The 72,089-nt window shown below is 44.1% G+C and overlaps 1 long non-coding RNA gene and 1 pseudogene across 1 annotated transcript; both read left to right on the forward strand.

The window, feature by feature from the left end:
* The first annotated feature begins 6,908 nt into the window (after nt 1–6,908).
* LOC109945849 (uncharacterized) lies at nt 6,909–45,791 on the forward strand (annotated as a pseudogene).
* A 1,461-nt stretch (nt 45,792–47,252) lies between these two features.
* Nucleotides 47,253–47,581, forward strand: LOC103653958 (uncharacterized). Its single transcript, XR_565830.2, has 2 exons — nt 47,253–47,385; nt 47,494–47,581. It is a non-coding gene; the product is annotated as an uncharacterized lncRNA (long non-coding RNA).
* The last annotated feature ends 24,508 nt before the right edge of the window (nt 47,582–72,089 follow it).

Here is a 72,089-nt window from a genome sequence, read left to right on the forward strand (position 1 = left end):
TTTTTCCACAGCTAACAGCGCACAACAACTTTTTTCACAGCCACAACCCAACCAAACAGACCCTAAAACACACGGTACATTTAAATGCATTGTACGCGCGTGCCCTAACAGAAGTAGTGGCATAGAGCAATTAGTAGTGATGAGGTCTGATGATATACTGTCGGTTCTAGGGAACTGACGTGACAATAACAAGATAATATCACTACTGTCGGTTTTTAATAAATATATCTGTTGGTGATAAAATGATTTCACCACCACAAGAAACCCAACTTAGACTCAAATTCACATATGGGACTACTACTTTCTTGATAAATGCACATATATACTACATTGAGAGTTCTGTGGACAAATATATATATATATATATATAGATTGAAAGGAAGTAACTGAATCTATTGTTTTTATGCATTATGCTGCATGCGTCGATCATGAGAAAATACAAAGGAAATCTCTGCACACCAATGAGGTGCATGTGTGCATATACACCTATGTCTGGCAGGTTAGCAGAGCAGATTATATTGACTCCATGCAGTATATATATATATATATATGCTCTAGGTATATAGGCGTATAGCTAGCACATGCACGTACGTACATTCTGCAAGAAACCCGCCCGCGTACGACGTGAGAGTCCTAGTGACTTAAGGGGTGTTTGGTTTCTAGGGACTAATGTTTAGTCCCTTCATTTTGTTCCATTTTAGTATATAAATTGACAAATATAGAAACTAAAATAGAGTTATAGTTTCTATATTTGATAATTTTGTAACTAAAGTGGAATAAAATGTAGGGACTAAAAATTAGTCCCTAGAAACCAAACACCCCCTTAGTCAAAGGAGGCCAGCAAGATTCTCGCGTCATTTAACCCGCACGCGTGTTGCGCGTACGTGCGTATCTTTTGATGTGCGTGCGTGGCGATGCTTCTAAACTTCTTTTTAGCAGCAGCTGTCAGCTACGGCCTCCGATCTGTCAAAAAAAAAACTGTTCTCAAAACTGCTAAGCTAACCAACTAGGGGTTTCACCAAAACTATATGTAAATAAACAATTACTATTGATCGGAATTTAGTTATTAGCTAAAATTAAAGATAAACTTCATCAAACTTTTCGGAATAACTCGATGCCCGTATTAATTATATATATTCCGTCCCTCTCTCCAGGGAAAGATTCTGGTTTCCGATGGCCGCACGGCGGCATGGTCTCACGCACTTTTGCCTCGTTGCAGCCGTTGATGATAACTGAAAATGTGCGTGCTGTCTCTAACTCTTTCCAACTTAACCGATTGACATGTGTCGAACTGGAACGACGACGACGCACAGACAGGAGTAAACATCATCGCTCTGATTCTACTTATTACACGTGTGAATCGATCATTAATGACCGCGGAGCAGTAATTAAGTTATTAATAATCACTGGCGACTGGCTGCTGTGCGTGGGGTAACTTGATGCGTGTTAATTACCACCACCGTACATAAAATAATCGAGACAAGACAAACTCATTAAGGACGGCCACATGCATGACGACAGCCAGCTAGCTGAATACTAGTACTAGTTCTTCTGAAGCGACGTGTTCGAAGACCGTTAAAGAAACGCATCTATATATCACTCCACTTGCATGCACACACGGTCAGGATCGCATGCAGCGAGCGAGGTGTGATTCCGATCCCTGCATCCCTTTCACCATCACACGATACATAGACTGTGGTTTCGGAATATTTTTCTCCAGCCGCTCGCATACGGACATATATATTACTAGTTTCATATTTATTTATTTATTTATTTATTTTCTTTGAATTCTCGGATAAAATTTAAATGAATATCGGTATCTTATTGATCTAACTTTGAGTACATAGATCCGATACTAATAAATATCGGGACTTATTAGATATGAGTCGGATATCTCAAACCACTTAAAAGGATCAAATTCGAATACAAACCAATAATATCGGTACCATTTACATCCATATATACAGACCACACTACAGAGCATGCACGTTCAAGCATGTGCTCCCAAATCTAGCTAGCTGGCTGGCTAGAGAGCTTGATTAGGAGCCAATGCAAGAAGCCCAAAGCCTGCCTTTTTGTGTCCCATCCCCTCTCCCGCGCGCGCTCGTCTGATTCACTGGGATTCTATCTTCTCTGACTCTGATCGTGAAACAGGCACGCACACAGTTGAACAAACGTGCATGGGGGCGGCACATGTACAAGAGGGGAATAAGAAGCATCGCCCTACATACCATGTGCCCCCTAATTAAGCGTGGCACGCATACTATAATCCAACATGCAGGTAGTACAATTAATTAAGAGTACTATACTAGCTAGTACTTGTTTATATAATAGGAGTATTAATGTAGCTGACACTGACTGTTTACTTGTTTAGCTATTAGACTATATATGTTAAGCGCACCGTGTGTGTCGACTGTCGATCTGTTACTTGCTGCATGCATGTGCTGGACTAGCTACTACTTGTTCCTCTGCAGGCATCCCGGCTTAGAGAGACAGTACAGTGAGCTTTACGGTTCACTGGTTGCTCGCTTCTGAAGTAATTTGTTTTCCTACACGGCTACACGTACACGTGTACGTGACACAGAGCGATCTGATCTCTGGATCGCATATCGTCCATGTGTAACGAACTGATATTTGTGTAAGGGTTTTTTTTATAAAGGTTATTGAGGTGGTGGTGGAAAGGTTTAAGTGTTAAATGTGATCTACGGTTGGATCACGATCTAATGGATCAGATAATTTGCTTACACTCTTGTACAGAAAGACTGTTTGCATATCAGTCGTTGCCTTTGTGCAAATGATGACATAAGCCATGCCGTCGTGGCTGTCTGCAGAATGTGTCATCAGGCTTAGCTTAATTATTCCAAATGCTCATACCATGTGCGAGAGCGAGACTATCCTCATTGACGAAATAGATATATCGAATGAAGCAAAGAAGAAGAAGCAGCAGCCTTCCTCGGTTTTAATTTGATCACACATGCATGCATCTATTCTGCACCTTTGTTATTTTATTTCCTTGCATTAATTGTTGGGGAATCGAAGAATGGAATTCATATCTAGAGAAAGCAGTGTGTCTGTCTGTGCATGATATTCCGCCCACTAATAGCTAGCTACTCCATCCGTTCATAAATATATAACGCCATGCATTGACTTTTTTTTAGAAAACTTTCACTACTCGTCTTATTCAAAAAAAAAAAAATAATGAGTTACATTTATTTTTTGTGATTTATTTTATCACTTAAGTTAGTTTGTGTTTGACTTAAAATTTTTCAATTTTCAATAAGACGAGTGGTTAAAGTTTTCGAAAAACGTCAATAATATCATATATTTGTGAACGGAGGTAGTACTATTTTGTGCATATGTGTATCCTGACAAGCCATATCGCACTTTTCCTCAGCCACTGGTTATCTTAGATTAGCTACGGATCAGTCCAAATATACTTCCGTAATCGCCAAATTAATCAGTTATGTCCACCAAGGTATCAATTGTTGGTGTGCTTTCCCCTCTCTAATCAGTTGTTTTGTTACATATGCTCATAAAAATAATTTTGAAGTATACTTTTATGAAACTGTGTTTCAAAACAAAAAACAAAAAAATCTGAGCTCAAGATACACAAAATAATTAACAGTATGCAACTAAAGTTTGGAATAATATTAACTTGTGATACCTTGAAAACCCCACTTATTTAGAACTCTGACGAGGGAGTAATTTATGTACCACCATATCCCCTGGTGCACATATATTTTGACCTCTTCAAATCTAGCAATTTGTTCTTGATTAGTAAGCTACGTAGGTAGCTACTAGCTAACATATATATAGGAGTATTAGGCAAATCGTACTCTAGTGTCAAGGATAACTGTATAGGAGTATCACACATTATACAGACTGAATAATTATATTATCTCTTGCCAGTACGTGAGTATAAAAAATAAACTAGTGACGCTAATGAGTAGGGTACATCACCTATATATCCTGTCCATACGCCAATGCCCTGTCCACGCTTACCTAAATCTGCCCGGGATGTTACGTTGCTCAGATCACGTGGACCGATCGATATTCCACTCGAAATGGCCGAAGGTGCTTGAAATTTAATATATATATATATACGGCTGGTTTTTCAGTCACTTGAGAAAAAAATAGGAAAACTACCCATGAAGTTCCATAAAACTTGCGTTGTGCGTGTGAAGCCCAATTAAACACTGATTTGTCTCTGCACATCGATCCTTGCATTGGTGTCATTTCAATCTGCTCGTGATTAAGGCACGCGTTAATCGAAGTGCCTTGCGATGAGACCAATATGGAGTACTACAGTACGTAGAGTAATCCAGTTTGGGGAGGCGTGTGTGTACATGTGAACCACGCAGTTGATTTTGATTAGGTTGCCGGGATGCTTTTAATTAGTACTACTCAGGAAGGAGACAGCGCAGCGGGGGGGGGGGGGGGGGGGGGGGGTCACCTTTGCTTCCACTGACAGGCATCTTCTCCCCTCGATTTCTGCTTCTCGAAGTGAGCTCCCGATCCTTAAAAATCGTTGACTTGGAGAAGGCCGGGAACAGGAGTCAAAATTTGGACCCCCAAGTCGGACTGGATGGATTTAAACTGGGCTCTTGAAGGCCTTTGGAGTTTCTGGCTCAAGATCAATAAGCCGTCGGCCCTAAACTAAGTTCAAAGCCCATGGACATGTATAAGCAAAAGGCCCAGTTTACCTGTCATGGTCTGATTTTCCTTCTTTTTAACTTAAAACTAGGCAGCCTACCCTGACCAACTTAAGGAAACCATGTACATTACATCCTAGTTCAGGTTAGAAGTTGTTTCAGGTGGGTAAATAATTTTTTATATATTTTTCACGATTTAGTAATTTAGAATGATTTACTATTTTGGGATATTTACATTATTTCTATTTTTCTAAGGCTAAGTATAGTTTTAGAATATTTTAGAGATACTTTTTGAAGCTATAACTATCTTTTTTTTTGGGATTGTTGTGTCCAAATTTACCGGTTTTTTCTCCTAACTGAGGATGAAACCATCTTAAACCCCAAATTTAACCGGAGTAAGCAGGCAATTTAAATGGATTTTGAGAGTTGGCAAGATATAAGATATGTGATTTTGAAATTTAAGAAGAAAAACTATAATGCCAAAAAGGATATAAAGGATTTTTTCATGGTAATATAGAGCTTGTTTGGTTGGGCTTCAAAATTTGCCCACCAAAATCATGGCAAGGCAAAAAAAAAAACTATTAGGCTTGACAAATGCCGTATCAGCCATCATGGGGCTTCACCTCCAACCAAATTAGTATCACATGTTGTCCTTTTGACTATTGCAGCACCAACAACTCAGAGGTCGTAGGGAGCTCCTCGTCGTATGGTTACACTTCTAAACCAACAATCAAGAAGCATATAGCTAAAAATCATGCATCACGGCCTGAATAAAGGAGATTTACATTATAGCGATTATAAAAGAAAAGATAAAGTATAAGTTACATCATTAAACAACTACATGTAACTAACTTGTGGTCTATGCACATAAAGGACCAAGATATCTAAGAGAGATGAATTAGCAGGGGCGGATCTAGGAGGGTTTATTGGGGTCAGTCGATCCTGATAAAATTTGTAAACCCTTTAGCAAAACACCGTTAAAGTTTTAAAAATATTAGATCATATAGTGAAATTCACCTCAATGACCCCAACAATATTTCTTGTTAGATTCGCCACTGTGAACTAGGCTTCTCTAAAAATTCTTGCATAAGTTATCTATAGTATACTTAAAGTACCAGTTTCAACGGTCGTCCTACGTCGTTTTTTTTTTGCAAAAAGGCCCTTCCACTTATTCCAAATCAAACAGTAGACACGTGTGAAGCGCTAGATTGCGATCACCAACGGCCTACACTGATCCCCAACTCCCTCTTTTCCCGCTGCCTCTCTCGCATCGCTACCGCCATTCTCGTGCACTTGAAGGAGAAGATAAGCCTTCGAGCACGCGCCCTCTTTCACACGTCTCGCACTGCGCCGCCGCTGCGCAATTATTTGTTTGCAGGTGCATGTGATCGCACATGGATATGTAACAACCCGCCCAATCCCTGGACCGGCGGTACTCACTCCTGGCAGCTCTCTAGGATCATATATTGTCCCCACAGACCAACACGAGTCTTTTGTGTGCACTTTGTCCTCACTCATGCGCACCCGAGAAAACTTCCCGGTCGGTCACCCATCCCAAATTGCTCAAAGCCAAGCACGCTTAACTTGGAGGTTCTTTTGAGACAGACATCCGAAAAAGAAGATGCACCTTGTTGGTATGGATACTCTATTAATTCTATTAAGCCTTGGGTCAGGACATCACCATCCTAGGGGCCAGGATATCACAATCCACCCCCCTTAGAAGACCGACGTCCTCGTCGGTCAACCCCAATTCAGGAACCTCCCCTCTTAGCCACGTCTGTGTGTCTAGTGTCGTCATATGTCATGCCATGTGACCACTCCGGGCCCACATGCGCCATGCGCCATATACCCGAACCCCTAGCCCACACACGGCCATGAAACCGCGAGGGTCGGCTCTGATACCATTTGTAACAACCCGTCCAATCCCTGGACCGGTGGTACTCACTCCTGGCAGCTCTCTAGAATCATATATCGTTCCCATAGACCAACACAAGTCTTTTGTGCGCACTTTGTCCTCACTCATGCGCACCCGAAAAAACTTCCCGGTCGGTCACCCATCCCAAATTGCTCCAAGCCAAGCACACTTAACTTGGAGGTTCTTTTGAGACAGGCATCCGAAAAAGAAGATGCACTTTGTTGGTATGGATACTCTATTAATTCTATTAAGCCTTGGGTTAGGACATCACCATCCTAGGGGCCAGGATATCACAGGATACAGGCTCCAACACTCTCTGTTTCGACCTCCGGGGGGCGTGGATGAGAGTGCAGACAATATCATCCCACTCTCATGACGACGACGACCTCTCGTGTCATGGCTCGGTCTACGGACTCTCGCTGGCCAAGGTGGAGACGCCGCTGGGCAAGCCGCTATAGACCATGAACCTGGACGACTTCCTGTGAACCATACTCCCAGGTGCGGTGGGCCCGCCCGGTGGCCAAGAAGACGGTGGACGAGGTATGTCACGAGTCGTGACATCCAGAGCGCTGGTGGTGGCGGTCGCCAGCCCTCCATGGCGAGATGATGCTCAAAGACTTCCTCTCCCGCGCCTAGAGATGTCAATGGGGAATTCCCCACCGGGTTATAGCATCTCATACCCATCCCCATCATGTTTGATCCATCCCCATACCCATCATGGGTACAAAACTCATCTCATACCCATCCCCATTCGGGTTTTGGGTCCCCAAGGGGTCCCCAGCCCCATTTAAGGGATAACTAGGTACTAACATGTAGCACAAATTATCTAGATTTCAGACATCACTACATCGGCATGCACTCATCCATGAACCATGATCCATTCATCCATCCATCAGAAAAAATAAGTACTTCCGGACCGATAGAAGAAATGGAGAAATGGAGTTTGCTCACCTTCCTTGGTCACCATCTGAGTTCGTTGGCGCTTGAGAATCCATGGTCGTCACCATCGTCTGGGCAGGGCGTAGCATATGGCTGGTTATTTTAGGGTTTTGTTTTTTGCTAGTCTGCTAGTTGCCTTGTCGTGTTGCCTTGTTGGGCTAGGACCTAGGGCCTGGTGCGCTACCATGCTGGGCTTGGTGGCCGGCTCGACCTCAACTCATTCATACAAACACGACAGGTGTACACGTATGAAATACCCATGGGTAATCGTGTTCGGATTATTGCTTCCCAAACCCATACCCGTTTATCCAATGGGTGGAGATTTTGTCCCATATCCATACCTATGGGGACAATTTTCATCCCATACCCGTACCCTAATAGGGGAATTCCCCATGGGTTGGCGGGTATCGGGTCCCCATTGACATCTCTACCCGCGCCGGTGCCGCCGTTGATGCACTCCGCATTGGATGCACTAGTACCCACCGTAGCCGTCGCAGTACGCGTTGTCGCTCCTCGGCCCAGATGTGGATGCCGTGTACCACATCGACTGAGCCGACGTTTTCCTCTCGTACTTGCACTCGCAAGCGGTCGGCCAGAAGCGTCGCGCCGCGCGTGGGGATGGCATTGTGGAGAGGATGATGGAGTGGCGACAGAAGCGAATGATCAAGAACTGCGAGGCCGTCGCGAGGTCATGGGCCAGGAAGCAGGTGGGGTTCCATTCCACTTCCACGAGTCCAGTCCCTGCCTCCCTGGTCCCTGCACGACATTTTTAAGCTCCATCTCCATGTATTTTCTTCCCCAGGCGTATACCAACGAGCTAGAGAACAAGATCGTCCTGCTGGAGGAAAAGAACGAGCATCTCAGGAAGTTGAAGTTAAGGATCAGAAAACTCATGTGGTCCCTCCCTTGTCTGTGCCTCCATGTTTCAATTCAATAGTTTGTTTTGAGCTTCAGCAGCACTAGAGTTATCGTTCTTGGTGGATTCACTGATTTAGGCAAACCTCCCCTCTCTTTCTGTCTGTAGAAACAAATGCCGTATGAAGACATTTAAGTTGTCACAACATTCCAAATTTCAGTCTGGCGAGAGAAAAAAGATGGAGCACAATGAAGAGCATATGCATTCCTTAGACAACTTAATCCATCGACTGTTCCACCTCCAAGAGTTTGTGTGCATTGAGCTGACCATGTGCTTGGTTTGGGTGTGGTGTAGATGCTGAAACCACTAGAGCTGCCAACAGAGCAGCTCGAGCGGCGGCCATTGCCACGACCGGATAGGATGAAGCCACCACCGGTGCCGCTGCTGCAGCACCTCCATCTAACGAATTCTGCCAGTTTCTGATGACGAGACCATGAGGTCTAATCAATGGGGTCTCTGGACTTTGAGATGTGAATCAATAAAATCCTGCTCTGGTCTGCTCTTCTCTATGGTCTGTGGATTGGTGTTGTTGCAGTGGAAGGTACTGTTGCCACGCAATCCGTTCCATGCCCGTAACCCTACACTTGTGTGCTGCTATGATGGGGAGATAGATCATCGTCATCTGCTCTAGGCGGAGGAGACAATAGGGCAAGGTAGGGTGGTCGCCATACCTTGCTCTATCACGTGTCGTTACCAGAATTACTCCCTGACACAAGCAAATCAATAGTCATGGGCGTTGGAATCAAGTTCGCTTTAGCCCTGGACGCAAGAAATAATGGACACAAGAAAGAAAATGAGCATCTCAAACTCTCAAAGTATCAACGAATCGTTCGTTACCTAGGCTATATTCTTGTTCGATATTGAGTCTATTACTTTGGGCTGGCAGAATAGGAGAACAGAAACTGAATCTCGCCAAAACACATACGTGTTGATGGTCTGGCACAAAAGCTCGACCTCCTCCCAAGTCCCAACAACAGGCATCTTTTACGTGAGATGCACAAAGTGCTGATATATCTTTCCGATTTGTTTCCAAAAAACGAATGATAAAGTTGGTGGTGTGTGCACTAACATTTTGTAAGCAGCCAAAAGGTAATCTTGGCGATTCAGTTTACCGAGAAAAAATAACGGAGGTTGCCGATAAATGAGTTTATTGGATTTATCTGAAAAAACATATCAATTTAGTGTTTTATTTTGGATTTTTTTGAAAAAAGAACTCAGTTTGCATATTATAATACATCTCTACTATATTAAAGCATCGGTTTTAACGGTCGTCCCGCGTCATATTTTTACAAATAATCCCTCACATATATTTCAAATTAACCCGCTGCACGATTGTCCCCTCTGCGCAGACAACATCCACGTGCACGGGCCCGCTAGGCCCAACGCCCATGGGCCGCCGCTCTGGCCCAGGCACGCCGGCATGCTGACCGTGCCAGCCCGGCCAGTTAGCCCGTCGGCCCATTTGGTTAAATCAGCATAATATGTTAAAAAGCGGTGCAGCAGGTGGGGTTTAAACCCACGCCCTGATGGAAGAAAGGTAGAAGATGCTGGGTGAAACTGTCTAACCAGTAGAACATCATGCTCAGGCTCGGCATCGCCTGTCTACATGGCCTTTCCCTTGTCACGATGTCGACTCGGTATGCTTCTACCACTTCTATGTACCTGTCACCCATCCTTCTGTCATTGCAAAATTATTGTGTTGTTCCTCTGTTATTTTGGGTGTTAGTTTTTTGTTGTGCTAAGGATTGAACATAATTTGGGTGTGTTAGTACTTTATTTATTGTCTGCACGTGGTTTGTGTTCTTCTGATGATGGCTCATGGATCTTGCAAAATATGTGTTAGAATTTGGAGATCCATGCAGGCACTACCACAGGATGCTCGTCCCTTGTGTTCTTGACTCTTGCATGCATGAGGTCATTTCTGACACCACATTAGCGCAATGGACTCCATGGTGTTTGAGCATCAATGATTTGTCACGCTAACAGTAAAAGGAAAGGTTATTTGTTGATTTCAAACATTAGTAATTGCTATGAAATACCATAATTTGTATGGAACACATTCAGTTTTTATTGATAACTGATTTTAGCAACCACTCTTTATTTTGATCTATCTTTTCTATAAGTTTGAGTTCATGTGACTTATTTTAGAAACTTGAGCTCACAAACTTCCTTTTATTTGGTCTTTGTATGGTGGAATTATGTCATCCTATAATCTCTATTCGTTTAGTCAGTCGATGTGAATTCTCTTCTAATCACTCCTTTCATTGGCCATGTTGTACCAAGACATATTGAATAGAGTAAACAACAACATTAGTTAGTCAAATCAAAAAAAATTATGCGGAGAACGGAGACAATCAATAAAAAATCTTGAGTTTTTTTGGTGATAGTTTACGTGGGTATTGTTGTGAGCCATCGCAACGCACGAGTAACCGACTAGTTAAAGTCTATAAATGAGTTCACTTTACCTATCAGTGCCTAGAAGTGTTTGTGCTCATGATTTAAAGTTTTTTATCCTATGTTATAATCCTTTACTAGTATGACAATTATAATAACCTATATAAAGTGAACAATGACTGAACTTGTCATCTTGCTGGACTTGTAACACAACACTAGGAAAGCAGAGAAGAAAATAGCTCCATATGCTAGTAAATATCTACATTATTTTTTATACTTACCACAACCAATACAAGAATATAGTACACCACGCGCTTCGCCTCAGTAGATGTGTTGCACATCATTTTGTGCTACATTGATGAGTTGTTAAAATGTATTACTATACTAAATCATAAAAATGAGTAAGAACTTCCTGTACCTCCTTACATATTAATAATAGTAGTAATTAATCAGGAACAAATAAGTGGATTATTAATGAAGAATGAACAACTCGCCAAACCTTCATAGGTAACGAAATCACAAAATGCACTCTAGACCGTGTGGTAGCACATGGAGCAAACAAACAGTCAAGAATAAATCCAATACATGGAGCAAACAAGCAGTGCAAGAATTGTCGAGATACTCAGCCTGTAAAGCTCGATAGTGCAAACAAACAGTGCGCTGGGCAGAGATCTGGTAAACTTGAAGAGAGTAAGAGGCGTTGGGGGATTATCTCGTGTAACACCCTAAAATTCTATTTTGATATTTGAGAAAATTTTACTAAAGATTTACAATTTAAAAACGTCTTTCTAATAAGCTTATCAATTGAAGTATTTTCCCAAAACTAAATAAAAGATTAATATAAATTTTGGCTATGTATTTGAACTATTTTCTTAAACTAAATAATATGGTGAGATATTTTATATAAATCATACTTCATTTAATTATAAGTTTTGTGGCATGGACAAAGGAATCAATATAAATAAACATATAATTTATACTTGCATTGTCATGCTGAGCGTTCTGTTTGGTACTTCAAATATATGTTTGAAATTCAGAATCAAACATAGGATTGAAATGGGAAATGAAAATATGAAATAAAAATAGATAAAGGGAGAATAAGGAACCAAACTGGGCCTCACTTCTCGACCCACTCCCTCCTTCCCTTTTCTCGCCAGCCCATCGCGCCCTGCCTCTGGCTACGGGACCCACATGGCAGTGGGTTTAAGTGGAGTAAGCGCACGCAGTATTGGCTTGTATCACCGACCGGTGGGGGCCCCACTGTCTAGAATCGCCACCTTCTCCTTCCTCCCCAAACCCAGATGCTGACCCAAGTCGTGCGCATGGCGGGCTCCTGTGAATGACCGAGCACCTGCCGACTGTCGAGCACCACAAATGCTAGAGTATCACGTCTGTTAGGATTTGGCTGATCTCCTCTTGCGCTACACATCAGGGCCCACTGCTCAGACCCCCTGTGTTCTCCCTGCAACAGAACACTGTTCTCCGCGGTGCCGGTGCGGGCCGCCATGGGAAATCCTACTCGCGGATCCTGCAGAGTTTGTTGCGGGGAAAGCCAATTCCGCTGTGGATCTAGCGCTGCCTCAGCTCTATTTAGTCTAGGGTCCTTTTCTTTTTTTCCAAATCTCTCGTGTCGCCATACCAGTGGGGAAAGCTCCCTGTTGATCGGCATTCTGCGACGGCGTGGGTCTCATCGTCGGGCTAGTGGGGCGGTGCTCAGCCAGGGTTACGCGCTGGGCGTCTGGGAGGTTCTCCTCGCGTGTCCGTTGACGCGAGGACTGGGTTTCCTCACCCCGGGTAGAAGACCGAACAGGACGCCGCCATTGTTGAATCTTGTTGTACCGCATCGTCGGTCGGCCTCGCCTTCACCCCTGCTTGGTAAATCCTCTCCTAATCGGCTCGCTTCCGCTTCCGTTTTCATGCCGCTGTCGTCAGATTTGGGGTTCGGGGTCACCGGCGGGCCGAGCCGGTGTGCTCGCCGCCGCTGGGCACTCGGTGCCGCTTTGTTCGGCCACTGGGTGGAAGAAGAGTTCCTGGCCGTTGGATCTATCGGGGGTGTTGTGGATTGATCGTGACAAGGATCGATCCAGACCATTGATGTGTCAGCGCACTGATAAGATTAAGAGGGCGCGTACCCTTTCGCGCGTTGATCGTGACCGTAGACTGTCTGATCGACGATCCTCTGCGCGTATCGATTCATTAATGGGCTAGATCTAATCTAGGCCATTGAATCTTGATCGAGCGGCCAATAGTTATCCATACCCCTTCAGCCAAGCGAATATGCAAAAGAGACCCTCTGGTTTTCCAGATTCAACCCGCCATCCACACTCGGCGTAGAGTAATTACTAAAAGATCCTAGAATTAACAAAAATGACCCTGAGCTCTCTGGTATTTGCATCCGCAGTCCATAATTATCAAAAATTCATAAAATAAGTGTTAAAATACATAGAAACTTGTTTATTCCGTAACTTATTCATTTTAACTCCGATTTGATCCATTCAAATTACGTTAGCTTCATAAAAATATTGTCTACACAGTGGCAACATTAATTATATCATAGAACATATTGAGAGCACCTAGAGGGGGTGAATAGGTGATCCTGTAAAACTAAACACTAAATAGCCACAAACTTGATTATCAAGGTGTTAGTGAAATCAAGTGGCTAAGGAACGCGCTCGTGCGAACAAAGCAATCACAATAAGCAACACACGAGACACGCGATTTTTATCCGGTGGTTCAGCCAAGTAACACTTGCCTACCTCCACGTTGTGGCGTCCCAATGGACGAGGGTTGCACTCAACCCCTTTCAAGTGATCTGATGATCAACTTGAATACCACAGTCTTTTCCTTTAGAGTATTTTCCCCGTTTGCGAGGAATCTCCACAATTTGGAGTCTCTCGCCCTTACAATTGAAATCACAAAGAAAGCACATAGTAAGGTTGGGGAGAGCACCACACACAAGACTCAAATCCGTAGCACAACCACGCACACAAGTCACGACTTGAGCTCGAAACACAACACACAGAGTTCACAACTCAAATGGAGCTCAAATCACTAACACAGAGAATCAAATGCATGGAGTCGGAGTCTGGGAGTCTTAGAATGTTTCTTGAAAGCTTGGTATTCTCCTCCATGCGCCTAGGGGTCCCTTTTATAGCCCTAAGGCAGCTAGGAGCCGTTGGAGGCCAACTTGGAAGGCCAATCTTGCCTTCTGTCGAGTGGTGCACCGGACAGTCCGGTGCACCACTGGACAGTTACTGTAGCAGTCCGGTGCGCGATCTCCTTCCATATCTGGCGCATCCGACCGTTGGTCCTCAGGATCGGTTGGCGCATCGGACACTGTCCAGTGCACACCGGATAGTCCGGTGTGCCCAACCGACCGTTGGCACGGGCCACGTGTCGCGCGATGATCGCGCGACCGACTGTTGGCCGCGAGCGCCTTTGGCTCACCGGACAGTCCGGTGCATCACCGGATAGTCCAGTGAATTATAGTCGTACGCCTCTGTCGTTTTCCCGAGAGCAGTCGGTTCACCGTCAGCCACCCTAGCGCACCAGACACCGTCCGGTGCACCACCGGACAGTCCGATGTGCCTGGCCAGAGTTGGTGTTGGCTGAACTTTGCCAACTTTTCTCCAATTTAAATCTTCTTTTCTTGGCACTGTTTCTATCACTTAGATAACCATGTTAGTATATAAAACAATTCACCAAGTCTAGAAACATACCTTTGTCTCTGATTTGCACTTCTCACTTATTTAGCACATAAGAACTTAATCAAACGTGTTGGGCATTTAATCACCAAAACATTATATAAATGGCCCAAGGGCACATTTCCCTTTCAATCTCCCCCTTTTTGGTGATTCATGCCAACACATCAAAAAGCAGCAAAAAGAAGTGCAACATCAACGCAAATGAAGACCAAATTCTCTTTACTTAGGATTTGGCATATTTGGATCATTCTTTGCCACCACTTGGTTTGATTTTGCAAATCAAATTCATTTTCCTATCTCTCAGTTAAACACGGTTGTTTGGGCACATAGAGAGATATTCCAAGAGTAAAATTAATCGAGTGCCAAAAACTCCCCCTTTTCCCATAATCAAAATTCTCCCCCACAACAGACCAAATTTTGCAATAAGAGTATTTTGAGCAAATCACAAATTCTTACTCTATTATTTTCAAAAATTCACAAGTGGTTGGCTGATCCATTTTGCTTTGGTCTTAATTTCTCCCCCTTTGGCATTAAGCACCAAAACGGGATCATTTTTGGCCCTTTAACCCCATCGCTTCACCAAAAATGTCAATTAAGAGCAAAAAGGCAATGAGATTGCAGGTATGAACTTGGAAGTAAGTACACTAATACCGGAGTGCAGTGGAAGTCTTTTCATCGTCCAAGTTCACTTTTCCCTTTCAATGCACCTTTGAGGCTACATCAAGTGTACTCAAACAAATAGGTTAGTCTCAAAGTGTCAAGTTGTAGCACATCTCCCTCTTAATATGTGCATCATTTGCATATGGACTTGTGAGGTCCGAGGATCACTTGTACAATTTGAGCACCATAAATAAACAATAATGCACAAAGGAACATGATCAAGGCATAGAACACATGTATGCTATAGATCAATCCAAGTTACGCGAATCTAAGACATTTAGCTCACTACGCAACCCGCAAAACCTTTTCTCATCTAAAGGCTTAATGAAGATATCGACTAGCTGGTTCTCGGTGCAAATATGGTACACCTCGATATCTCCCTTTTGCTGGTGGTCTCTCAGGAAGTGATGCCGAATGTCTATGTGCTTAGTGCGGCTGTGTTCAACAGAATTTTCCGCCAAGCGGATTGCACTCTCATTGTCACATAGGAGTGGGACTTTGCTCAGATTGTAGCCAAAGTCTCGGAGGGTTTGCGTCATCCAAAGTAGTTGCGTGCAACACTGTCCTACGGCAACGTACTCGGCCTCAGCGGTGGATAGGGCAACGAAGGTTTGTTTCTTAGGACTCCAGGACACCAGGGACCTTCCTAGAAATTGGCACATCCCTGATGTACTCTTCCTATCAACCTTGCACCCGGCATAATCAGAGTCTGAATATCCAATCAAGTCAAAGGTAGACCCCTTTAGATACCAGATCCCAAAGCAAGGCGTAGCAACTAAATATCTAAGAATTCGCTTAACGGCCACAAGGTGACATTCCTTGGGGTCGGATTGATATCTAGCACACATGCATACACTAAGCATAATGTCCGGTCTACTAGCACATAAATAAAGTAATGAACCTATCATGGACCTGTATGCCTTTTGATCAACGGACTTACCTCCTTTGTTGAGATCAACGTGCATGTCAGTTCCCATCGGTGTCTTCGCGGGCTTGGCGTCCTTCATCCCAAACCTCTTGAGAAGATCCTGAGTGTACTTCGTTTGGGAGATGAAGGTACCGTCCTTGAGTTGCTTCATTGGAATCCAAGGAAGTAGGTCAACTCGCCCATCATCGACATCTCAAACTTTTGCGTCATTACCCTGCTAAACTCTTCACAAGACTTTTGGTTAGTAGAACCAAATATTATGTCATCGACATAAATTTGGCACACAAAGAGATCACCATCACAAGTCTTTATAAAAAGAGTGAGATCGGCTTTCCCAACCTTGAAAGCATTATCAATTAAGAAATCTCTAAGGCATTCATACCATGCTCTTGGGGCTTGCTTAAGTCCATAGAGCGCCTTAGATAGCTTATACGCGTGGTTGGGATACCTGTCGTCCTCAAAGCCAGGGGGTTGTTCCACGTATACCTCCTCCTTGATTGGCCCATTGAGGAAAGCGCTCTTCACGTCCATTTGGAACAGCCTAAAAGAATGGTGAGTGGCATAGGCTAACAAAATTCGAATTGACTCTAACCTAGCCACAGGAGCAAAGGTCTCCACGAAATCCAAACCTGCGACTTGGGCATAACCTTTTGCCACAAGTCGAGCCTTGTTTCTTGTCACCACTCCGTGCTCGTCTTGCTTATTGCGGAACACCCACTTAGTTCCCACAACGTTTTGCTTTGGACATGGCACCAGGCTCCAGACTTCGTTTCTCTTGAAGTTGTTGAGCTCTTCCTGCATGGCCAACACCCAATCCGGATCCTGCAAGGCCTCTTCTACCCTGAAAGGCTCAATAGAAGAGACAAACGAGTAATGCTCACAAAAATTAGCTAAGCATGAGCGAGTGATTACTCCCTTGTTGATGTCACCCAGAATTTGATCGACGGGGTGATGTCTTTGGATCGACGCTCGGACTTGAGTTGGAGGGACCCGTGGTGCTTCTTCCTCCATCACTTGATCTTCCTGTGCTCCCCCTTGATCCCACTCCTCTTCTTGAGGTACCTATCCATCATCTTGAGTTAGGGGATGCACCATTGTAGAGGAAGAAGGTTGATCTTGCTCCTGTTGTTCCTGTGGTCGCACATCACCTATCGCCATCGTGCGCACTGCGGCCATTGGAACTTCATCCTCATCTATGTCATTGAGATCAACTTGCTCTCTTGGAGAGCCATTAGTCTCGTCAAATACAACATCGCTAGAGACTTCAACTAATCCTGATGATTTGTTGAAGACCCTATACGCCTTTGTATTTGATTCATACCCTAGTAAAAACCCTTCTACTGCCTTGGGAGCAAATTTAGAATGTCTACCTTTCTTCACCAGAATGTAGCATTTGCTCCCAAATACACGAAAGTAAGAGACATTGGGTTTGTTACCAGTAAGGAGTTCGTAGGAGGTCTTCTTGAGGAGGCAATGCAGATAGAGCTGGTTTATGGCGTGGCAAGCTGTGTTCACAGCTTCTGACCAAAACCGCTCAGGTGTCTTGTACTCTCCAAGCATTGTTCTCGCCATGTCAATTAGCGTCCTGTTCTTCCTCTCTACCACACCATTTTGCTGTGGTGTGTAGGGAGCGGAGAACTCGTGCTTGATGCCTTCCTTCTCAAGAAACTCTTCAATTTGCAGATTCTTGAACTCGGACCCATTGTCGCTCCTTATCTTCTTCACCTTTAGCTCAAATTCATTTTGAGCCCTTCTTAGAAAGCGCTTTAAGGTCCCTTGGGTTTCTGATTTGTCCTACAAAAAGAACACCCAAGTGAAGCGGGAAAAGTCATCAACAATTACAAGACCATATTTACTTCCCCCGATGCTAAGGTAGGCAATGGGTCCAAAGAGGTCCATGTGAAGAAGCTCCAGTGGTCTTGATGTTGTCATCACATTCTTGCTGTGATGAGTACTTCCCACCTGTTTCCTTGCCTGACATGCTGCACTAGGCCTGTCTTTCTCAAAGCAGACATCAGTTAGTCCTAACACATGATCTCCCTTTAGAAGTTTATAAAGGTTCTTCATCCCAACATGTGCTAGAAAGCGATGCCAAAGCCAACCCATATTAGTCTTAGCCATTAAGCATGCATCTAGATTGGCATTCTCTTTCGAAAAATCTATTAAATAGAGTTTGTCATCTAATACACCCTTAAACGCTAATGAACCATCACTCCTTCTAAAGATAGATACATCTATATTTGTGAATAAACAATTATAGCCCAAGTTACATAATTGACTCACATACAATAAGTTGTACCCGAGCGATTCAACTAAAAACACATTGGAGATAGAATGCCCAGATGTAATGGCTATCTTTCCCAATCCTTTAACCTTGCCTTGGTTCCCATCTCCTTCTCCACCGTAAGAGGTAAACATCTTCTTCTCCTTGTTCTTGACGTAGGAATCCTTGTTCTTGACGTAGGAGGTAAACATCTTCTTCTCCCCCATCATGTGGTTTGTGCATCCGCTGTCGATTATCCAGCTAGAGCCCCCAGATGCATAAACCTGCAAGGCAATTTTAAGCTTGGGTTTTAGGTACCCAACTCTTGTTGGGTCCTGCAAGGTTAGTCACAATAATTTTTGGAACCCAAATACAAGTCTTGTCTCCCTTGCATCTGGATCCCAACTTCCTAGCAACCACTTTTTCATTCTTACATGAAAGTACAAAAGAGGTGTTGCAAGCATGAAAAATAGTAGTGGGTTCATTGCACATTCTCCTAGGCACATGAGGCACAACATGATTTCTCCTAGGCCTACTTCTACCATGAACAAAAGTGGAGCTAGAGGCAAACATAGCATGTGAATTATTATAAGCAGTATGAACACAACTCTTATTATAATGAGAATGACTAGCAATTTTCCTATCATAAATAAAGGCATGGTTCCTTTGAGGACTACTAGCATAAGGGCCTTCTCTTTCTCCTTGTTGAGAACGGGAATCCTTTGGCTTGTTAAGTTCTTAGTTTCCTTTAGAAAACCAAGTCCATCCTTAATTGAGGGGTGTATACCAATAGTGTAGGCATCCCTAGCAAATTTTAGTTTATCAAAATCTATTTTGCAAGTATTAAGTTGAGCATTAAGACTTGCCACCTCATCATTTAATTAAGTAATAGAAATAAGATGTTCATTACAGGCATCAACATCAAAGTCCTTACATCTATTACAAATACTAACATGCTCTACACATGAACTAGTTTTATTTACTTCCTCTAGCTTAGCATTTAATTCATTATTTAAACTCTTTAAACTAGAGATAGATTCATGGCAAGCAGATAACTCAGAAGATAGCATTTCATTTCTCTTAGTTTCTTGAAAGGGAAATAGGCTTAAACCTTTTCCTAAATGATTTTGGTGGTTGAATTGCCCAACACAAATAATTGGACTAACTAGTTTGCTCTAGATTATAAGTTCTACAGGTGCCAAAGGTTCAACACAAACCAATAAAAAGTCCAAGATAGGGTTCAAACAGAAAGGAGCAAAACCAACCGAAGGCTGCCCTGGTCTGGCGCACCGGACAGTGTCCGGTGCACCAGGGTGGATCAACTCGAACTCGCTACCTTCGGGTTTCTAGAAATGCCACTCCGCTATAATTCACCGGACTATCCGGTGTGGCACCGGACTGTCAGGTGTGCCAGCGTTGCAATGGCTATAGCGCAACGGTCGACTCCAACAAAAACCTGTAAAAGTGCTACAGTGCGTGGACATTGCGCATAGAGTCAGAGCACGCGCCAGAAGGCGCACCGGACTGTCCGGTGGCCCCATTGTCAGAGCTCGAACGGTCAAAACCTAACGGTTGGGTGACGTGGCTGGCGCACCGGACAGTGTCCGGTGGCGCACCGGACTGTCCGGTGCGCCCCCCAACCACCACACTTCAAGGCATCCAAGTTTTCAGCCATTGCATTCAATACAAGAGCTCTAGGCTTCACTCCAAGACACAAAATAAAAGATCAAATCCTCTCCAAGTCCCAATCTCATTCCAAAGACTTAGTGGCTTGTGAGGGAGAGACATTTGTGTTCATTTGAGTTCTTGTCGCCTGGATCGCTTTTCTTCTTCCTCCATTCTTATTCTGAAGCAACTTGTAATCAAGCAAGAGACACCAAGTTGTGGTGGTCCTTGTAAGCGGTCTAAGTGACCCGTTGATTAAGGAGAAAAGCTCACTCGGTCTAGGTGACCGTTTGAGAGAGGGAAAGGGTTGAAATAGACCCGGTCTTTGTGACCACCTCAACGGGGAGTAGGTTTGCAAGAACCGAACCTCGGTAAAATAAATCACCGTGTCATCCGCTTTCATTTTCTTGTGATTTGTTTTCGCCCTCTCTTTCAGACTCGCTTTTATTTCTAACGCTAACCCGACTTGTAGTTGTGCTTAAAGTTTGTAAATTTCAGATTTGCCTATTCACCCCCCTCTAGGCGACTTTCAATTAGTATCGGAGCCCGGTACTTCATTAGAGTCTAACCACTCGAAGTGAAGTCGGGAGCATCCGCCAAGAGGGAGATCGGGACCAGCGGCGACAAGTCCGCAAGCTCGAGGAGAACCCATTCGAGGGAGTCCGCCCACAAGCATAAGGAGGAATCCTCTTCCTCCATCAAGACACAATGGAGAGGTGACAAGAAGAAGAAGATGAAGAAGGTGGTCTACTACGAGACCGACTCTTCGTCACCCTCCACCTCCGGCTCCGAATCGACATCCGCCACTTCTAAGTGCCATGAGCATAAGAAGTATAGTAAGATGCCCCTTCGCTATCCTCGTATTTCAAAACACACTCCATTACTTTCTATCCCATTAGGCAAACCATCAGTTTTTGAAGGTGAAGATTATTCTATGTGGAGTGATAAAATGAGGCATCACCTAACCTCACTCCACAAAAGTATATGGGATATTGTTGAGTATGGAGCAGAGGTACCGAAGAAAGGGGACAAGGACTATGATCCGGAGGAGGTCAACCAAATCTGGCACTTCAACTCCCAAGCCACTACTATACTCCTTGCCTCTCTAAGTCGAGAGGAGTATAATAAGGTGCAAGGGTTGAAAAGTGCCAAAAAGATTTGGGATGTGCTCAAGACCGCCCATGAAGGAGATGAGGTGACCAAGATCACCAAGCAGGAAACGATCGAGGGGGAGCTCGGTCAATTTATGCTCAACCAAGGAGAGCCATGTACAACCGGCTCAAGACCTTGGTGAACCAAGTGCGCAACCTCGGGAGCACCAAATGGGATGACCATGAAATGGTCAAGGTTATTCTAAGATCACTCATTTTTCTTAACCCTACACAAGTTCAATTAATTCGTGGTGATCCTAGATACAAGCTAATGTCTCCTGAGGAGGTCATAGGAAAGTTTGTGAGCTTTGAATTGATGATCAAAGGCTCCAAACAAATCATCGAGCGAGGCGCCACCTCCACACCCGAGGTGCAACCCGTTGCCTTCAAAGCAACAGAGGAGAAGAAAGAAGAGTCTACATCAAGTAGGCTCCCCATCGACGCCTCCAAGCTCGACAACGAGGAAATGGCGCTAATCATCAAAAGCTTTCGCCAAATCCTCAAGCAAAGGAAAGGGAGAGACTACAAACCCCATTCCAAGAAGGTTTGCTACAAGTGTGGTAAGCCCGGTGACTTTATTGCTAAATGTCCATTATCAAGTGATAGTGACAGGGGCGACGACAAGAGAGGGAAGAAGAAGGAGAAAAAGAGATACTACGAGAAGAAGGGCGGCGATGCCCATGTTTGTTGAGAGTGGGATTCCGATGAGAGCTCCACTGACTCCTCCTCCGACGAGGACGCCGCCAACATCACCATCAACAAGGGTCTCCTCTTCCCCAACGTCGGCCACAAGTGCCTCATGGCAAAAGACGGCAAAAAGAAGGTAAAATCTAGAGCTTCCACTAAATATGCAACATCTAGTGATGAGGCTAGCTCTAGTGATGATGAGGATGATTTGCTTACACTTTTTTCCAACCTTAACATGCAACAAAAGGAGAAATTGAATGAATTGATTAGTGCTATTCATGAGAAGGATGAACTCTTGGATAGCCAAGAGGACTTCTTTATTAAAGAAAACAAGAAGCATGTAAAAGTTAAAAATGCTTATGCTCAGGAGATAGAAAAATGTGAAAAATTGACTAGTGAGCTTAGCATTTGCCATGATACTATCTCCAACCTTAGAAATGAGAATGTTAAATTAATTGCTAAGGTTGAGAAGTTAAATGTTTGTGATGATTCAATTGTTAATCTTAAGAATGATAATGATAGCTTAATTGCTAAGATTGACAAGTTGAACGAATCACTTTCTAGCCTTAAGATTGAGAATGATAATTTAATTGCTAAGGCTAAGGATTTAAATGTTTGCAATGATTCTATTTACAATTTTAGAAATGAGAAAGCCATGTTATATGCTAAGATTAATGAATTAAATGCTTGCAAACCCTTTACATCTACTGTTAGCCAGGTTTCCATTTGTACTAGATGTAGAGACATTAATGTTGATGCTATCCATGATCACCTAGCTTTAATTAAACAACAAAATGATCGCATAGCTCAACTTAGTGCTAAAATTAATGAGCATGACTTAGAAAATGAAAAATTTAAATTTGCTAGAAGTATGCTCTATAGTGGGAGACGCCCTGGCATTAATGATGGCATTGGCTTCCAACAGGGAGACAATGTCAAGCTTAATGCCCCTAAGAAATTGTCTAACTTTGTTAAGGGCAAAGCTCCCATAGTTCAGGATAACGAGGGCTATATTTTATATCCTGCTGGTTATCCCGAACACAAAATTAGGAGAATTCATTCTAGGAAGTCTCACTCTGGCTCTCATCATGCTTTTATGTATAAGAGTGAGGCATCTAGTTCTAGGCAATCCACTCATGTTAAATTGCCTAAAAAGAAAACTCCAATTGCATCAAATAAGCCTAGTGTTTCATTTAAGACTTTTGATGCTTCTTATGTGCTCACTAACAAATCAGGCAAAGTATTTGTCAAATATGTTGGGGGCAAACACAAGGGTTCAAAGACTTGTGTTTGGGTACCCAAGGTGCTTGTTTCTAATGTCAAAGGACTCAAGACCGTTTGGGTACCTAAGAACAAGGCCTAAACTTGTTTTGTAGGTTTATGCATCCAGGGGCTCAAGTTGGATAATTGATAGCGGGTGCACAAACCACATGACTGGGGAGAAAAGAATGTTCTCCTCCTACGAGGAAAACGATGATCCCCAAAGAGCTATCACATTCGGGGATGGAAATCAAGGTTTTGTCAAAGGACTTGGTAAAATTGCTATATCACCTGACCATTCTATTTCCAATGTTTTTCTTGTAGATTCTTTAGATTACAATTTGCTTTCTGTTTCTCAATTATGCAAAATGGGTTACAATTGTCTTTTTACGGATATAGGTGTTACTGTCTTTAGAAGAAGTGATGATTCAGTAGCATTTAAAGGAGTATTAGAGGGTCAGCTTTACTTAGTTGATTTTAATAGAGCTAAACTCGATACTTGCTTAATTGCTAAGACTAATATGGGTTGGCTCTGGCATCGCCGACTAGCCCACGTTGGGATGAAGAATCTCCACAAGCTTCTAAAGGGAGAACACATTTTGGGACTAACAAATGTTCATTTTGAGAAAGACATGGTTTGTAGCGCATGTCAAGCAGGGAAGCAAGTTGGTGTTCATCATCCACACAAGAACATCATGACGACTGACAGGCTGCTCGAGCTACTCCACATGGATCTATTTAGCCCGATAGCTTACATAAGCATCAGCGGGAGTAAGTATTGTTTAGTTATTGTGGATGATTATTTTCGCTTCACTTGGGTGTTCTTTTTGCAGGATAAATCTCAAACCCAAGAGACCTTAAAAGGATTCTTGAGACGGACTCAAAATGAGTTTGGCTTAAGGATCAAAAAGATTAGAAGCGACAATGGGACAGAGTTCAAGAACTCTCAAATAGAAGGCTTTCTTGAGGATGATGGCATCAAGCATGAGTTCTCTTCTCCCTACACACCACTACAAAATGATGTAGTGGAGAGGAAGAATAGAACTCTACTTGACATGGCGAGGACCATGCTTGATGAGTACAAGACTTCGGACCGGTTTTGGGTGGAAGCAATCAACACCGCTTGCTACGCCATCAACCGTATCTATCTTCACCGAATCCTCAAGAAGACATCCTATGAACTCCTCACCGGTAAAAAGCCCAATGTTTCATATTTTAGAGTCTTTGGAAGCAAATGTTTTATTCTTGTTAAAAGAGGTAGAAAATCTAAATTTGCTCCTAAGACTGTAGAAGGCTTTTACTTGGTTATGACTTAAACATAAGGGCATATAGAGTCTTTAAAAAGTCCACTGGACTAGTTGAAGTTTCTTGTGACATTGTGTTTGATGAGACTAACGGCTCTCAAGTAGAGCAAGTTGATCTTGATGAGCTAGATGATGAAGAGGCTCCATGCGTCGCGCTAAGGAACATGTCCGTTGGGGATGTGTGTCATAAGGAATCCGAAGAGCCTCCACAAGCACAAGATCAACCATCATCTTCCATGCAAGCATCTCCACCAATTCAAGATGAGGATCAAGCTCAAGATGATGAAAATGAATATCAAGAAGAGCCACCTCAAGAGGAGGACAATGATCAAGGGGGAGATGCTAATGATCAAGACAAGGAAGATGATGAGGGTCCAAGACCGCCACACCCAAGAGTCCACCAAGCGATACAACAAGATCACCCTGTGAACTCCATCCTCGGTGATATTCATAAGGGGGTAACCACTTGATCTCGTGTCGCACATTTTTGTGAACATTACTCTTTTGTGTCTTCTATTGAGCCATACAGGGTGGAAGATGCATTAAGAGATTCAGATTGTGTGTTGTCTATGCAAGAGGAACTCAACAACCTCACGAGGAATGAGGTATGGCATCTTGTTCCACGTCCTAATCAAAATGTTGTAGGAACCAGTGGGTCTTCCGCGACAAGCTAGATGAGCATGGTGTGGTGACGAGGAACAAAGCCCGACTTGTGGCCAAGGGATATTCACAAGTCGAAGGTTTGGATTTCGGTGAAACCTATGCACCCGTAGCTAGGCTTGAATCAATTCGCATATTACTTACCTATGCTACTTACCATGGCTTTAAGCTTTATCAAATTGACGTGAAAAGTGCCTTCCTCAATGGACCAATCAAGGAAGAGGTCTATGTTGAGCAACCTCCCGACTTTGAAGATAGTGAGTATCCTAACCATGTGTATAAACTCTCTAAGGCGCTTTATGGGCTCAAGCAAGCCCCAAGAGCATGGTATGAATGCCTAAGAGATTTTCTTATCACTAATGGCTTCAAAGTCGGCAAAGCCGATCCTACTCTCTTTACTAAAACCATTGCAAATGATTTGTTTGTATGCCAAATTTATGTTGATGATATCTGAAGCATCCCCAATCCTCTGGGACTCAAATGTGATACAATTACTAGTCCCAGGAGGCTAGTAAACACATTTATACATCAGATGATTCCAGATCTGCTTAAACGAGACAAACCTATAAAGGTGGCGATCAACTTTAAGAGTTGGTCCACAACTCGGGACATATCATCAAAGTGGGGCTGAAGCAGTCCGATATACGCAGCGAAGCAAATCAGCGGTCCAACAGCCACAGGCAAGGTTGGGAACAGTCGTAACTCTTACCCGATCTCCTTTTTCTGAAAAACAACAAATAAGCAAGGGTGAGTACAAACGTACTCAGCAGCCCACCTTCACCCACGGAATGGGGAAATCAGATATAATGCATGGAATATGTGGAGCTCAGGATATTTTGCGGAAACAACAATATTTTATGCAGGGTTGTTTTGTAAAACATTTTGTATTTTTCAAAGCACATCCTCTCCCAAAGGAGCAGGAAGTTTTTCAATATAAGAACAAAATTCCCTGGACTAAACCATCCAGGTATCTCAGCAGTTTCCCACTGGTTTTTCCTTTTTCAGAAACAGCTACTGGACTTCCCGTCCACTATAGCTCACGGCTCAACCGCCAGACCTTTTAAAAATCACTTTTCAAAAGCACCTCTTTGTTTTGAAAAACAAAACACTAATTGCCATACCACGCCAGACTCGTCCATTCCTGTGGACACAGACTATTCGAATAGGTTTGAACTCTGCGCAGAGGGGTACACTTTACCCACTAGTCCGGCTCTGCGATCTCATGATCAATGAGATCCAAATCCGAATCTCTTTCTTTCCCCGCACGTCCTAACCTTAACGTTTATACCGGAAGGAGTCAGGCCACCACCATGTCCAAACCGGACAAAACATTCCCCCTCCTTATCCTCCCGGTGCTCCCCAGCCTTCATAACCCTGGGGTTGGACCGTACGAGTTCAGATTGAGTGACTGCCCACACAGTCTCGAGTGGTTGTACTTATCATGAGTACAAGTAGTGAAAGATGACAAACCGGTCCTTATATGAGGGGACAATCCTTCTGCTCACGCCTAAACCAGCTGAGCCTTCACCTTAGGCCCTCCCCTAAACCAGGGAGTCCCTGATCATCCCTACTCAAAGGTGATAAGGGTGAAAACCCTTCATCATACACATTTTGAAAAGCATTTTCTTTTGAAAAACTCACACCTTTTCTCAAATCATTTGTAACAAATATATTAAGGATTGATTGCGGCAAGCGGCTTGGGTGGCCATAATAACTTGTCTCAAAATCATATCATGCATAAAATAACAGGCTGAGGGTTGTGGTTGAAAAATCATAGGTAATTTATGCATCAAAGGGATCCAGTGAGCTTGTCGTGCTTATCCGGCGAAGGGGAAAGGGGAGCTTGTGGAACAGGCTTCTGGCTCCACCGCCTGGCGTAGACTTGCAGATCTGGCCTCCACGAGACGGCACGAACGCTCCGATAACTATGCAACATGAGCAAGCAAACATACAAACCAGCAAATATACCAACAAATATTTAGTATAGTGGTCAGAATAGCGATATATGGATGGGTAGAGTCTTGAGTAGAATCTGTGTCATGTGGTGTTGTGATATTACTGGTGGTGGAGCGGAGGTGCTTACCAAGAGGGTGGACTGGAGGCGAAGCGACACTATGCGTGTAGCCGGAGGAGCAGAGTAACTGAGTGGGTAGGGTGTTTTCCTTGGCTGAGGGTGTTGAATGTGTGCGGAGAGGGAGAGGGTAGCTGGGTGTATTTATAGCTGGGTGTATGTGGTGTAGCACAGTGAAGTTCACTGTTGGTGAGAATAGTGACGAATGAATTGTCTGACTTAGTACGAACAAGAGAGTTATAGGCAGAATATGGGACAAGAGTATTTTGGGAGTTTTCTGGAATATGGACCATGCTTAAAGGATGACATGGTTGGATAGGGAATAGTTTGATAAGAATTTAGAAACAAGAATTATTGGAATCTGAGTTTGGGAGCCTGGTTCGAAGGAATCTCAAAGTTAAGCGTGCTCAACTTAGAGAAACCTGGGATGGGTGACTAGTTGGGAAGTTCCCTACTGGAAGGAAAAGCACAGTCACCGGAGTTCGTATGACTGGAATATGGGTCTGGCTGGTCTTAGGTGGACTGGACAACATGATGGATGAGTAGTTGAAATTCGAGGTGATCGGATGATCGACGAATAGTAACGATGGTGAATAGTGTCGATGAATAGTAACGATGATGAATAGTAACGGTGAATAGTAAAGATGAATAGTAATGGTGAATAGTGATGGTGAATAGTTCGTATGAACGAACGATGAACGATGAATAGGAACTATGAACTATGAACGAACGATCGAATGATCGGATGAACGAACAATCGGAATTTCGGCAGCATAACAGCAGGACAAAGATTATCTGGAAGAACGATGAATAGGGACTATGAACGAACGATGAACGATGAATAGGAACTATGAACGAACGATGAACGATCGAATGATCGATCGAACGAACGATCAGAATTTTGGTAGCATAACGGCAAGAAAAAGATTATTTGGACGAACGAACGGACGAACGATCGAATGATCGGACAAACGAACGATCGGAATTTCGGCAGCATAACGGCAGAACAAAGATTATCTGGAAGACCGATGAATAGGGACTATGAACGAACGATGAACGATGAATGGGAACTATGAACGAACGATGAATGATCGAATGATCGAACGAACGAACGATCGGAATTTCGGCAGCATAACGGCAGGAAAAAGATTATTTGGACGAACTGACGGAGGAACGATCGAACGATCGGACGAACGAACGAACGAACCATGAACGATCAGACGAACGATCGGACGAACGAACAAACAAACTAAGAACAGGGGGACGAAATATCGAAGAATGACCGAACGATCCTTGTGCTAGTGTGTGCTTGTGTGGAACATGGAGTGGGTGTGTGTGGGGGGGGGGGGAGAGAGTTGCCATGAAATGGCTTGGGGTGGGATGAGAGGAGGCCCTTGCCCCTCTATTTATAGCCATGGTGGGGGATTAGGGGGAGGGATGAGAGGACAGTGTGAGTATGAGAGGATTAGTGGGAGATTAGCATGTATTTGTTTTGTATAAGTGAGATTAGCTTGTAGAGCTCACCGTATGACACTGGAGGCATACATATACGTATGAGCATGAGAAAAGTTATGAAGAAAATATTTGTAGGGACTTGAAAAATGATTATGAACGTATTTCTTAGGAAGAAAATACTTGGAGATATGTTGGTGGAATATCTGTGCAATATTTCTGGAAAGAAATTGAAGGGGATTACTCGGGAAATATCTGGGAAGTATTTCTAGAAACAATTTAAGGGGGATTACTGGGGAAATATTTGTAGGATATTTTGAGGATGATTTTAGAGAGAATATAGACCACTATACTTTATTTGTTGATATCAACTCACAAACAAACATTTTGAAATGAAATTTGAAATTCATTTTGAATTTAGATGGAGTTTGAGAAAATTTCAGGATTTGAATTTTTGGGATGCTACAATATCATATTTGGGTCTACTAACAAATCTACTTGTGAAGAGTTTAGTAGGATCATGATTCAAAAATTTGAGATGTCGATGATGGGGGAGTTGAAGTATTTCCTAGGATTTCAAGTGAAGCAACTCTAAGAGGGCACCTTCCTCAGCCAAACCAAGTACATTCAAGATATACTTACCAAGTTTGGAATGAAGGATGCCAAGCCCATCAAGACACCCATGGGAACCAATGGGCATCTCGACCTCGACATGGAAGGTGAATTCATAGATCAAAAGGTATATCGGTCGATGATAGGATCTTTACTCTATTTATGTGCATCTCGACCGGATATTATGCTTTCCGTATGCATGTGTGCAAGATTCCAAGCCGATCCTAAGGAAGTTCACCTTAGGGCCATGAAAAGAATCTTGAGATATTTAGTTCACACACCTAAGTTTGGTCTATGGTACCCCAAGGGGTCCACCTTTGATTTAATAGGTTATTCAGATGCTGGTTGGGCAGGGTGTAAAATTGATAGAAAGAGCACATCAGGGACTTGTCAGTTCTTGGGAAGATCCTTGGTGTTTTGGGCTTCAAAGAAACAAAATTCAGTAGCTCTTTGTACCGCCGAAGCCGAGTACATTGCCGCAGGCCATTGTTGCGTGCAATTGCTTTAGATGAGGCAAACCCTTAGGGACTATGACTACAAATTAACCAAAGTCCCTCTCCTATGTGATAATGAGAGTGCAATCCGCATGGCGGATAATCCCGTTGAGCACAGCCGCACTAAGCACATAGCCATTCGGTATCACTTCTTGAGGGATCACCAACAAAGGGGGGATATCGAGATTGCTTATGTTAGCACCAAAGAACAATTAGTCGATATCTTTACCAAACCACTAGATGAGAAAACCTTTACCAAACTTAGGAATGAGCTAAACATTCTTGATTCTAGGAATTTTGATTGATACTTTGCACACATAGCTCAATTATATACATTTGATCATATCTCTTTCATGTGCTATGACTAATGTGTTTTCAAGTATATTCTTATGCTAAGTCAGAGATTGTAAGGGAAAAGGAGTCTTCGGCGAAGACAAAGCTTCCACTACACTCCATCGTATTATTTACCCTTCGCCGTCACTCCACATCGCTCTTCACTTTGGTATAATCCTTCACTCATATATTGTTTGCCAAAGGGGGAGAGAATTGAACAAGGGCTCTAAAGACTCTGTTTTTGGCGATTAATGCCAAAGGGGGAGAGAGTATTAGCCCAAAGCAAAAGGACCGCACCACCACGCCAATTTCAAATTTTTCGAAACAAGTCTAAATTGTTAAATGTTTTTCAATTGGTATTCCTCTAAGAAATTCTATCTCAATTGGTATTCATATCTTAAGGAGGAGTTTTTCAAAGTTTTGGTATTTAAAACATTTTGATCTTCTTCAATTGGTAAAACCCTCTTGAACACTAAGAGGAGAATTTCATTAAGGGGGAGTTTTGTTTAGTCAAAGTAAAAGCATTTGAAATAGGGGGAGAAAATTTCAAATCTTGAAAATGCTTCTCGAAATCTTATTCATATACCTTTGACTATTTGCAAAAAAAACTTTAAAAAAATTCCAAATACATTTGCAAAAACAAAACAAGTGGTGCAGGCATGGTCCAAAATGTTAAAAGAAAGAAAGCAATCCATGCATTTTTTATGAAAGTATAAATTGGTTTAATTCCAAGCAACCTTTGCACTTACCTTATGCAAACTAGTTCAATTTTGCACTTATATATTTGCTTTGGTTTGTGTTGGCATCAATCACCAAAAAGGGGGAGATTGAAAGGGAAATAGGCTTAAACCTTTTCCTAAATGATTTTGGTGGTTGAATTGCCCAACACAAATAATTGGACTAACTAGTTTGCTCTAGATTATAAGTTCTATAGGTGCCAAAGGTTCAACACAACCCAAAAAAAATCCAAGATAGGGTTCAAACAGAAAGGAGCAAAACCAACCGAAGGCTGCCCTGGTCTGGCACACCGGACTGTCCGGTGTGCCACCGGACAGTGTCCGGTGCACCAGGGTGGATCAACTCAAACTCGCTACCTTCGGGTTTCTGGAAATGCCACTCCGCTATAATTCACCGGACTATCCGGTGTGGCACCGGACTGTCCGGTGTGCCAGCGGTGCAACGGCTACAGCGCAACGATCGACTCCAACGGAAACCTGTAAAAGCGCTACAGTGCGCGTAGAGTCCAAGCAGGCGCCAGAAGGCGCACCGGACAGTGAACAGTACTTGTCCGGTGCACCACCGGACTGTCCGGTGGCCCCATCTGTCAGAGCTCCAACGGTCAAACCCTAACGGTTGGGTGACGTGGCTGGCGCACCGGACAGTGTCCGGTGGCGCACCGGACTGTCCGGCGCGCCCATCGACAGACAACCTCCCCAACGACCATTTTGGTGGTTGGGGCTATAAATACCCCCCAACCACCACACTTCAAGGCATCCAAGTTTTCAGCCATTGCATTCAATACAAGAGCTCTAGACTTCACTCCAAGACACAAAATAAAAGATCAAATCCTCTCCAAGTCCCAATCTCATTCCAAAGACTTAGTGGCTTGTGAGGGAGAGACATTTGTGTTCATTTGAGTTCTTGTAGCTTGGATCGCTTTTCTTTTTCCTCCATTCTTATTCTCAAGCAACTTGTAATCAAGCAAGAGACACCAAGTTATAGTGGTCCTTGTAAGGGGTCTAAGTGACCCGTTGATTTAGGAGAAAAGCTCACTCGGTCTAGGTGACCGTTTGAGAGAGGGAAAGGGTTGAAATAGACCCGGTCTTTGTGACCACCTCAACGGGGAGTAGGTTTGCAAGAACCGAACCTCGGTAAAACAAATCACCGTGTCATCCGCTTTCATTTGCTTGTGATTTGTTTCCGCCCTCTCTTTCGTACTCGCTTTTATTTCTAAAGCTAACCCGGCTTGTAGTTGTGCTTAAAGTTTGTAAATTTCATATTTGCCTATTCACCACCCCCTCTAGGCGACTTTCATTTCTAAATCAAGAGATTTTTGCACACTAACAAATTTGTCATGTTCCTCATACAAAATGTCCTCTTGCTTTTCTAGCCGTCTATGTTTTTCATTTAGAGCATCAATTAATTCATTTATTTTCTCTACTTTGGCTCTATCTAAACCTTTAAATAAACCAGAGTAATCTACTTCATCATCGGAGGATTCCTCATCACTAGAAGAAGAGTACTTAGAGGAATCTCGAATACGTACCTTCTTCTCCTTGGCCATGAGGCAAGTGTGGCGTTCGTTGGGGAAGAGCGAAGACTTGTCGAAGGCTGAGGCAACCAATCCTTCATCGTCGGAGTAGGATGAGGAGCAACCAGAGTCCCATTCCTTTCCAAGATGCGCCTCACCCTTCGCCTTCCTATAGTTCTTCTTCTTCTCCTTCTTCCCATGTCTTTCTTGTGCCTGGTCATTTTTATTATCGGGGCATTGAGCAATAAAATGACCAGTCTTACCGCATTTGAAGCAGTAGTGCTTTCCCCTTGTTTTGTTCTTGTTGGGGTACTCCTTGCGTCCTTTAAGCGTGGTCTTGAAGCGTTTGATGATAAGCGCCATCTCATCTTCATTGAGGCCGACAGCCTCTACTTGTGCCACCTTGCTTGGTAGCGCCTCCCTGCTGCTGGTTGCTTTGAGAGCAACGGGTTGTGGCTCGTAGACGGGTAGTGGACCGTTTAGTGCATCGTCCACATATCGAGCCTCCTTCACCATCATACGCCCGCTCACAAATTTTCCAAGGATCTCCTTGGGTGTCATCTTTGTGTACCTGGGGTTTTCACGAATAAGATTGACAAGATGGGGGTCAATTACAGTAAATGGCCTTAGCATGAGTCGGACGACATCATGATCCGTCCATCTTGTGCTTCCATAGCTTCGGATCTTGTTGACCAGGGTCTTGAGCCTATTGTAGGTTTGAGTTGGCTCCTCTCCCCGGATCATTACGAATCTCCCCAGCTCGCCTTCCACTAGCTCCATTTTGGTAATCATGGTGGCGTCGTTTCCCTCATGAGATATCTTGAGGGTGTCCCAGATTTGCTTGGCGTTGTCCAAGCCGCTCACCTTATTATATTCGTCCCTGCAAAGAGATGCTAGCAAAACAGTAGTGGCTTGGGCATTTTTGTGAATTTGTTCATTTATAATCATAGGGTTACCAGTACTATCAAAATGCATCCCATTCTCTACAATTTCCCAAATACTAGGATGGAGAGAGAATAGATGACTACGCATTTTATGGCTCCAAAATAAATAGTCTTCTCCATCAAAGTGTGGAGGTTTTCCAAGGGGAATTGATAGTAAATGCGCATTTGTATTGTATGGCATGCGAGAATAGTCAAAAGAGTAGTTCTGATTAACCATTTTCTTTTTCGACGAAGAGTCGTCGTCGTCGTGAAGAAGATGATGCATCACTATCGTAGTAGATGATCTTCTTGATGCGTCTCTTCTTCTTCCCGTCTCTCCTCTTGTGACATGAGCCAGAGTCGGTAGGCTTGTCATCTCTTGGCTCGTTGAAGAGGGACTCCTTCTCCTTATCGTTGACCACCATCCCCTTTCACTTAGGATCCATCTCTTCGGGCGGTTAGTCCCTTAAATGAAGAGTACGACTCCGATACCAATTGAGAGCACCTAGAGGGGGGGGGGTGAATAGGTGATCCTGTAAAATTAAACACTAAATAGCCACAAACTTGATTATCAAGGTGTTAGTGAAATCAAGTGGCTAAGGAACGCGCTCGTGCGAACAAAGCAATCACAATAAGCAACACACGAGACACACGATTTTTATCCCGTGGTTCAGCCAAGTAACACTTGCCTACTTCCACGTTGTGGCGTTCCAATGGACGACAGTTGCACTCAACCCCTTTCAAGTGATACGATGATCAACTTGAATACCACCACGGTCTTTTCCTTTAGAGTATTTTTCCCGTTTGCGAGGAATCTCCACAATTTGGAGTCTCTTGCCCTTACAATTGAAATCACAAAGAAAGCACATAGTAAGGTTGGGGAGAGCACCACACACAAGACTCAAATCCACAGCACAACCACGCACACAAGTCACGACTTGAGCTCGAAACACAACACACAGAGTTCATAACTCAAATGGAGCTCAAATCACTAACATAGAGAATCAAATGCATGGAGTCGGAGTCTGTGACTGGGACTGAGAGTCTTAGAATGTTTCTTGAAAGCTTGGTATTCTCCTCCATGTGCCTAGGGGTCCCTTTTATAGCCCCAGGGCAGCTAGGAGCCATCGGAGACCAACTTGGAAGGCCAATCTTGCCTTCTGTCGAGTGGTGCACCGGACAGTCCGGTGCACCACCGGACATGCACTGTAGCAGTCCGGTGCGCGATCTCCTTCCATATCTGGCGCATCCGACCGTTGGTCCTCGGGATCGGTTGGCGCACCAGACAGTCCGGTGTGCCCAACCGACCGTTGGCATAGGCCACGTGTCGCGCGATGATCGCGCGGACAACCTTTGGCCGCGAGCGCCTTTGGCTCACCGGACAGTCCGGTGCACCACCAGATAGTCCGATGAATTATAGTCGTACGCCTCTGTCGTTTTCCCGAGAGCAGCCGGTTCACCGTCGGCCACCCTGGCGCACCGGACACTGTCCGGTGTGCCTGACCAGAGTTGGTGTTGGCTGAACTTTGCCAACTTTTCTCCAATTTAAATCTTCTTTTCTTGGCACTGTTTCTAGCACTTAGATAACCATGTTAGTATATAAAACAATTCACCAAGTCTAGAAACATACCTTTGTCTCTGATTTGCACTTCTCACTTATTTAGCACATAAGAACTTAATCAAACGTGTTGGGCGTTTAATCACCAAAACATTATAGAAATGGCCCAAGGGCACATTTCCCTTTCACATATTTTTATAATTAGATATTTGTTTAACCTATGTTAAGTAGATTATGCCTTTTAACCAAAGTTAAACTAGTCCATGATAGTGATTCAACTATAATATGATTTCTAAACAAGTTATAACCTGGATTAAAGTTTACTTAACTATTTGGAGTATATTTCTTCATATGATGTATATTAACCAATTTATATATAGTTTAACATTTAAATCACATTTATCTTCCATAAATCATAACCCCTTAGCCGTAACTCCGAATTTAGTGGTTCTCGATCCCACAATCTCGTAGCATCGCGCAGAATGTTATTGTGCAGTTTGTGCTTATGTTTGGTGTGATGTTAATTTTGTCTATACCATGTTTGTTTGTATTTCTATGACTAGCGCGAGGTCACGAGAATCTGAAGATCGTCATGGCACCCTTTTTCAAGTCCCAGGCAAGTTGTGCTTTTGATCGCTTCTTTTTACCTAATCATGTTCTTATTAATCATAATGATCTGCATAGGTTAATTTTGATGGGACCCATTAGGTTACCCTAGTTTTGCTATCTTTATACCTTGTTATTGAAAGTCGCCTAGAGGGGGGTGGATAGGCGAAACCTGAAAATTATAACTTTACACCCCAACTAGATCCCTTGATTAGTGGTTAGAACAAGATTCACAATTATCGGAGTATAAAAACTAAGTCCTTTGCTTGCAACGAGTATTGTTTTCAAAAAGTGCGGAATTTAATCAATAACAATACTACTAGAAATGTTGGAGAATAAAGCAAGATGGCTTAGATAAGAAGAGGAGGAACACAAGTTCTTCCTTGCAAGAAGTTGCTTCTCTAAATGAGAATTTAATTTGAAGCAACACAAAATAATATTAGCAAGGAGTAGCGCAAGAGAACTTAGAAAAGGGAGAGAACAAACAAATCACAAGCAATAAACACACGAGACATGGGTGATTTGTTTTACCGAGGTTCGGCCCTCGAAGGCCTAGTCCCCGTTGAGGAGTCCACTAAGGACGGGTCTCTTTCAACCCTTTCCCTCTCTCCACCGATCACCAAAGACCGGCGAGCTCTTCTTCTTCTCAAGGATCACTTAAGACCCCGCAAGGATCACCACACTCTTTGGTGTCTCTTGCTAGCTTTACAAGCCTCCAAAACTTTGGAGGAAGTTCAATGGGAGTCAAAACTCCACGCACAAATGAACACAAGATGTAGCACACACTTTCTCCCAATGAATCTCACAAGGCACTAGAGCTAAACTCTCACAAGAGGCTTTCTTTTGCTTGCTCTCTCTTTTGTGGCACTTGTGTGGTTTGTAGTGGTCTAAATCTTGTGTATAGCATGGATCAATGAATAGAGGTGGTTGGGAGGGCTTGGATATGTCAACTATATGACTTGGAATGTTGCTTGGGCTCTCCCACCTTGAAGTGGCCGGTTGGGGTGGTATTTATAGCCCTCAACCACCCATATAGCCGTTGGGGCGCATCTGCTAGAAATTGCACTAGCGGACGGTCCGCGGCTAGGGCCTGGACGGTCCGCGACCCTCCAACGGTCGATTCTGACATCTTCAACGGATACTTCTGACAGATCAACGGTTAGATCAACGGCTATCTGCCTCGGTGACACCATGCGGACGGTCCTCCCTTGGTCCCAGACGATCCGCGCCAGCTCTATAATTCCTTTTGCTCAACTTGTCACCTTCGGCCTTTTCAGTTCTGCGTCGACTGGATGGTCCGCGCCTGAGGCCGGACGGTCCGCGCTTGGTCTCGGACGGTGCTTGCTTTTCCTTCGGATGGCCCGTAGTGTAGACTTGCTTTTATTCAGTGTTCCTGTCCGAGGGTCACCTTGGTGTCGCGGACGGTCCGCCACAAGGGCCCGGACGGTCTGCGCTTAGTATGTTTTTCCAAAAAGCTTCTCCTGTCCGAAATAATCTACGGTATTCCGGACAGTCGATTTAGAATAGTTGTAGATGAACTTATGCACCGGTGAAATGATCAACTAGAGCAAACTAGTTGGTCCAATTATTTGTGTTGGGCATTTCAACCACCAAAATCTTTTAGGAAAATGTTTGACCCTATTTCCTTTCAATCTCCCCCTTTTTGGTGACTGATGCCAACACAAACTAAAGCAAATATATAAGTGCAGAATTGAACTAGTTTGCATAAGGCAAGTGTAAAGGTTGCTTGGAATTAAACCAATTTTAAACTTACACTAGATATGCATGGATTGCTTTCTTTCTTTTATCATTTTGGACCACATTTGCACCACATGTTTTGTTTTTGCAAATCCTTTTGGAAATTCTTTTCAAAATTTTTTTGCAAATAGTCAAAGGTATATGAATAAGATTTCGAGAAGCATTTTCAAGATTTGAAATTTTCTCCCCCAGTTTCAAATGCTTTTCCTTTGACTTAAACAAAACTCCCCCTTAATGAAATTCTCCTCTTAGTGTTGAAGAGGGTTTTTACCATTTTAAAGAAGATCAATATATTTTAGATACCAATTGAAAAACTTCTTTAATACAAATTAAAAGACTACATTTTTTGAAATTGGTGGTGGTGCGGTCCTTTTGCTTTGGGCTAATACTTTCTCCCCCTTTGGCATGAATCACCAAAAATGGATACTTTGTGAGTGAAATATAAGCCCTTTTTACTTTCTCTCCCCCTTTGGCAAACAATATATGAGTGAAGATTATACCAAATTGGAGAGCTGGCGGAATACCGGCAAGGAAGGATAATACCGAAGATGTAGAGTGGAAGCAATGTCTTTGCCGAATACTCCATTTCCCTTTCAATCTAAGACTTAATACTCAAGATGCTCATTGAAACATATTAGTCTTAGCCTTGGCACAATAGAGATAGGAAATATGCAAATGTACCAAAGTAAAGAGACATGATTAAAAGGATATGTCAATTAAGCTTAAACAGTTCTATATAATATAGATTGCTCCCCCTAAATATGTGCCTTGAGAGGAATACAGATTTTGGCCTTAAATGCCAAGTGCACATAATTAGGTTAATGAGAACATATCTTTATCATAGAAACTGTGAAGTGCAATGTGTCATAAAAAGTGCGATGCTCATGACAGACTTATGCACTTATGAAAGCATGTTGGAATCATTTTAAGCAATTACCCTTAAGGATTTCAAAGAGACTTAAGGACCCTCCACCTTTGAAACAAACGTAGCTTATCCTTGTTACAAGGTTAAGCTTTAAGCTCTTTGACAATTAAATCACTTCACCTAGTTTTAACAAAAATGCATTAATGCAAGAATAAAATTTTTGAGAGGTTAAACTAGGTATGAAGCAAGGATATGCATAGACATGCTTTCTCTTCCTTTTATACAAGATATGCAAGAAGTGTATAGAAAAGGAAGATTTAGGTACATATATAAATGAGAGGAAGTAGTTTTATCCTTTTGTACCTTCACATAGAGACGCTATCTTCATTGTGTTTTGACCTTAGTCTTAGTTACTTAATGTGGCGGAACTGCCCGAATTATTCCAACTTAAGTGCCTAAGCCCCGCCTTAGAGGCTGGACCACACTTAAATGGGAATAACCTGTCAATCCCTCGGATCTAGTCCGACACGGCCACTGACAGGATCAAGTACCACAATCTCACTCGATGGTGAGTCACATAGCAAATACAATAAAGCATAAAACCATGCATGTAAGAGTATTAAAATTATTACATCACCATCGGAGTTTTTCAAAAGTAGTCATCATTGTTCGAAGTGCAGCGGAATAAAACTAACGGTAAATAAACAGAGAGATGGGGAAGCCTGTCCCATCACTCCTCATGCTCCTCCTCAGCCGAGGTAGGGTCCCACTCGACAGTCCAACCCGGTGGCAAGATGGACGGCCAAGTCACTCCAGCAACCATGTCCTCCAGAGAACCTGTAAAATTATGCCACAAGCAAGGCTGAGTATACTAATACTCAGCTAGACTTACCCGGTGTGAGGAGTCTACTCCTCTACCTCTAGACATGCAGCTGTTTGGCTGTGGGGTTTGGTTGCCAAAAGCACTAGCTGAGTTTCTAAGTCAAGTTTTAACTTTGCCAATTTAAGTGTGACTCTCTTAAGGCTAAAGGTGTACTATCTACTCATACATAGTAGCAAACATTATTAGCAATCAACATCTTATATCAACTCATCATATTTCCACTTGTTACTCAATGCAGTACAATGGATCAAGCAGTCTCATTAGCTGCGAGAAGCAGACGATTCGAATCGAATTTTTATCCTTGCAAGGTAAACCTAAACACACGACATGTAGGGGCACTCCGTCCCCACACACATCAACCGTCCCCATCGATTCCCCGTCAGCAGATCAGGGCTCACCGCCTTGGCGTACAATGCCTCACTGACCCCGACTGCCGTCGTGCAGTGACCGCACTTGTACCCACCATAACCGGAATGGGAGACCACATCTCAGGTCGCGTGAGGGGATATGTCCACTGCCAAGTTCACTCAGGTACTAGGCTTACCGATTTACCATATTTCTCGGCATGTGCTTAGTACGTTCAATCGCTTGACACAGGTATCCGCACGTTAATCCTTATTCCAATTTCACCTCGTAGACCACGCATCCCCATGGATCCGTGTCCACCAACCAACTATCAATATGATATATAAAGTGGGTACAACCAATTCCTGATCTCGCGCGAGTGCTAGGAAAAATCACTCGTCTTCTACCGAGATCCTAATTAATTAAAGCAACTACTCGACCTAGCATACTAGTATCCATCTCAAAAAGGATTCCTGAGATCATGCAACTAGGGTTTCAAACAATTCCTACACCTACGTGCACAATCAATCCTACAATCATTAAGTGAAGTAAAATAGCATAAATAACAGGTTATGCATAGACCGGGGCTTGCCTTCTAAAGCAGTGGCAGACAGGTTCTCTGGTGCAGGCTCTGGTGCTGGATCTGGGGCTACCTCCTGAGCAGCTCCTTGCTCCGGCACAAGGACGTACTCTCCGTCAGCAAGATTACAGTCTATCGAATGCAATGAACATGTATGTTATGATTATGCAGGATTTAATAACATTATGCCAAAAAGAAAACTAAGTTAAGGAGTAACTTATGGTTTCTCGGTCATGCGGGGATTTTAGTGGGTTATGCTTATCACTTTTAGGCTTAGATTTTTGTTGAGGATAAACATAGGGAATTAGTATGGCCTTTGTATATACTTCAGTGGACAAGTTATAAAGAGTTTTTAGGATGGCACTAATTTCCATTATTCATTTTCCTTTCTTTAATTTCTATTTATGAAACCTAGTGGGGGTTTGAACTACAACAGTAGCTTAATTTTCTCCAAAAAATTCTGTAAAAATTACAGTGGGTTGCCATTGGTCACTATAGCCCCTTCTAGGAAGTTGAGGTTCAAAATAAAAAGTCTATGCTTAAGACAAAAATAATAAAAGTTGGGTAAATGGGCCACTTTGTACTACAACTCTTAATTAGAGGTGGGTTCTGTCCTAAAGGTTATTTTTGTTGGCATCTAACAGTAATAATAGGCTTCTGTGCCAAAAATCACAGAAAGCTAAGGGGTGGTTATTTAGTTATGATTTTCTAAAGTTTAATGCCTAAAAGGCACTTTCTACTACATTGTTATCTGAAAAATGTCAAACAGCAGATTTCATATTTTTCCTAAGTTCTTATTAACAAAACATTAACTATCTCAAGGGTGGGGGTGTTTTCACCTTGGGGTTATTTTTGTAGGGTTTTTCTAAGTTATCCTTGTTTTATTCAAATAAAAGGTATCCTACTTATTTTATACTAAACTAGGGTAGGATAGATTTTTCTAGTGAACTACATTGGATAAGTACCTTAACAAAAATAGGGGTGCCCTCTGGTTCATTATTTAAATCACCTTTTCTATTTTTCTTAACCTTAAGCATATTATAAAATAAGGGGTAAAAACTAACTTAATGGAGTGGACAGAGAGATTCAACATTTTTAATTAGGTCAATAAATGGATATAAACTTCTCCAAATTTTTCTAACCCTAGTCAAATAGTGCAACTAATTTTAGCCTTATTATTTAGCTTATGGCCAAAACAATAATTAAATTAGAACCCTACAATTTTCTGTAGTATATAGGGGTTTTTATATTTTTTTTAAGTAGTTTACATTATTTAAAGTCTGGCAAAATTGGTTTGACCAAATTTGGATGAACTAAACAGAAGTTATGAATTTTTAAAGTTTCTGTTCAATTTAAAAACAGATTTAATAAGAGTTTCCTGGAAAAACAGTTTACACCGAGGTCCCTAGGTTTAAACTAAATCAACTTGCACAAATCTACCCCTGCGCCACTATTCTCCTGGGTCGCTGACAGTTCAAAAAGCCCCCTGACCTTTCCTTCTTCTTCCCCGAGGTCCTTCCTCCAATGTAAACAGTACCCGCGGGAAAGAAAAGGGTGGCACGGCTTACCGGCGGCGAGATAGGTCCGGCGAAGGGCAGGGTTGGCTCGGGGAGGCTCTGGCGGTCACAGCGAGGTGCGGCTCGACGGCGGGGATGGCCGGAATCGCTCGGTCCACGTGCGCAGGCGGGTGTTCTCGTCGGCGGCGAGTGTACCGGCCAAACCACGGCGATCTGGTTCAACCCAAGGGCACGGTGAGCTTCACGGGGTAACGTAGAGACCGTGTGTACAAGGAATCGGAAAATGGTTGAGTGGATTACCCAGTCCACGTACTCCGGCGGGGTTGCGAACTCCGGCGACCGTGGACTGGCCTCTCCGGCGAAGCAGGCTTCGATTCCTTGCTCTAGGAGCTTCACTGGGGCGTGCACACTCGTCTCAGAGGGTTGGACAGGGTTGGGAAGGGCTGGGCTGGCCGGTCTACGGCGGCAGTGGCTCGGGTGGCCGTGGACACGTCGCGCACGGGCAAACGGCGGTGAGCTGAGCTCCGGTGAGGTTTGAGCGTGCGCGGAAGAGTGTGGTCGACGCCTAGGGGGCTTTATAGGCGCGGGCGCGGGCCATGGCGTCGGCTGGCCGTTTGGCGCGATGCGGGGCACGCGGGGGCGCGCGCGGGCGTGCTCTGGCGAGCTCAGAGCGCGTCGAACACGTGGCTCGTTGCTTCTGCCCGTGTTCTTCCCTCTGCTGAGCGGCCAAAACGTACGAATCTTGCCCTATCGCCTGTGGGAGATCTCTTCCCTGCACCTAGAGCTACCTAGTTCATGTGAGTTCCAAGAGTAGATGTGGTCGGGTTAGAGAGATATGAGGGTGGGAAGTCGGCTGTGTCAGACATGTCCAAACCGAGACAAAAATGGTGCCAAGTCATGTCAAACGCCCTAGGGTAGGTGTCACCTCTTTCCAGGGCATTCTAGGGTTAATTTGGCGCCACTTTGTCAATTGGGTCGAAGTGTTTTGAATTTTGGATTAAGGTGAACATGTGGGATCTTTGTTCAAGGGTTAGCTTTTAGACTTAGGCAAATTCTGAATTTTCTCTTGTGCTCAACCTTGGGTGAACTTTTTGGGGCTTTTCTGAATTCTTTTTGGGGTTACTTTCTTACTACCATTTGTAGGTTATAAAGTATACTACAACTTTTATATTTGGCCCAAGCCATGATCATAAGGTTTACATGACCTTTTGATCCTAGCTTCAAAGAGGGTTCCTATGGCTCAAGAGGGGTTTGCTTTAGGGTTTTGGGAAATTCCCCTCTTAGATGTGCATGACAAGCTAGGGCATGATATCCAAGATGGTTGGCACTTGTTTAGGACCTTGAATTCCAAGTTTGATGTACTTTGCCCAAACCAATTTACATGTGATAATAGGTTAAAAGGGGTAGCCCTGGGTGGACACCCTGAGTAACACCTGGGGTGTTAAAGCCCTCCCCCTTAAAGGAATCTCGTCCCGAGATTTTAGGTAGAGTCCCTTGGAGGGGTGCTTGAAGGTGTGTTGGTGCTACTCTTTCTTTATACTCAAGTTTCTCTTGTTAACTGCTCTTCGAATGTCATTCTCTTTGCAACTTCAGAAGGAAGCCCTTTTTAAGTTAAATCCACAACTTAGACTATCCTTGTTATCTAAGTTTTTCTTATAATTGTATTCAAAGGGCAGGTGGGGGTGGGGTTTTGGGTTACGTATCGACTCCTTTGGGTAGAAAGTCGGGGAAGCAAGAGCGTAGAAAATCCCTAGTCTCCCATGTAGCTTCTTCTGCTGAATGGTGACTCCACTGAACCTTATACATTCTGACTGATCTTGCTCGAGTTGATCTCTCCTTCTGATCTAATACCTTGACGGGGTACTCTTGATAGGACAAGTCTGGTTCTATCTCAATGTCTGGTTCTGGCAGCACTTCAGTGGGTAGGCGAACACATTTCCGCAGCTGAGATACATGGAACACATTGTGAACTGCTAACATGTGAGGTGGCAATTCCAATTGGTAGGCCACGGGTCCACAACTTGCTTTGATCTCATAGGGTCCAATGTAGCGAGGAGCTAACTTGCCCTTGATCCCGAATCTTTGGACACCCTTGGTGGGTGATACCTTAAGATAAACATGATCTCCCACCTCAAACTGTAGAGGCTTCCGCCTCTTGTCATGATAGCTCTTTTGCCTGGCCTAAGCAGCTTCTAAGTTCTTGGTAATAACCTTGACCTTTGCCTCTGCCTCAAGCACCAAGTCTGGCCCAAAAATTTCCCTCTCTCCTGCTTGAGACCAATTCAGTGGGGTCCTACACCTTCTCCCATATAAGGCTTCAAAAGGTGCCATCTTTAGACTGGACTGATAGCTGTTATTGTAGGAAAACTCTGCCAAAGAAAGACACTTGTCCCAATCCTTCCCGTAGTGTAGTGCACATGCTCGCAACATGTCTTCCAAAATCTGATTCACCCTTTCTGTCTGGCCATCTGTTTGGGGATGGTATGCTGAGCTTCGTATTACTTGGGTCCCAAGTGATTCTTGCAGCTTCCCCCAAAAGCGTGCCACAAACAGTGCTCCTCTGTCGGATATAATGGTCTTTGGAATACCATGTAATCGCACTATTTGATCAACATAAATTTCTGCATACTTCTCTGTCTTGTGGGTGGTGTGCACTGGCAAGAAATGAGCGGTCTTGGTCAACCTGTCCACAATAACCCAAACGGAATCATGGTGCCTGGAGGTATTGGGCAATCCTACGATAAAATCCATGCAAATGTCCTCCCATTTCCAAGATGGTATGGGAAGGGGTTGCAAAGGGCCTGCTGCCTTCAAGTGACTAGCTTTTATCCTCTGGCAAGTGTCACACTCGGATATGTACTTGGCAATTTCCCTCTTCATCCTGGTCCACCAGTATAAAGATCTGAGATCATGGTACATCTTGTTGCTACCAGGGTGCATGGAGAATTTGGAAAGGTGAGCTTCATCTAGTATCTTGTTTCTGAGCTTAGGGTCCTTGGGAACAACCAATCGGTCTCCAAACCATAAATTTCCCTTGCTGTCCTGCCGGAAGCACTTGTATTTTTCTGCCTTTTGCTTGATCATTTCTTTAATCATTTGAACACCCTTATCCTCAATCTGTGCCCTCACTATTTGCTCTTGCAATGTGGGTTCCACCGAGATATAACTCAAGTTACCTGAAGAAACAACTTCCAGGTTCAACTTGCATAGCTCATCGCACAGGGTGGTAACTCTTGCATCCATGCTCATACAATTGCACTGGGCCTTTCTGCTCAAAGCATCTGCCACAACCACTACACCAAAATAAGCAACTTCCGAGAGGCAAATAACTTCCTACGGTTTTTTTTCGAAACCGTAGGAAACTAATAATTTCCGAGTGGCGACTAGTGCCTCTCGGAAGTTAAGTTAACTTCCGACGGCCGGCCAAGAGCCTCTCGGAAGTTAAGTTAACTTCTGACGGCCTCTCGGAAGTTAAGTTAACTTCCGACGGCTTTACACCGCGCCTCTCGGAAGTTATGTATTCAGCGTTGACCGATCCGGGTAAGGCTTAACTTCCGACGGTTTTACACCGCGCCTCTCGGAAGTTAACTAGTTTATGCTAACGGCGCGCGCCCGTCTCACATTTTGGAACGCCCGCTACGCCGTCTAGCCGCCGCGCCTGCTCGCCGCCGCGCCCGCCGCGCCTGCTCGCCGCCGCGCCTGCTCGCCGCCGCGCCTGCTCGCCGCCGCGCCTGCTCGCCGCCGCGCGCTCGCCGTCGCACGCCTGCTCGCCGCCCGCGCGCCACGCCGTCTCGCCGCCGCGCCACGCCTGCTCGCTGGCTCGCCGCCCGCCTGCTCGCCGCCGCACACCACCGCCGCCTGCCTGCTCGCCACCGCCGCCTGCCTGCTCGCCACTGCTCGCCACCGCCACCTGCTCGCCACCGTCGCTTGCCTGCTCGCCACTGCTCGCCGCGCGCCTGCCTGTACGCTCCACCGCCGCCCGCCCGGTGGCTCGCCGCGCGCCCGCCTGCTCGGCCGGCGCCCGCTCGCTCCACCGTCGTGCTCCACCGTCGTCTGCTCGTCCGCCGGCGTGCCCGTCTGCTCGGCCGCCTCCCCGTCGCCGGGTGCACAGCCGCCCCACATCCCGTTGTCTCAGGTAACTACTTCCGAGTATTTATATTATGTTTCTTATATTAAATATGCTAACTTCCGAGAGTTAACTGTTTTTAAACCGTAGAAAGTTATGTTAATACGGTTAATTAACTTAATAAGCAAGGTGGTGCATGTAATTGAATTATGTTAGTCTCTTGTTTGTTGTGTGTTAGTAATATTTTTTGCAAAATTGTCGTAGTGTTGTGAAACCTATGTGTTGCCCATTCCGGATAGGCACGAGTCACATGATATATACACATATGACTCGTATTGGTCCGAAATTGTCTCTTTTTGGACAGCCTGTTAGTGGATGATAGAGCTATGGATTTATGACGATGACGGGTCCGAACGAGATTTCGGTGACATAACCCTGTTGTTCTCTATTGCACCATTTATGGGCATGTAAATGGAGAACAACGGGGTTATGCTGCTGAAATTTCGTTCGGACTCGTTGCTCGTCATAAATCATTGCTCTACCGGTCACTCATGGGTGGGTTTAGGAACTATCTTTTCCTATAGATGTAGTGACACGATCGATATGCGTTTAGTACCGGAAAAAATTTATGAATCATGTGTTCTACTATTTTAGAATCAAATATGGTGGGCGAGGACCGTCGATGGATGTATGAAGGTTGGCGTATGAATGATCCCTCAGCAGATTGGATAAGAAAGACAGAGGATTTTATTGATCGTGCTTTTGCTATATCAAGAACCGGCACGGATGTGCGTTGTCCATGTAGTATGTGTCGGATTTGTAGATGTCAAGACAAGAGAACTCTGTCGGGGCACCTTTGCAAATATGGCTACATGCCTAACTATGAAGTATGGGTGTATCACGGCGAGGACTTTCCCCGCGAAAATTTGCCGGAAGCCAACAACACTGACGACGTGGAGTACGATAGAATGGACGAGATGCTTGAAGATTTAAGGGAGGATCCTGATTTGGTGTTTCCACCAAATCATGAGGAGCCGCCTCCTCCAGAGGTTAAAAAGTTCTTCGACCTCCTTAAGGCTGCAGAAGAGCCATTGCATGAACACACAACAGTTTCAATCCTCGCTTTCGTGACTCGACTTATGGCTATCAAGTCCAAGTTCGTGTTCTCGAACAATTGTTACAACGAGCTCTTGAACTTAATCAGTGAAGTGTTTCCACCAAATCACAAGATGCCGAAAGACGTGTATCAGTGCAGGAAACTGCTCTCAGGTCTAGGTATGGACTATCAGAAAATCGATGTCTGTCCAGATAATTGTATGCTATTCTGGAAGGATCATGAGAATGATAGTAAGTGTCTAAAGTGTGGCAAGTCGAGATATGTAGAGGTTAAAAACGATGATGGTGAAATGGTCATATCAACTGTGGCAAGTCGAGAATAATTATTTTTGAATTTGACAATTGTGCTTGTGTTGTTAGGGCTTGGCTGGATAGTAGTTTCACCGACAAAGATCGTGTAAGGCAAGTAAATAAAGTGTTGGGCAATATCTGTCGTATGAGATGGTCTGGATTGGTGATTGAGAATGGTATTGAGGTCCCTGTCACAAGATGGGATCAATACGGCCTTGCGGTTAACGCGCAACATGGGAATGCGCAAGGTGCAGTTTGGCACGACTTCTGGGTATGTTTATCTATCTTCTTGCGAAGTTATCAGCTCAATGATTGATTCATATTATGGATTCTTGACTATGTTTCTTTTTCAGAAATATTATAAGTTGCCTGATGGAGATACTCATACCGAGCATGCACACTCCGTGTTCCATAAGAACGCGACAGATGTTGTTGCGGATATGATGTACTATGTTCGAATCCAGGTGATTAATCAAGCTATGTTGAGTAGTGAAGGACGACGAGCAACCAGTAAGAGCGAGGCGTCACAATATGGACTTTCTATGACTGAGCAAGATTTTCTTCAGGTAATTGATGTTTTTGCTTATGTTGGAAAAAATTGATGTTTTTGCATATGATGTACTGTGTTCCTTGTATATGTTATAGTTACTTATAAATGAATTGTGTTTCCATAGCATTCGATTCCATGGATAGCCGCCAATGATGCTGCTTGGCGTGCCTTATGCCGTTATTGGGCTTCGGATAATTTCAAGGCAAAGTCTATACGACAAAGTTCCAATCGTGGAACCGAGTCGTATCACAAGTATGGAGGTGATGATCACTTTCGTTTGGCAAAACGGATGGTAAGTACAGGAAACTAGCAGTGGTGTAGTTTTGTTGATTGTATATGACTTGATGTCATTTCTGATTATAATGTTTGTCAAATGTACGTACAGGAAGCTAGCAGTGGTGTAGTGCCCAGTGATGTTCAAATATACCTGAGGGGGCACAGAGGACCAGATCCTGCAAATCCAGATGTGTTGTGTAGCCAAAAGGCAACAGATCGTCTGGTGAGTGTTTTCAAATGCTTGGTAGATTTATGTGTTGTTCATATGAATTTATGTATGTGCCCAGTGATGTAAGATTGCATTGTTCTTTTGTATGGAGGCTGCATATGCTGAGGCGATGTCTAGTCAGCACGGATCGGACTACGACTGGAGGACCGCACCTATTGATCCTCAGACTGTGTATGCAAGTGGTGGAAAACCCCATGGAAGGTGTGGACTCTACATACCTTATCTTGTTTCATCGGTTTAAGTACAATAGATTATTTTTTAATCTGTCGTGATGTTACTTGTTTGAAGGTACTCGATTTTTGATAACGTCATCGACTCGAGCCAGGTGACGGTTCAGAGGGGAGGTTCGTCGAGGTCTGCTGCTCGTAGCTCCCGTCGCTCTACTCAGGATACTGCAGAAGTTGAGCAACTACGAGAAGAGCTTAGGCAACATCAGGAGCGACAAAGGATTCAGGAGGAATACTTGAGGCAGCATGCTGCTCAACAAGAATACTATGCTACTCAGTTTCAACAACAGCAAGCACTGATACAAGTAAGTTCAAAAAGATCATTCATTTTAAGTTATGTATTGATTTAAGACACTGACATTAATGTGTTCGGAAATTTGGTAGCAACTAGCACAAGCCCAAGGGATACAGTTTCCGATGGCCCCCCCACCTCCACCTTCCATACATTTTCCTTGGCCTTCACCTCCACCTCCACCTACCGAACATCAGGTATGCAAATTTATCATAATTTACTTGTTACATTACGATGTAACTCCGTGAATGTCATTTGTATAGGTATATGAGACTCCTCCAGCTACCTTGCCGGCGCAGCAACAAGATGATGGGTTAGACTTTGTCAATACGCTCTTCGCGAGTGGAGGTAGCGAGCATCACTCTTCGATATTTCCTGATGTTGATCGACAATAGTGGGCTTCCATTCGATGTGTTTTGTGAGACTTCAAACTTATGTCTTGTGAGACTTCAAACTTATGTCTTGTGAGACTTGTGAATTCTTATGTCGAGGTGGATTTGACTTGTGTCTTGTGTTATTATTATGTATGTGAGATGTTATATGTGATATGTTGTGTATTGTGGCTGTTATATATATTTGTTGCTGTTATATATATTTGTTATGTATGCAATGTGTTGAATTCCCAAAAACAAATTGTATATTAAGTGCTGGTCAATTTAACTTCCGAGAGGCGTCGAAAACTCTCGGAAGTTAGTGGCTAACTTCCGACGGCCTCTCGGAAGTTATCCCACGGACGACGTTAGTTCGTGATGGACGGTGTCAGCACCTAACTTCCGACGGCGTTAATCCCTCTCGGAAGTTAATCATTAACTTCCGAGAGGCTGATGTCCCTCTCGGAAGTTTCTTTAACTTCCGAGAGTCCGTCGGAAGTAAGCCTAACTTCCGACTAATTTGTTCCGACGGGCTAACTTCCGACGGTTCCGGCTAACTTCCGACAGTTTCAGTAACTTCCGAGAGTTTTGCGCTAACTTCCTACGGTTTAGCCCCTCGGAAGTTAAGTATTTTGGTGTAGTGAACATTGGCTTTGCCAGGATGGTAATGCACCTCTAAATCATAGTCCTTGATTAACTCCAACCATCTCTGCCTCATGTTCAGATCTGCCTGAGTGAAGATGTATTTGAGACTCTTGTGATCAGTGTAGATGTTACAGTGAGCTCCCATCAAGTAGTGTCTCCATATCTTAAGAGCATGAACCACAGCTGCCAATTCCAGATCATGTGTAGGGTAGTTCTGCTCATGGGGCCTGAGTGCTCGGGAAGCATAAGCAATGACTTTGTTTTCTTGCATCAAGACACATCCCAATCCCGTACCAGAAGCATCACAATAAACTTCAAATGGCTTGGTGTTGTCAGGTTGAGCCAGCACTGGGGCTGTTGTCAAATGCTGCCTCAAAGTGTGAAAGGCATCTTCACACTTTTGGCTCCAATCATACTTGACTCCCTTCTTCAACAGTTCAGTCATTGGTTTGGCAATCCTGGAGAAATCCAGAATAAATCATCGATAATACCCTGCCAAACCCAGAAAACTTCGAATCTGCCTCACTATAGTCGGGGGTTTCCAGTCCATTACCTCTTGCACCTTCTCAAGATCAACTGATATCCCATCCTGAGAAATTGTGTGACCCAAGAATTTAATCTCCTTCAGCTAGAATTCACATTTAGACAACTTAGCATAAAGATGATGATCGCGCAGTCGCTGAAGCACGATGTGCAGATGCTCGGTATGTTCATCTTCATTCTTGGAATAGACCAGAATATCATCAATGAAACGACCACAAACTTGTCCAATTCTGGCATGAACACTGAGTTCATCAGGTACATAAAATAAGCCGGGGCATTGGTCAGCCCAAAAGACATTACCAAAAACTCATACAGCCCATATCTGGTAGAGAAAGCCGTCTTGGGAATATCGCTGGCACGGATCTTGATCTGATGGTAACCTGAGCGAAGGTCTATCTTGGAGAACAATTTGGCTCCTACCAGCTGATCGAACAGAACATCAATGCGGGGCAGTGGGTATTTGTTCTTGATAGTCACCGCATTGAGAGGGCGGTTGTCGGGGACCATAATTAGGGGTACCCTCAAGGCTCCTAATTCTCAGCTGGTAACCCCCATCAGCATAAAGCTGCAAAGGCCTGATGGCTACGATTAAGTCAGGGATTGGTCCATACGAGGGACCCGATCACGCCTCGCCCGAGCCTAGCCTCGGACAAGGGCAGCCGACCCCGGAGGATCTCCGTCTCGCCCGAGGCCCCCCTCCAACGGCGAATGTGTTCCCGGCTCGCCCGAGGCCCTGTCTTCGCTAAGAAGCAACTCTGACCAAATCGCCGCACCGACCGACCAAGTCGCAGGAGCATTTAATGCAAAGGTGGCCTGACACCTTTATCCTGACGCGCGCCCCCAGAGCCGAAGTGACCGCCGTCACTTCGCCGCTCCACTGACCAGCCTGACAGAAAGACAGCGCCGCCTGCGCCGCTCCGACTGCGGTGCCACTCGACAGAGTGAGGCTGACAGGCAGCCAGGCCCGGTCGAAGGCACCATAGGAAGCTCCGCTTCGCCCGACCCAGGGCTCGGACTCGGGCTAAGTCCCGGAAGATGGCGAACTCCGCCCGACCCAGGGCTCGGACTCGGGCTAAGTCCTGGAAGACGGCGAACTCCGCCCGACCTAGGGCTCGGACTCGGGCTAAGTCCCGGAAGACGGCGAACTCCGCCCGACCCAGGGCTCGGACTCGGGCTAAGTCCCGGAAGACGGCGAACTCCGCCCGACCCAGGGCTCGGACTCGGGCTAAGTCCCGGAAGACGGCGAACTCCACCCGACCCAGGGCTCGGACTCGGGCTAAGTCCCGGAAGACGACGAACTCCGCTTCGCCCGACCCCAGGGCTCGGACTCCGCCCCGGCATCAGCCGGCGACCTCCGCCTCGCCCGACCCGGGGGCTCGGACTCAACCTCGGCCACGGAAGACAGACTCGACCTCGGCTTCGGAGGAGCTTCCACGTCGCCCAACCTAGGGCGCAGACCAGCCACGTCAACAGGAGGCACCATCATCACCCTACCCCGAGCTGACTCGGGCCACGGGGAACAAGATCGGCGTCCCATCTGGCTCGCTCCGCCAGATAGGCAATGATGGCGCCCTGCATACTCTATGACGACGGCGACTCTCAGCCCCCTTACGGAAGCAAGAGGACGTCAGCAAGGACTCAACAGCTCCGACAGCTGTCCCTCCGCCAGGCTCCATCGCTCCTCCGACGGCCACGACATCACACCAGCTGGGTGCCAAGATCTCTCCGGCTGCCACAACGACATGTACTTAGGGCGCTGGCTCTCCCCTGCTAGACATGTAGCACTCTGCTACACCCCCCATTGTACACCTGGATCCTCTCCTTACGCCTATAAAAGGAAGGACCAGGGCCCTCTTAGAGAGGGTTGGCCGCGCGGGGACAGGGACGAGGTACGCGCTCGCTTGAGGCCGCTCGCTCCCTCTCCCGCATGGACGCTTGTAACCCCCTACTGCAAGCGCACCCGACCTGGGCGCGGGACGAACACAAAGGCCACGGGATTCCCACCTCTCTCACGCCGGTCTCCGGCCGCCTCGCTCTCCCCCCTTCGCGCTTGGCCTCGCGCTCGACCCATCTGGGCTGGGGCACGCGGCGACATTCACTCGTCGGCTCAGGGACCCCCCGGTCTCGGAACGCCGACAGCGGTAGTCAACACACATTCTCAAACTCATCCTTTTTCTTCACAAATAAAGCTAGACATCTCCATGGTGAAATACTTGGGCGAATAAACCCCTTGTCTAACAACTCTTGCAATTGCTTTTTCAATTCTGCCAATTCCGTGGGAGGCATCCTATAGGGTCTCTTGGAGATAGGAGCAGTCCCGGGTTGTAACTCGATTGCGAACTCAATGTCTCGGTCAGGTGGCATCCCTGGCAATTCATCCGGAAACACATCCGGGTAGTCACGGACCACTGGGATCTTTTCTACTGGGGATTCTATCATAACAAAGGCACAAGAACGGGTGCATCCCTGGTTGGGCAGATATAGTGTGGTTTTACCACAAGTTGGTGAGTGCACCTCTATGGCCCTAGCTGCAATATCCATCACGGCCTGATTTCTGGTCAACCAGTCAGTTCCCAATATGATATCCACACTATCCAACCCCAAAATGAGGAGGTTGGTTTTAATTATCAGACTACCAAACTTTATAAGCACATTCTTGTTAATTTGGTAAGTGGCAACCCTGCCTCCTGGTGTGGAAATTGTGATACCCCCATTGGTGTGGTGGAAAGGTAATTGACACTTGGCACTAAATTTGGCACTGATAAAACTATGCGACGCACCAGAATCAAAAAGAATAATGACAGGATAATTTAAAACTGTAAAGATACCAGTCATGACGGGTGCTCCCTCTGGAATATCAGCCATGGTGGTGAAGTTTAGCTTGCCCTACCTCACTTGCACCTTCTGTCTCTTGCCTTGATTTTGATTAACATTCTGCCCCTGCCTCTGCTGGTTCCTGGGGCAATTCTTGGCATAGTGCCCGGTGTTGCCACACGTGAAACACATGTTATCATTTGCCTGGCGGTACTGCTGCTGCTGATTGTTCCTCTGAGCTGGAAACTGGGTGCGGTTGGGGGCCTGCTGCTGCTGCTGCTGCTGTGGTCGGATCACCCATCGCCCCTGCTGGTGCTGGGGTCCCCTGTTCTATGTGTCGGACACAATCTTGAAGCGTTGTGGCTGAGCTGAGGGTCCTGCCACAGGGGTCTTCCTCTTCTTTTCTGCCTGTCGAGCTGTAATGCAGTCCTCCTAGGAGATAGCCATGTTAACCAACTCATTGTAACTGTTGGCCCGGACGGTGTTGAGACGGTCACGGAGCTTAGTGCTGAACCCCCTCCTGAACCTGTCTCTCTTCTTCTCATCCGTATCCGCGTGATATCCAGCATACTGGCACAAGTCATTAAAAGCCTGGGCATACTGCAACACTGTCCTGTTGCCCTGAGTGAGTGCCAGAAACTCATTGAGCTTTCGGTCCATAATCCCGGCTGGTATGTGGTGTCCCCTGAAAGCTGCCTTGAACTCCCTCCATTCCACCTCTCGATCCTCTGGCTGCATGGCAAGAAAATGGTCCCACCAAGTCCTTGCGGGTCCGCGAAGCTGCTGGGTGGCGAACCTGACTTTAGTGACCTCTGAGCAAGCTCCATGGAGTAGCGGGAATTTGGATTCCACCACTCGCAACCACACATCTGCATCAAGTGGGTCCTCTGCCCTTGTGAACAATGGTGGCTGGGTACTGAGGAACTCCTGGTAGGTAGCTGCCGCGGGGTGACGCTGATGGTCTCCACCACCATAGTGCTGAGGTGGCGGCTGACGCTGAGCTAGCTGCCTCAAGATCTCATTCTGCTGAGCCATTAGCTCCTGCAGAGTGGGAGGCGGTGGCGGCGGTGGAGGAACACGCTCATTCTGGCCACGACGCTGCCTCCCGGCCATCTGAAAAACCACATATATACTTAACACCATATCTCCAAGTTCAAGGTTTAATCGCGGCGAAAAGAGTCAAAAGCAAAATGATAGATTCCAACTTAAACAAAAGGATTAAAAAAGGCATAAATTTTTCCTTCCAAATTTAAAACTGATAACAACATCCATCGATCATGCTTCCAAGAGAGTTTATCACGGTTACATCATTTGTCCCAAAAAGACTCAACTCTATCTAGCCTAGTACCCCAAGGGTGCAAAAGCTAAGCTAGCTGCGAGGAGTCCTACCATCACCAACGTCTAACTCTATCCCGGACACCTAGTGAGCGAACGAGGCAACACTCGACTCGGGGGAAGGTGGTCTCCCTGAGCCAGCAGTGTCCACACTAGAGGCAGGCTCCTCTCCTCCCTCGATGTCGACGTCCTCGTTGGCCTCCATGTCCTGGATCTCCTGGTGATGCATATCCAGGTGCTCATTAGCCTCGGCAAGCTGCTGTTGGGTGTTAATGAGCTGATCCTCGAGAACCTCGATGGTGTTCTCCCTGGTGCCCACCAATTCCTCCAACTCTTGGATATCAGTGGATAGCTGCTCCACCTGCAAGTCCTTTTCCACCATTTCAGTGGACAAATCAACCACGAGCTCCTCTCTGTTGTCCAGGGTGATCTTTGTGGCCTCCAACAGTGCCATTAGATGGGACATCGCCTCACCGCGCATCACTTGCAGACGGTACAGAGCATTCATACACCGTACGGTCAAGTGCGCAGTCTGTCCTGGGTAGATGGCCCAGATATCCTTGGCATGCTCCACCTGATCCTTCCACATTGGGTCGTCCTCCCTTTCGGCGGGGAACAAGCCAATGGGGTGGGTAGCCAGCTCCAAGGGATGGAATCCGCAGAAAGTGGTCAACCCGTGCAGAGCGATCGCCTCGATCGTGTCCTCAGCTCGGTATCCAAAAGACTCAGAGTCCAGCGAGCGCCAGCCTGGCTGCAGGGGATGAGGCTCCAAGGTCATCCTCACCCTACAGCGGGGCACTCGGTGCTTCTCGAACTGCTGCACCGCGTACTGAGGGGGTGTCGTGTATCCGGCCCCTTGAAGTACCTCCCACAAAATGCGGGGAAAGCCCTCTCGTGCAAGCCCGTCAGTGTGGGATAGTGCATTTCCGTCCTCTGAGGATCCGTGGGAAGTCATCTGTGTACGGTTGAGCGTAAGTAAAAGAAAAAGAATTATAAAAAGAACAAGAAAATAAAACTCAACCTTTCTCTAGTTAAATAAAATGGTACTAAGGACTTAGTTGGTTATCATCTTGTTTTTAAGTCTTTACTCAATTATCCATTTGTTTAATTTAGTAATGCATGCATGCTCGTCCTGAACGACCTCACCAATATAAGGGGATAGGGAAGAATTCCCATCCCGTAAGGTGGCCTATAGGGCCTAATTACTTAGCCACCTAGCTACCCTTCTATCACCCTAAGGCTTCACGTCCTAGGTCTATCCTGCTCGTCCTACTATCTATCCAACATTGTTTCTATCAACTTTTACTTTGGAAAAAGATGGTATTTATATTTTATTGATTCCTCTGTGGTGGTACAAGCTCCGATACCAGCTGTGGCAGAACTACCCGAATTATTCCAACTTAAGTGCCTAAGCCCTGTCTTAGAGGCTGGACCACACTTAAATGGGAATAACCCGTCAATCCCTCGGATCTAGTCCAACACGGCCACTGACAGGATCAAGTACCACAATCTCACTCGATGGTGAGTCACAGAGCAAATAAAATAAAGCATAAAACCATGCATGTAAGAGTATTAAAATTATTACATCACCATTGGAGTTTTTCAAAAGTAGTCATCATTGTTCGAAGTGCAGCGGAATAAAACTAACGGTAAATAAACAGAGAGATGGGGAAGCCTGTCTCATCACTCCTCATGCTCCTCCTCAACCGAGGTAGGGTCCCACTCGACAGTCGAACCCGGTGGCAAGATGGACGGCCAAGTCACTCCAGCAACCATGTCCTCCAGAGAACCTGTAAAATTATGCCACAAGCAAGGCTGAGTATACTAATACTCAGCTAGACTTACCCGGTGTGAGGAGTCTACTCCTCTACCTCTAGACATGCAGCTGTTTGGCTGTGGGGTTTGGTTGCCAAAAGCACTAGCTGAGTTTCTAAGTCAAGTTTTAACTTTGCCAATTTAAGTGTGACTCTCTTAAGGCTAAAGGTGTACTATCTACTCATACATAGTAGCAAACATTATTAGCAATCAACATCTTATATCAACTCATCATATTTCCACTTGTTACTCAATGCAGTACAATGGATCAAGCAGTCTCATTAGCTGCGAGAAGCAGGCGATTCGAATCGAGTTTTTATCCTTGCAAGGTAACCCTAAACACACGACATGTAGGGGCACTCCGTCCCCACACACATCAACCGTCCCCATCGATTCCCCGTCAGCAGATCAGGGCTCACCGCCTTGGCGTACAATGCCTCACTGACCCCGACTGCCGTCGTGCAGTGACCGCACTTGTACCCACCATAACCGGAATGGGAGACCACGTCTCAGGTCGCGTGAGGGGATATGTCCACTGCCAAGTTCACTCAGGTACTAGGCTTACCGATTTACCATATTTCTCGGCATGTGCTTAGTACGTTCAATCGCTTGACACAGGTATCCGCACGTTAATCCTTATTCCAATTTCACCTCGTAGACCACGCATCCCCATGGATCCGTGTCCACCAACCAACTATCAATATGATATATAAAGTGGGTACAACCAATTCCTGATCTCGCGCGAGTGCTAGGAAAAATCACTCGTCTTCTACCGAGATCCTAATTAATTAAAGCAACTACTCGACCTAGCATACTAGTATCCATCTCAAAAAGGATTCCTGAGATCATGCAACTAGGGTTTCAAACAATTCCTACACCTACGTGCACAATCAATCCTACAATCATTAAATGAAGTAAAATAGCATAAATAACAGGTTATGCATAGACCGGGGCTTGCCTTCCAAAGCAGTGGCAGACAGGTCCTCTGGTGCAGGCTCTGGTGCTGGATCTGGGGCTACCTCCTGAGCAGCTCCTTGCTCCGGCACAAGGACGTACTCTCCGTCAGCAAGATTACAGTCTATCGAATGCAATGAACATGTATGTTATGATTATGCAGGATTTAATAACATTATGCCAAAAAGAAAACTAAGTTAAGGAGTAACTTAGGGTTTCTCGGTCATGCGGAGTTTTTAGTGGGTTATGCTTATCACTTTTAGGCTTAGATTTTTGTTGAGGATAAACATAGGGAATTAGTATGGCCTTTCTATATACTTCAGTGGACAAGTTATAAAGAGTTTTTAGGATGGCACTAATTTCCATTATTCATTTTCATTTCTTTAATTTCTATTTATGAAACCTACTGGGGGTTTGAACTACAACAGTAGCTTAATTTTCTCCAAAAAATTCTATAAAAATTACAGTGGGTTGCCATTGGTCACTATAGCCCCTTCTAGGAAGTTGAGGTTCAAAATAAAAAGGCTATGCTTAAGACAAAAATAATAAAAGTTGGGTAAATGGGTCACTTTGTACTACAACTCTTAATTAGAGGTGGGTTCTGTCCTAAAGGTTATTTTTGTTGGCATCTAACAGTAATAATAGGCTTCTGTGCCAAAAATCACAGAAAGCTAAGGGGTGGTTATTAGTTATGATTTTCTAAAGTTTAATGCCTAAAAGGCACTTTCTACTACATTGTTATCTGAAAAATGTCAAACAACAGATTTCATATTTTTCCTAAGTTTTTATTAACAAAACATTAACTATCTCAAGGGTGGGGGTGTTTTCACCTTGGGGTTATTTTTGTAGGGTTTTTCTAAGTTATCCTTGTTTTATTCAAATAAAAGGTATCCTACTTATTTTATACTAAACTAGGGTAGGATAGATTTTTCTAGTGAACTACATTGGATAAGTACCTTAACAAAAATAGGGGTGCCCTCTGGTTCATTATTTAAATCACCTTTTCTATTTTTCTTAACCTTAAGCATATTATAAAATAAGGGGTAAAAACTAACTTAATGGAGTGGACAGAGAGATTCAACATTTTTAATTAGGTCAGTAGGTGGATATAAACTTCTCCAAATTTTTCTAACCCTAGTCAAATAGTGCAACTAATTTTAGCCCTATTATTTAGCTTATGGCCAAAACAATAATTAAATTTGAACTCTACAATTTTCTGTAGTACATAGGGGTTTTTATATTTTTCTTAGCTTATGGCAAAATTGGTTTGACCAAATTTGGATGAACTAAACAGAAGTTATGAATTTTTAAAGTTTCTGTTCAATTTAAAAACAGATTTAATAAGAGTTTCCTGGAAAAACAGTTTACACCGAGGTCCCTAGGTTTAAACTAAATCAACTCGCACAAATCTACCCCTGCGCCACTATTCCCCTGGGTCGCTGACAGTTCAAAAAGCCCCCTGACCTTTCCTTCTTCTTCCCCGAGGTCCTTCCCCCAATGTAAACAGTACCCGCGGGAAAGAAAAGGGTGGCGCGGCTTACCGGCGGCGAGATAGGTCCAGCGAAGGGCAGGGTTGGCTTGGGGAGGCTTTGGCGGTCACAGCGAGGTGCGGCTCGACGGCGAGGATGGCTGAAATCGCTCGGTCCACGTGCGCAGGCGGGTGTTCTCGTCGGCGGCGAGTGTACCGGCCAAACCATGGCGATCTGGTTCAACCCAAGGGCACGGTGAGCTTCACGGGGTAACGTAGAGACCGTGTGTACAAGGAATCAGAAAATGGTTGAGTGGATTACCCGGTCCACGTACTCTGGCGGGGTTGCGAACTCCGGCGACCGTGGACTGGCCTCTCCGGCGAAGCAGTCTTCGATTCCTTGCTCTGGGAGCTTCACTGGGGTGTGCACACTCGTCTCAGAGGGTTGGACAGGGTTGGAAGGGCTGGGCTGGCCGGTCTACGGCGGCAGTGGCTCGGGTGGCCGTGGACACGTCGCGCACGGGCAAACGGCGGTGAGCTGAGCTCCGGTGAGGTTTGAGCGTGCGCGGAAGAGTGTGGTCGACGCCTGGGGGGCTTTATAGGCGCGGGCGCGGGCCATGGCGTCGGCTGGCCGTTTGGCGCGACGCGGGGCACGCGGGGGCACGCGCGGGCGTGCTCTGGCGAGCTCAGAGCGCGTCGAACACGTGGCTCGTTGCTTCTGCCCGTGTTCTTCCCTCTGCTGAGCGGCCAAAACGTACGAATCTTGCCCTATCGCCTGTGGGAGATCTCTTCCCTGCACCTAGAGCTACCTAGTTCATGTGAGTTCCAAGAGTAGATGTGGTCGGGTTAGAGAGATATGAGGGTGGGAAGTCGGCTGTGTCAGACATGTCCAAACCGAGACAAAAATGGTGCCAAGTCGTGTCAAACGCCCTAGGTAGGTGTCACCTCTTTCCAGGGCATTCTAGGGTTAATTTGGCGCCACTTTGTCAATTGGGTCGAAGTGTTTTGAATTTTGGATTAAGGTGAACATGTGGGATCTTTGTTCAAGGGTTAGCTTTTAGACTTAGGCAAATTCTGAATTTTCTCTTGTGCTCAACCTTGGGTGAACTTTTTGGGGCTTTTCTGAATTCTTTTTGGGGTTACTTTCTTACTACCATTTGTAGGTTATGAAGTATACTACAACTTTTATATTTGGCCCAAGCCATGATCATGAGGTTTACATGACCTTTTGATCCTAGCTTCAAAGAGGGTTTCTATGGCTCAAGAGGGGTTAGCTTTAGGGTTTTGGGAAATTCCCCTCTTAGATGTGCATGACAAGCTAGGGCATGATATCCAAAATGGTTGGCACTTGTTTAGGACCTTGAATTCCAAGTTTGATGTACTTTACCCAAACCAATTTACATGTGATAATAGGTTAAAAGGGGTAGCCCTGGGAGGACACCCTGAGTAACACCTGGGGTGTTACACTTAAGACCTATAATCAAGACAGTGTATGGAAATATTTTGCACACGAGAGAGTTCTACAACTAGTGATCCTTTTCTAGGTCATGTTATTATATATCAAGTAGATCACAAATTGCATAAATATATCATGAATTCTCCTTTTAACTTAGTGCATATCAAGAGAGATATTGATTGGAATTATATGAGGCACTAAGAGACATAAGTGTTAATTGAAGTTATTCAATGATCAAACAAACAATAGATGCGATCAAAACAACAACATAGGCATTATATCATCAATCAAGCTTAAAACAGGCGAATCCAGTAAATATGCTACTTTAACAATGAAAGCTACAATCCTTGATAAAGGTGACATTACTTTACCAAGATGGATTGATATGTAGTAGCATACTTCATGAGAAACTTTACTCTCATGCTTGAGACTATATGAGATTACTAAGATAAAGTGTTAGTCTCAATATAGTCAAGATATAGAAATAGGCTCCCCCTAAAGATATGCATCAAGAAATTGAATGAATTGGATAGATGCACTCACTTTTAAAGACAAATAGGGAGAAGCATTACTTATCTTGATAAAGGCTTATAAAATTTGCAATAAGCAATTTATGCCTAGTATTCTCACAATGAAAAAGAATTCGAATGCTCACAACCACACCATTGATGTTTTGAAGATCTCATTATCCAAGTAGGTGTTGTTGCTCTTGATGTCTTCCTTTTTCATTTGAGTGTCCTCCCCTTATAGTTGAATCTTTTTCCTTCTAAACTTATTGAAAATACTCAAGAGAGATGTTAATAGCACAAGGGAGTATATGATGATGAATGATTTCTTTTAGATAAGGAATATAAACAATTCATCATTCACAAGTCCACAGACATGAAGTAAAATCCTTAAAATTAGTGCACATTATTAGAAAAGAGGAATAAGAACCTTTTAAATATCTTGATCAATCATAGGAATTTTACTTCTCCATATTGAATTTATTATCATGACTTAAAAGCATATCAATATGAGAGCAGATATAGCAAAGGCATGAATTAGATTCTAATGAACAAGTGCATTTTATGAAATTGAATGCACATCTGGCTGACTTAAGTCCAATAAAGAATCTATTCTTCACATAGGTAGAATTTAGAGTAAATAACCATTGATAGGAACTATATTTGATTAAGAAGATGAGTTCCCATACCTTTGCTTTTACCTTTCTTCCTTTGGGTGAAGAGTAACCCTTGAGGCTTGCGGCTTGCACTTACTCTCTTGTAGATTTTCATAAGTAAGCTCAAGAGATATGTCATTAGTAACACAAGCACTAGTTTCCCTTTGTGTAATCATTTTGATAAGGAATGGAAAATAGATTACTAAAGCATGGAAACTTTATAATATGAACTAGGTTATTCCATGATGTATGCTTAATTTTGCTTACAAAACAAGCTTGATAATTCTTTAATATTATGGGAATAAATCTAATTCATAACATGGAGAGCGATAAATATAGAAGAATCATATCCAAGTTAAGCAAGAGGAAAAACAACATAAATCATTGGATTGACTTTTCTTTTCATGTTAGATTGTGCATCCCCAAAGAGAAACATATTCTCTACATGTGAGACTACTTAGGTTATTTAGACAAAAACATTAGTCCCACGATTTCTAGATATAAAGAGAGATTCCCTTTATAAGTGTCCTAAGGAATTGAATTCCTTACGTGACACCTTATTCTTTTAAGAACATGGAATATCTTTCTATATCTAGAACATGGCAATAATAGGATGATTAGTGTAAAGCATGCTATGAGATACTTACAACAATTTAAAGCATATAGATTGCCATGGTATAGAAATGATGAATATACAATCTACCATATGAGAGGAATTTCCTCAAAGAATGGTGACATAATTTAAATATTTGAAGTGCTTTCTTTTTCTATGTGACTACACAAGACACATAAGAAATAATAATTTAAGATACTTGCACTTGAAAGCATAATTGTTACCATCCTTTGGCTTTCCTCCATGTTGTAGGCCTTGACTTTTCGGCATAGGATTAATTCTTTATTTCCTACAACATCAATATCTTCCCCGAGATGATATGAGTTTTAGATATAACAATTCAAAATAACTTTGGATCAATGATGGATATAGATCATTGAAGATTGATAGCTTGAGTTAATAAATATTGAATTGACTCTCCCAAGCACCCCAAAGCTTCATACCATCTCCTTTTCCTGCAAAGCTTTGTCAAGCATATTTTGGTACCCATCGCTTGATGGGTCCATCAAGGTTAGTCAACAAAGATCTAGGAACCCAAAAGTCCTTTGTGTTAGCGCTTGGTAAACTCATTACCTTTCTAGCACAAGTTGCAAGTTTGGGTTGCCTAGTTACATGTGAAATAATTGACAAGCTAGAAGTGGGGTTGTTACCAATGGGACAATCCTTGCATTGATGTCCCTTCTTTCGGCATATGTAGCAAAGGCGATCTTCAAGTCTTGAAGATTTCTTCTTTCCTTGTTTCTTGCTTGCTACATTGTTAGTTAATATTTTCTTTTCTAGCACTATGCCTTTTTGTTTCAAATAGGGACAAGTCTTAATTAAGTGTCCCTTCTTTGAGCATTTAAAACAAAGTTTATCATCCTTGTTAATAATCAAGTCATTTTTAATATAGGGACATGACCTAATCGAGTGTCCCTTTTCAAAGCATTCACTACACTTCTTACTTCTCTTAGTGTGAAGTGTGACTTGATTATTACCTTGGATGTTACCTTTTATGGAGGCATAGTTGAGGCTTTTGGAAGAGGTATTGATTTTCTTCTTTTGTTCCCTCCTCTTGGCAATCCTCAAGTCCTTGACATTTTCTTCAAGGGATTTAGTGCATGCCACGGTTGTTCCCGTCTCAAGCTTCTTCACCATATGATTACGGTTATCTTGAGAAGGTTGAGCAATGCTCTTCCCTTTTAGTTGTGTCAAGCTCATTTTTAGCCTCTCATTTTCTTCTTTGAGATTTTGATATGTATCTTCTTTTGTTCCTGCAAATTCTAGCTCAAAGGAAGATTTGCTTGTCGACGGACAACAAGCATTAGCACATGATAAAATAGTTTCAATTTGAGTACATGTGCATGAGTGAGGTTGTTGGGATTTTAAGTTTTCTATCACAACCTCATGAGCAATGTTTAATATGATATGATCATCCATAAGATTTTCATGAGAATATAGAAGCATATCATATTTTTCTTGAAAAGCTAGATTTTCAACTTTTAGCTTTTCTACTCGGTCCTTAAGCAAGGCATTCCTATTTACTAATTGAGCGATGCAATGTAAAGAGTTATCTTTCTCAATTGAAATAGTTTCATACCTTTGGACCAAATCAATACGAGAGCACTTTAGCTCCTCATGTTCTTTAGTCAACTCGTCAAATCTTAGCATTTTCATGGAGAGAACATCTTCTAGCATTTGACGAGCTTCGCTTTGCTCTCTCGCTCTTATTAGAAGTTTGAGCATGACCACCTTATCTTCTAGGCTTAGATGAGCATAGAGTTGCATGAAGCTTTGTTCATCCCCCTCGTCCTCATTTGTGCTTCCGCTATCATTTTCATTAGCCACACAACATATGTGGGAATCGAAATGGGAGGACAAACCTTTTGGAGAGGTGGATTCATCGTTTGGTCTCCATCATTCATTTTCTTCTTCTTCCTTCAAAGGGTTAGTTTCACAAATATCAAAGGAAGTAGAAGCACAAAATAAACTATCATGTTTGGACTCATCAAATTTGATTTTAATTCTAGTCCAAATATCATGCGCATCACAAATAGGTTCATTATATCTTATTATGAATGCACGATAATCTTCTTTGCTAAGAGATTTACTTAAGATGTCATAGGCTAGATAGTTTAAGCGTATACATCTTAGATCTTCCCCGGAAGCATTTTTCCTATCATAGCCAGAAGGAATGATACTCTTGTCTAAAATTTGTTCTAATTGAGGATCTATGGTTCTAAAAGCATTTATCACTGAAAGTCGCCTAGAGGGGGGTGAATAGGGCGAATCTGAAATTTATAAACTTAAGCACAACTACAAGCCGGGTTAGCGTTAGAAATAGAAAGGAATCCGAGAGAGTGGGCGCAAAACAAATCATGAGCAAATAAAGAGCGAGACACGATGATTTGTTTTACCGAGGTTCGGTTCTTGCAAACCTACTCCCCGTTGAGGTGGTCACAAAGACCGGGTCTCTTTCAATCCTTTCCCTCTCTCAAACGGTCACCTAGACCGAGTGAGCTTCTCTTCTCAATCAAACGGGACACAAAGTCCCCGCAAGGACCACCACACGATTGGTGTCTCTTGCCTCGGTTACAATTGAGTTTGATCACAAAAGAATGAGAAAGAAAAGGAGCAATCCAAGCGCAAGAGCTCAAATGAACACAACAAATCTCTCTCTCTAATCACTAAAGCTTTGTGTGGAGTTGGGAGAGGATTTGATCTCTTTGGTGTGTCTTGTATTGAATGCTATAGCTCTTGTAAGGTGTAGAAGTGTAGAAACTTGGATTACATTGAATGTGGGGTGGGTGGGGTATTTATAGCCCCAACCACCAAAAATGGTTGTTGGAAGTGTGATGTCGCATGGCGCACCGGACATTGTCCGGTGCGCCAGCCACGTCAGCAGACCGTTGGGGTTCGACCGTTGGAGCTCTGACTTGTGGGGCCTCTGGGCTGTTCGGTGGTGCACCAGACACGTCCTGTAGACTGTCCGGTGCGCCACCCGCGCGTGCTCTGACTTCTGCGCGCACTGTAGCGCATTGAATGCGGTTGCAGTCGACCGTTGCGCGCGAAGTAGCCATTGCTCCACTGGCACACCGGACATTCCGGTGTGCACCGGACATTGTCCGGTAACTCACCGGACAGTCCGGTGAATTATAGCGGAGCGCCCTTTGAAATTCCCGAAGGTAGCGAGTTCAGCTTCAAGTGCCCTAGTGCACCGGACACTGTCCGGTGGCACACCGGACAGTCCGGTGCGCCAGACCAGGGTGCCTTTTGGGTTGTCTTTTGCTCTCTTTGTTTGAACCCTTTCTTGGTCTTTTTATTGGCTTATTGTGAACCTTTGGTACCTGTAGAACTTATAGACTAGAACAAACTAGTTAGTCCAATTATTTGTGTTGGGCAATTCAACCACCAAAATCAATTAGGAAAAAGGTGTAAGCATAATTCCCTTTCAATCTCCCCCTTTTTGGTGATTGATGCCAACACAAACCAAAGCAAGTATAGAAGTGCATAATTGAACTAGTTTGCAAAATGTAAGTTCAAAGGTTACTTGGAATTGAGCCAATATAAATTCACATAAGATATGCATGGATTGTTTCTTTATAATTTTAATATTTTGGACCACGCTTGCACCACATGTTTTGTTTTTGCAAATTCTTTTGTAAATTCTTTTTGAAGTCCTTTTTGCAAATAGTCAAAGGTAAATGAATAAGATTTTGAGAAGCATTTTCAAGATTTGAAATTTTCTCCCCCTGTTTCAAATGCTTTTCCTTTGACTAAACAAAACTCTCCCTATATAAGATCCTCCTCTTAGTGTTCAAGAGGGTTTTAAGACACCAATTTAAAAATACTACTTTTCTCCCCCTTTTGAACACAATAAGATACCAATTTGAAAATCATTAGTTTTTAAAATTAGGTGGTGGTGCAGTCCTTTTGCTTTGGGCTAATACTTTCTCCCCCTTTGGCATGAATCGCCAAAAACGGATACTTGAGTGAAATATAAGCCCTCAGACTACTTTATCCCCCTTTGGTAAAAGACATATGAGTGAAGATTATACCAAAGTCGGAGAGTTGCTTGGAGCGACGGCGAAGGATGAGTAATTCGATGGAGTGGAGTGGAAGCCTTTGTCTTTGCCGAAGTCTCCAAATCCCTTTCAATCTATGACTTGGTTTGAAATTCACTTGAAAACACATTAGTCATAGCATATAAAAGAGACATGATCAAAGGTATATTAATTAGCTATGTATGCAAGACATCAAAAGAAATTCCGAGAATCAAGAATATTTAGCTCATGCCTAAGTTTGTTAAAAGTTTGTTCATCTAATGGCTTGGTAAAGATATCGGCTAATTGTTCTTTAGTGTTGATATAAGCAATCTCGATATCTCCCTTTTGTTGGTGATCCCTTAGAAAATGATACCGAATGGCTATGTGTTTAGTGCGGCTATGCTCAACGGGATTATCCGCCATGCGGATTGCACTCTCATTATCACATAGAAGAGGAACTTTGGTTAATTTGTAACCATAGTCCCTAAGGGTTTGCCTCATCCAAAGTAATTGTGCGCAACAATGTCCTGCGGCAATATACTCAGCTTCGGCGGTAGAAAGAGCTATGGAATTTTGCTTCTTTGAAGCCCAAGACATCAGTGATCTTCCCAAGAACTGGCAAGTCCCCGATGTGCTCTTTCTATTAATCTTACACCCCGCCCAATCGGCATCCGAATAACCAATTAAATCAAATGTGGATCCCCGAGGGTACCAAAGCCCAAACTTAGGAGTATGAACTAAATATCTCAAGATTCGTTTTACGATCGTAAGGTGAGCTTACTTAGGGCCGGCTTGGAATCTCGCACACATGCATACAGAAAGCATAATGTCCGGTCGAGATGCACATAAGTAGAGTAAAGAGTCTATCATCGACCGGTATACCTTTTGATCGACGAATTTACCTCCCGTGTCGAGGTCGAGATGCCCATTGGTTCCCATGGGTGTCTTAATGGGCTTGGCATCCTTCATCCCAAACTTGTTTAGAATATCTTGTAGTACTTGGTTTGGCTAATGAAGGTGCCCTCTTGGAGTTGCTTTACTTGAAATCCTAAGAAGTACTTCAACTCCCCCATCATCGACATCTCGAATTTCTGTGTCATGATCCTACTAAATTCCTCACATGTAGATTCGTTAGTAGACCCAAATATAATATCATCAACATATATTTGGCATACAAACAAATCATTGTCAAGATTTTTAGTAAACAAAGTAGGATCAGCCTTTCCGACTTTGAAGCCATTAGTGATAAGAAAATCTCTTAGGCATTCATACCATGCTCTTGGGGCTTGCTTGAGCCCGTAAAGCGCCTTAGATAGTTTATATACATAGTTAGGATACTCACTATCTTCAAAGCCGGGAGGTTGCTCAACATAGACCTCCTCCTTGATTGGTCCATTGAGGAAGGCACTTTTCACGTCCATTTGATAAAGCTTAAAGCCATGGTAAGTATCATAGGCAAGTAATATGCGAATTGACTCAAGCCTAGCTACGGGTGCATAGGTTTCACTGAAATCTAAACCTTCGACTTGTGAATATCCCTTGGCCACAAGTCGGGCTTTGTTCCTTGTCACCACACCATGCTCATCTTGCTTGTTGCGGAAGACCCACTTGGTTCCTACAACATTTTGATTAGGACGTGGAACTAAATGCCATACCTCATTCCTAGTGAAATTGTTGAGCTCCTCTTGCATCGCCACCACCCAATCCGAATCTTGAAGTGCTTCCTCTACCCTGTGTGGCTCAATAGAGGAAACAAAAGAGTAATGCTCACAAAAATGTGCAACACGAGATCTAGTGGTTACCCCCTTATGAATGTCGCCGAGGATGGTGTCGACGGGGTGATCTCGTTGGATTGCTTGGTGGACTCTTGGGTGTGGCGGCCTTGGAATTTGTTCATCTTCCTCATCTTGATCATGAGCATCTCCCCCTTGATCATTGCTCTCCTCTTGAGGTGGCTCAACATCTTGATCTTCTCCTTCATCATTATGAGCCCCATCCTCATCTTGAGTTGGTGGAAATGCTTGTGTGGAGGAAGATGGTTGATCTTGTGCATGTGGTGGCTCTTCGGATTCCTTAGGACACACATCCCCAATGGACATGTTCCTTAGCGCGACGCACAGAGCCTCTTCATCACCTATCTCATCAAGATCAACTTGCTCTACTTGAGAGCCGTTAGTCTCATCAAACACAACGTCACAAGAAACTTCAACTAGTCCTGAGGACTTGTTAAAGACTCTATATGCCCTTGTGTTTGAATCATATCCTAGTAAAAAGCCTTCTACAGTCTTAGGAGCAAATTTAGATTTTCTACCTCTTTTAACAAGAATAAAGCATTTGCTACCAAAGACTCTAAAATATGAAATATTGGGCTTTTTACCGGTTAGGAGTTCATATGATGTCTTCTTGATGATTCGGTGTAGATATAACCGGTTGATGGCGTAGCAAGTGGTGTTGACCGCCTCGGCCCAAAACCGATCCGAAGTCTTGTACTCATCAAGCATGGTTCTTGCCATGTCCAATAGAGTTCTATTCTTCCTCTCCACTACACCATTTTGTTGTGGGGTGTAGGGAGAAGAGAACTCATGCTTGATGCCCTCCTCCTCAAGGAAGCCTTCGATTTGTGAGTTCTTGAACTCCGTCCCGTTGTCGCTTCTAATTTTCTTGATCCTTAAGCCGAACTCATTTTGAGCCCGTCTCAAGAATCCCTTTAAGGTTTCTTGGGTATGAGATTTTTCCTGCAAAAAGAACACCCAAGTGAAGCGAGAATAATCATCCACAATAACTAGACAGTACTTACTCTCGCCGATGCTTATGTAAGCTATCGGGCCGAATAGGTCCATGTGTAGGAGCTCGAGTGGCCTGTCAGTCGTCATGATGTTCTTGTGTGGATGATGAACACCAACTTGCTTCCCTGCCTGACATGCGCTACAAATCCTGTCTTTCTCAAAATGAACATTTGTTAGTCCCAAAATGTGTTCTCCCTTTAGAAGCTTGTGAAGATTCTTCATTCCAACATGTGCTAGTCGGCGATGCCAGAGCCAGCCCATGTTAGTCTTAGCAATTAAGTAAGTGTCGAGTTCAGCTCTATCAAAATCTACTAAGTATAGCTGGCCCTCTAATACTCCCTTAATTGCTATTGAATCATCACTTCTTCTAAAGACAGTAACACCTGTATCTGTAAAAAGATAGTTGTAGCCCATTTTGCATAATTGAGAAACGGAAAGCAAATTGTAATCTAAAGAGTCTACAAGAAAAACATTGGAAATGGAATGGTCAGGTGATATAGCAATTTTACCCAATCCTTTGACCAAACCTTGATTTCCATCCCCAAATATGATAGCTCGTTGGGGATCTTGGTTTTTCTCATAGGAGGAGAACATTTTCTTTTCCCCTGTCATATGGTTTGTGCACCCGCTATCAATGATCCAACTTGAGCCCCCGGATGCATAAACCTACAAAACAAGTTTAGTTCTTGATTTTAGGTACCCAAATGGTTTTGGGTCCTTTGACATTAGATACAAGAACTTTGGGTACCCAAACACAAGTCTTTGATCCCTTGTGTTTGCCCCCAACATACTTGGCAACTACCTTGCCAGATTCGTTAGTAAAAACATAAGATGCATCAAAAGTTTTAAATGAAATGTTATGATCATTTGATGCAGTAGGAGTTTTCTTCTTAGGCAATTTAACACGGGTTGATTGCCTAGAGCTAGATGTCTCACCCTTATACATAAAAGCATGATTAGGGCCAGAGTGAGACTTCCTAGAATGAATTCTCCTAATTTTGCTCTCGGGATAACCGCCAGGGTACAAAATGTAGCCTTCGTTATCCTGAGGCATGGGAGCCTTGCCCTTAACAAAATTATACAATCTTTTAGGAGGTGCATTAAGTTTGACATTGTCCCCCTTTTGGAAGCCAATGCCATCCTTGATGCCAGGGTGTCTCCCACTATAGAGCATGCTTCTAGCAAATTTAAATTTTTCATTTTTTAAGTCATGCTCACTAATCTTAACATTAAAGTTGAGTTATGTGATCGTTTTGTTTCTTAATTAAAGCTAGGTGGTCATGGATAGCATCAACATTAATGTCTCTACATCTAGTACAAATGAAAGTATGCTCAACGGTAGATGTAGAGGGTTTGCAAGATTTTAATTCAACAACCTTAGCATGTAATATATCATTTTCACTTCTAAGGTTAGAAATAGTAACATTGCAAACATCAAAGTTTTTAGCCTTAGCAATCAAATTTTCATTTTCATTTTTAAGGCTAGCAAGAGAGACATTCAATTCTTCAATCTTAGCAAGCAAGTTAACATTTTCATCTATAAGATTGGGAATTGAAATATCACAAACATTTGAATCAACTTTAGCAATTAAACTAGCATTCTCATTTCTAAGTTTGGCAATAGTGTCATGGCAAGTGCTTAGCTCACTAGATAGTTTTTCATATTTTTCTACTTCTAGAGCGTAAGCATTTTTAACCTTAACATGCTTCTTGTTTTCCTTAATTAGGAAGTCCTCTTGGGTGTCCAAGAGTTCATCCTTCTCATGAATAGCACTAATTAATTCATTCAATTTTTCTTTTTGTTGCATGTTAAGGTTGGCAAAAAGGATGTGCAAGTTATCCTCTTCATTACTAGCATTATCCTCATCACTAGAAGTTTCATATTTAGTGGAGGATCTTGATTTTACCTTCTTCCTTTTGTCGTCCTTTGCCATGAGGCACTTGTGGCCGACGTTGGGGAAGAGAAGACCCTTGGTGACGGTGATGTTTGCGGCGTCCTCGTCGGAGGAGGAGTCGGTGGAGCTCTCGTCGGAGTTCCATTCTCGGCAAACATGGGCATCACCGCCCTTCTTCTTATAATACCTCTTCTTCTCCTTTCTTCTCCCCTTCTTGTCGTCGCCCCTGTCACTATCACTAGATAATGGACATTTAGCAATGAAATGACCGGGCTTACCACATTTGTAGCATACTTTCTTGGAGCGGTGTTTGTAATCCTTCCCCCTCCTTTGTTTGAGGATTTGGCGAAAGCTCTTGATGATGAGCGCCATTTCCTCGTTGTCGAGCTTGGAGGCGTCGATGGGTGTTCTACTTGATGTAGATTCCTCCTTCTTCTCCTCCGTCGCCTTGAATGCGACCGGTTGTGCTTCGGACGTGGAGGGGCCATTTAGCTCGACAATTTTCTTTGAGCCTTTGATCATCAATTCAAAGCTCATAAAATTCCCTATCACTTCCTCGGGAGTCATTAGTGTATATCTAGGATTACCACGAATTAATTGAACTTGAGTAGGGTTAAGGAAAACAAGTGATCTAAGAATAACCTTAACCATTTCGTGGTCATCCCATTTTTTGCTCCCGAGGTTGCGCACTTGGTTCACCAGGGTTTTGAGCCGGTTGTACATGTCTTGTGGCTCCTCCCCTTGGCAAAGCCGGAAGCGACCGAGCTCCCCCTCGATCGTCTCCCGCTTGGTGATTTTGGTCACCTCGTCTCCTTCGTGCGCGGTCTTTAGCACGTCCCAAATCTCCTTTGCGCTTTTCAACCCTTGCACCTTATTATACTCCTCTCGACTTAGCGAGGCGAGGAGTATAGTTGTGGCTTGGGAGTTGAAGTGTTGGATTTGTTCGACCTCCTCCGAGTCGTAATCCTTGTCTCCCTTCTTTGGTACCTGCACTCCATACTCAACAATATCCCATATGCTTTTGTGGAGTGAGGTTAGGTGATGCCTCATTTTATCACTCCACATAGAATAATCTTCACCTTCAAACATAGGTGGTTTGCCTAATGGAACGGAGAGTAATGGAGTACGTCTAGAAATGCGAGGATAGCGAAGGGGCATCTTACTATACTTCTTGCGCTCATGGCGCTTTGAAGTAGTAGAGGCCGATTCGGAGCCGGAGGTGGAGGGTGACGAAGAGTCGGTCTCGTAGTAGACCACTTTCCTCATCTTCTTCTTCTTGTCACCCATCCGATGGGACTTGATGGAGGAAGAGGATTCCTCCTTGTGCTTGTGGGCGGACTCCCTTGAGTGTGTTCTTCCCGAGCTTGCGGACTTGTCGCCGGTCCCAAGATCCCTCTTGGCGGATGCTCCCGACATCACTTCGAGCGGTTAGGCTCTAATGAAGCATCAGGCTCCGATACCAATTGAAAGTCGCCTAGAGGGGGGTGAATAGGGCGAATCTGAAATTTATAAACTTAAGCACAACTACAAGCCGGGTTAGCGTTAGAAATAGAAAGGAGTCCGAGAGAGTGGGCGCAAAACAAATCATGAGCAAATAAAGAGCGAGACACGATGATTTGTTTTACCGAGGTTCGGTTCTTGCAAACCTACTCCCCGTTGAGGTGGTCACAAAGACCGGGTCTCTTTCAACCCTTTCCCTCTCTCAAACGGTCACCTAGACCGAGTGAGCTTCTCTTCTCAATCAAACGGGACACAAAGTCCCCGCAAGGACCACCACACGATTGGTGTCTCTTACCTCGGTTACAATTGAGTTT

This window comes from Zea mays, chromosome 4 (genome assembly GCF_902167145.1).
Source record: "Zea mays cultivar B73 chromosome 4, Zm-B73-REFERENCE-NAM-5.0, whole genome shotgun sequence".
In the NCBI taxonomy this organism is placed as follows: Eukaryota; Viridiplantae; Streptophyta; class Magnoliopsida; order Poales; family Poaceae; genus Zea; species Zea mays.